Source organism: Panthera onca, chromosome C1 (genome assembly GCF_046562875.1).
Source record: "Panthera onca isolate mPanOnc1 chromosome C1, mPanOnc1 haplotype 2, whole genome shotgun sequence".
In the NCBI taxonomy this organism is placed as follows: domain Eukaryota; kingdom Metazoa; phylum Chordata; class Mammalia; order Carnivora; family Felidae; genus Panthera; species Panthera onca.
In genome coordinates, this window is record NC_138346.1 from 217,873,884 (window position 1) to 217,945,416 (window position 71,533).

The 71,533-nt window shown below is 50.6% G+C and overlaps 1 long non-coding RNA gene across 1 annotated transcript; it reads right to left on the minus strand.

The window, feature by feature from the left end:
• Positions 1 to 2,405: 2,405 nt before the first annotated feature.
• Positions 2,406 to 17,056, minus strand: LOC132672898 (uncharacterized). The gene is made up of 4 exons (XR_009607765.3): positions 16,989 to 17,056; positions 16,136 to 16,222; positions 6,113 to 6,412; positions 2,406 to 2,475 (listed from the first exon to the last, which is right to left on the minus strand). It is a non-coding gene; the product is annotated as an uncharacterized LOC132672898 (long non-coding RNA).
• Positions 17,057 to 71,533: the final 54,477 nt, after the last annotated feature.

Sequence of the window (71,533 nt, forward strand, 5' to 3'; positions counted from 1 at the left end):
AGAACAGTTGTCAGTCTAGAATTCTGTAGCTGCCAACAGTATGGTTCAAACATTATGGGAAAGAATTTGAGAGACAAAAAGCTTAAAGAATTTATTGCTATCAGATTATCACTATAAGAAATGTTAAAGGGAGTCTTTTGGGCAGGAAGAAAATAATACCAGATGGAGATCTGGATTTTTATACAAAGGAATGAAGAGTACCAGAAATGATAAACGTACAGGTAAAAGTGAAACAGTAAAAATATCTTGTAGGGGCACCTGTGTGGCTTTGTCAGTTAACCATCAGACTCTTGATTTCGGCTCAGGACATGATCTCAGGTTCGTGAGATCGAGCCCGATGTTGGGCTTTGTGCTGACACACAAAGGGGAGGGGCAGAAAGAGAGGGAGACATAGAATCCGAAGCAGGCCCCAGGCTCTGAGCTGTCATCGCAGAGCCCAATGCGGGGCTCAAACTCACAAACCGTGAGATCATGACCTGAGCCAAAGTCAGACTAACAGACTGAGCCACCCAGGTGCCCCTGATTGACTTTAAATAAAAAATAATAACAGCAGAGTAGGAGACTTACAGAATATGTAGCAGAAAATGCATACAAATAACACAAGAGCCAACGGGGGAAATGACAGTGCCTTATTTTAAGATTTTTATACTACATGTGAAGTGGCAGCATATCATTTGACAGTAACCTATAATAAGTTGCCGATGGGGACACATAGAAAGCAAATAGCAAGATGGTAAATTTGAACCCAGTTCTCCGACATTCTGCCAGTCGTGTGTGATTATTGCACAGCTCCGTGCCCCAGACAACAGCGTGCTGTCCGCACGCCAGCACCCCCTCAGCACCACTCACTGGTCTTGCTCATGGCAGAGAGCCGTGTCTGTATGTTGGTCACGTCCAGAGGCTCCTTCTCGCGGCCCTGTCTCCCCAGCCCTCCTGCTCTGACCCCTTGCTGCACTTCTGCACCCCGCCATCCAGGTCGGGGAAGAGTCTCAGCCTGTTAGTCTGCAGGTATCTAAGTCCAAGACACGAGGGTCTTCCTGGTATTTAGCTGCCACTCGTGGACCCGGAGGGGTTGCTTTCTTTTCTGCGCAAAGCTTGTGGCTGGTAGTACCAGGAATGTGCTGTCTCGATCCTGTCTCCTTGACCGCGTATTTCTCAGCTGCCCCGCGTCTCTGGGAAGGCCTCGTAGGGACAGCTACAGGTTTTTTGTGGGAAGAGAACGCAGAGCCTGCTTGCATTGCGTAGGTGCTGAACATACATCTGTTGAAGGGATTTCGCCATCCCTGAGCCTATGGGGAGGCTGGTGGCTAAGCGAGTTGCTCGCTGGTCAGGGGCTCAGCTGGGCTTGGGTCTAGGACCTTCTGAGCCCCACTCTGGTGCTACATTCATGCTGGACACGGTCTCTGGCAGTGGTCCGGCTCTGCTCTGCGGTGCTGCTGCTGAGGGGGGGATGGGTACAGCTTTCTGCAGGTATAGCTGGTTCTTGGGGGTGATGGCCCCTCTTTGTGCTGCAGGCCTGGAAGGACCCGTCAACTGCCTACCCTCCTCCCCGACGGAGGTTTCTGGATCCCTCCAGCCTCCTGGGTCAGACAGCTCCACCCCGTCCTTACCTGTCCCACCTTTCCTGGCCCCCTCTTGGAATTAGTAGCTGCCTGGGGGGGCCAGCGGTCATTGCTGTTAGTTCCTGCTCTTGGCTGCTGGGTAGCAATGCCCAGGCAGGAGAGTCTCTTCTCTGCTGTTTTCTAAGAACGCGGGGGCTTCCTCCAATCTCCTGACCCCACTCTCCTGATCACCCCCTTCCCCTTGGTGATAAGGGGCAGCTGGGGACACAGCACAAGACCTTCTCCTGTGTGAAGAACTGCTAGTCTGTGGCTCACGAGTTTTCTGCTGACAACCAGACAAGAGACCTAAGGTGAATGCACTCCAGAATCCCAACGCATTGGCAATTTTCTCTCCTTAGCTCAGAACACCCCTTGTGCTCCCCCCTTGCCACCAGGGGCCCCCTCAATCCATACCATAAAATGTACAGTGTCAGTTTGTTCGACTAAGGATCCTGCTGAGTATTTAATCCTTATTTAATGCTGATGTTTATTTTATTGTAGAGTTTAAATTAATCAGCCTCTGGATACAAAATTAGATAAGGCAGGGATTTAGGTCCCCTGGAATGATTCATTGCACATCAAGCTTTCTTAACTCTTTGGCTGCAGGGGGGAAGTGTCTGTATATTTCCTGGAAGAGCTGCCCCGGGGCTGGCCAAGTGAGCTGCTGTGCTCCCTCCTCACCAGCCTCCCAGCCGGGCATGGTGCGCTCCGATGCAGGGGTTGAAAATACATCTTAACAGTAAGAAATCCTCACAAAAGGGAAGAGAGATAACATGAAAGTAGGAAAAAGTCCAAAGAACCTACCTGTAATTCTACCACCTGAAGATCACCGTTGTTACCATCCGGGCACGTTTCCTTTCATTCTTTATCAGCCCTTTGGAACGATTACGCGGTGTTACGAACGCACAAACCCGTGTAGAGAACAATGATATCAAACTTTCCCATACCTGCCGGTGAAGCTTAATGCATGCCAGCTTTATGACACGTTTGCTGCAGAGTGCATTTTAAGGACATAATACAATGTAGCTTTTATTGATGCTTGACTTACGTGCCCCTTATGTATTCTACCTGCCTCTTTCCTCCTCGCTGTTCTGAAGTCAGTGTCTCCCCTTTTCACGCATGTTTTTTACACGGAGTACGCATATGCCCATGAAGGGCGCATAGTCTTTTGTTTGGTTTTGAATTAAAAAAAATTTTTTTTAGGTCTATTTATTATTGAGAGACAGAGAGACACAGAGCACGAGCAGGGGAGGGTTAGAGAGAGGGGGGAGACACAGAATCCGAAGCAGGCTCCAGGTTCCGAGCTGTCGGCACAGAGCCCGACTTGGGGCCGGAACTCACAAACCGCGAGATGGTGACCTGAGCCGAAGTCGGTCGCCCAACCAACTGAGCCACCCAGGCGCCCCTGTTTGGTTTTGAATTTTTACACAAACAGTGGTCCACATGTATTCTTCTGCATATGCTTTTCCCCTTCACCCTGATTTTTCAGAGGAGTCTAGAGTTGTGCGTCTCTGACAAGCAGGTGGTGCTCCCCTCCCCCAGGTGCTGCTGACGTCCTGGTCCCCTGGTGAGGTGGGGTCTTGGGACCTGTCCGTCTTTATTTGTGCCGGTGAGATGCAGCCGACCAATGTCTGAGGCTGGGGTGCCCCCTACACTCTCATCTGCAGCTTGCAAACTCGTTCATCTTCCATCAACATTTGTTGTGTACCTCATATTTTGCCCACGGGGTGGGTGTGAAATAATATTTCCTTGCTGTTTTAGGTTGCGGTTCCCTCATTACTATGCAGTGGCATACCCTGCGTTACATTTGTTACCCTTTTGGGTTTCTTCCTCCATGAATGGTTTCTTTGTCTCTGGCTCATTTTTCTACTGGGTTTTCGGTTTCCCCTTGCTGACCCGTATGATTTTTTTTTTTTTTTTTTTTTTTTTTTTTTTTTTTGTCATCTGGAAATCAGTGCTTTTGTGGCCAAATACATTTTAAGTATGTCTTCCCTATTTGTGCACTATGATTGTCTTTTAACTTTATTCATGGTCTCCTTTGTCAGATCAAAATTCTACTTTTAAGGGCTGTCAGTATTTTTCTTTCTTTTTTAAAAATGTTTAAATGTTGATTTATTTTTGAGAGAGAGACAGAGCACAAGCAGGGGAGGGGCAGAGAGAGAGGGAGACACAGAATCGGAAGCAGACTCCAGGCTCTGAGCTGACAGCACAGAACCCAATGTGGGGCTCAAACTCACAAACTGGGAGATCATGACCTGAACTGAAGTTGGACACTTAACTGACTGAGCCATCCGGGAGCCCCTGTCAATATTTTTCTTTATGGTGTTTGTTTTTTGTGTTTAATTAAAAAAAAACAAACAAACCTGTGTCTGTCTACTCTGCTGTTATAAAAACACTGTCCTGCATTTTCTTCTAAAAACTGAAGATTTGTTTTTCACCTTTTGTTTGTAATCCTTTCGTCACGTGTTCTGTAGGAAGTGAGGTAGGGATCTGTGTTCGTTAGCTCCTGTGCATAACAATGAGCGCAATTCTCAGGATCCCTGCAGAAGTGGGCTGGAGTCTGGGCTGGCCAGGCAGTTTGGCTCAGGATACAGCAGGTGTCCTGGTGTCCCTCCTGGGGCCAGGGGCCAGCCTGGGCACGTCCTTCTCATGGCAATGGCAGCAGCACAGAAGGCAAAGGGGGCACGGAGGTCGCTGGAGACCCAGACTCGGAACTGGCACCTGTCACTACCACCACATTCCATTGACCAAAGCAAGTCACGTGGCCCCAGCAGAAGCCGGGGTGCGGGAAGTTCAAGTGTGGCCCTCATTTCTGCTGGTTGTCACCGTGCACATATCAGAAGGTGCATTTGCAGAAGGGAGGCACTAAACGGATAGTGGACTCGAGGGAATGAAGACGGGGTGGGGGGAGCGAGAAGGGACGGACTGTATTTGGCGTGAACGAACTGTCTTCGTGTCGGTCCCTTCCCGTCATCCTCCCTTAGGACATGGTTCATCTCCACTCTCTTAACCGGGCATTCCGGGCGACAGCAGAAAGGTGTGCATCCCTTCTGGCGGAGGGTTTCAGAGGCAGGCTGTGGCCGATCCCGCTTTCCTTTCTCAGCCTCTGGAACTGTGCAAGCAGCTTTGGCAGAAGTGTCCCCTCTGTCTGAGTCCCTGGGTGACTATGATGAGCCCCCCCAACCCCGCCTCTCCCTGTGGTCCTGAGACAGCCATGAAACCTGAGTGGAGCTAGCTGTTGGTTAAGCGCTGAGAATTTTTTACGTTCCAGCAGCATGAATGGCCCGTCCTGACTGACGCGTGGCCCCACCGAATCCCCCATGCAGCCCGTGAGACAAGTGGTGTTTCCCTTACTTCACAGATGAAGGAAATCTCACAGCGAGGGATGGCATTGGGATTGGAACCCAGTTCTGTCTAAGTTCAGAAAAGGGGATTAAAATAAATCATTGGGGGGAGGGGGCGGGGGGAGCGTCTGGGTGGCTCAGTTGGCCGAGCGTCTGATTCTTAGTCTTGGCTCAGGTTGTGATCTCATGGCTTCGTGGGTTTGAGCCCCAAGTCGGGCTCTGTGCTGACAGCATGGAGCCTGCTTGGGATTCTCTCTCTCCCCCTCTCTCTGCCCTCCCCCACTCAGACAGAGTCTCTGTCTCTCTCAAAATGAATAAATAAACTTAAAAAATAAAATAAAATGTAAATCATTGACGTGTGGCTCATTGGACGGTGCTGGGGATGTTTCCGGTTCAGAGGCAGGAGGATTATAAATCCACACGTCAAGTTTTTCCTTTTGTAAAAACAACCAGAAGTTTCACCTGCAATGATGCCCAAGAAGGTCCTTAAAAAGTGAAAAGGCCTGGGTGGGTTGGACTTCAGTTATCATTCCTGACCCCTGGGACATGTCTCCTGTTCCTTTTTTGAGAAGCCAGCCTGGGGCCAGACCTCAACAAGCTGCTGTCTCAGGGGGCAGCCCCACAGAGCACAGGAGTCCGGGGATCACCTCAGGGGTGTCCCCACAGAGCCCAGGAGCCCAGGTCACCTCAGGGGTGGCCCCACAGAGCCCAGGAGCCTGGGGGCACCTCGGAGGGGCCCCATAGAGCACAGGAGCCCGGGGTCACCTTGGGGGCGGCCCTACAGAGCACAGAAGCTTGGGGGGTCACCTCGGGGCGGCCCCCCAGAGCACAGGAGCCTGGGGTCCCCTCGGGGGCAGCCCTACAGAGCACAGGAGCTTAGGGGGGTCACCTCGGGGGCGGCCCTACAGAGCACAGGAGCCCGGGGTCACCTTGGGGGCGGCCCTACAGAGCACAGAAGCTTGGGGGGTCACCTCGGGGCGGCCCCACAGAGCACAGGAGCCTGGGGTCCCCTCGGGGGCGGCCCTACAGAGCACAGGAGCTTGGGGGGGTCACCTCGGGGGCGGCCCTACAGAGCACAGGAGCCCGGGGGCAGCTCGGAGGGGCCCCACAGGGCACGGGAGCCCGGGGTTCTGCTCCTGCCGACACACCGGCTTAGCAGGTCCTCACTGAGTGCTGTGTGTGCAGAACGCCACGCTGAGCCTGTGAGATGAATAAGCCTTCGTGTCTGCCTTCGGTTCGCTGGGAGGAAGATGGTCCCCCTCCTCCGGGCCAGCTTCCTTCCGCAGCCCCCGAGCAGGTGCTTCTCCTGTGCGTTTTCCTAGAGCCCCGTGCGGCTCTCTGTGCTGTTTGTGCTGCCTCTTCCCTCTGCTCAGACGGCGCGCTCCCTCCCTGCGGGCACAGAGTGGAGAGTCCGCCTCTGGTCCCCCGTCTCACCGGTCCTGCGCATAGTAGGTACCCAGCAGACACCTGGGGCGGGGGAGAAGGAAGCACACGATGTACCCCTGTCTGCCCTGCTGCCCTCCTGTGCACACAGGTGCATGCGTGCACACACAGACACACACAGGGCAAACGGGTGCGCACACATGTGGACACAAACACGCGACGTGTGAGCACGTGTATCCGTGCTGCACACGCACACACAGGTGCACAGCCCTGCTGATGGCTGACGGCTGGGGGGAGGGGACCTGGTCCTTGGGGCCGTTTTTCCCTCTGGGTGATGGTGCTTCGACTTCCTGACTGTCCACACCAGCAGCCAATAAGAAGAACCCTCTCTGCTCAATTGCAGGCTCTTCTGGACCTTTCATTCATATTTTATAAGCAGGTGTTTATTTTCCTGGGCAGTCTCGATTCTGCCATCAAATGCCTGGTTCTGAGGCCAGGGGCGCTCTGAGATCGCCAATTTGGCTGACCACCTTACGAGGCTTGTGCGTTCTGGCTGAATCCTGCTGGCTCTGATGAGCCCTGAGAGCTGAGGCCCAGCACCCGCCGTTCATGCTCTGTCCGGAAGACGTGGTCCTCTGAGCCACCAGCTGCTTGTCGTGGACACCGTGACACCCGCTTTCCACGAGCCACACACCCTGCCCAGGGCCGGGCCTCTCAGCCCCTCACCCCAGCACACCCGTCTCTGTGCACCAGGGCAGGACCCCGGCAAGGGGTGCTCGGGGGGTTGGGGAAGAAGCACGAGTGGTCTTGGCATGATGCTCTGGGAGGAGAAGTGGTGGCCGGGTGCCCCCGTCGTTAGCTGGGGTCAGGTCACCTACTGAGGCATTTGGAAAAGTGGATAATGAACAGTCCCGCGACCCGGGAGCCTGAGCGGCTGTGCTCCAGTCCGGGAAGAACCCTGGGGTCCCGGGAACTGTGCCTTGTCAGAGGCCACTGGGGAGGCAGCCTGACACCCCCACAGGGCTCTGCGGCTGTGCGGTGGAGGGGGGGAGGGCTCCTCACACGTGATTAGAAGCATCCAGAAGACGTTTATAATCGAAATACTCGGCCTTGGGAAGTCCGGCCCAGCGAATGCAAGGTCAAAGGCATCCTCAAAGCAGCCCTTAGGCACAGGGCCCTGGCAAGGCTGTGGAATGCAGCTTCCGGGAAAAGGGGCTCGTGGCATGTGGGACTGTGGTGGGGAAGACGCCGGCTTTGGACACAGGCAGCACTGGGCCCTCATCTTGGCTTCTGGAATGATTTGCTCCGGGCCGTTTTGTCACTGAGCCCTGGCCTCAGTCCTCTGCTCCTGGACGTGGGCCGGACCACCTGCTCTGCCGGGCCGTCCTGGAAGCACCTGGCACTCGAGGGGTCCAGGTGAGAACAGAGCTTTGGAGTCAGGCAGTGTGGACCTGGCCTGAGAGCAAGCTGTCTATGCCTCTGTGAGGGGAGTGAGTGTTCCTCCTTCCTTCCAGGGCGGCCAGGATTTTCCTCCTCGGTCATCCCCCTGACTGATGTTTGCCGCAAGCCAGGGCCCCAGGAGGGGTGCGGGGTGGGAGGCTGGGGGCTGGCGCCGGGGCTTTGGCTCTTGTGTCCAGCTGGAAGGCAGCAGTGGTGTTAAGGCTTCTCGTGGGTCCCCGGAGCGGGCCCCAGGCAGCTCGTGATCACTAATTTCCCTAGCAATTACGGTCACAGCAATCATCATGAAGGTTCATTTGCGCTTAATGTGAATGTGCACCGCGTGTCGTTTGCAGGGGTTGAGAGAGTGGTTAGGGCCCAGGGGGAGGAGGTGGCTCCTGGCAGGGACAGGTTGTCTTACAGAGTCTGTGGTTGGGGTGGGGGTGTCGACCGAATTTCCCCGGAGGTAAGAGGGCAGGCGTATGGGGTGGGGGGGCGGGGAAGAGAGAGAGAGAGAGAGAGAGAGAGAGAGAGAGAGAGCGAGCTCACATACCCAGTACTGGGATGCATGGGAAATTCTCAGGCAAAGACTCACTTCCCCCCAGCACCACGAGGCCCCAGATGCTGTTGCAGATGTGGCCGGGAGCAGGAGAGGGAGTTGGCTCTGGGGTTCACCACACGCCTGGCAGGAGCCCAGAACATTCACCGAGGGGTGCGCAGCTCGATGTGTGTGTTCGGGTGTGAGACGGCTGTGCAGCCCATGCAGATCTGAGCAGTGGGTCCTGGGGGTCAGCACGGGGTCAGGACGAGGAGGATGTACGTCTGGCCTCGTGCTTTTGTCACTCACTAAACCTGCGTGACATTTTACCTATTATCTCTCTCTCTCTCTCTCTCTCTCTCTCATCTATCTGTCTATCTATCATCTGTCTGTCTGTCTATCATCTATTATCTATTATCTATCATCTATCTATGTATCTATCTATCATCCATCTCTATCTATCTATCTGTCATCACCTATCGTTTATTTTGAGAGAGAGCATGTACACTCCTGCGGGAGAGAGGGGCAGAGAGAGGAAGAGAGAGAATCCCAAGCAGGCAAGCTGCTAGCACAGAACCTGACATGGGTTTCAAACCCACAAACCCAGCGATCATGACCTGAGCCAAAACCAAGAGTCGGTCGCTAAGCCGACTGAGGCACCCAGGTGCCCCCCGAGAACATTTTAGAGGTGAGGGTCTGGAGGCTCAGGGAAGTGGGATGTTCCACCAAAGTCACACCACACTAAGTGCAGGAGGTGACATTGGAACCATGTCTGTCTGGGTTTGTCATGCCAGGCTGCTGGCCTCCCCCGGGGACGGATCTGGCAGATGATAGGAGGCAGCTCGTGGATGCCAGATCTGACCACCGTGTCTGGCTCTGGACCCTGTGGGCTAGCTGCCCGGAGGACTTGCAGGGGTGGGGCCAGCAGAGCAGGGGCCAAAGCAGTCAGGGCCACCGGTGGGGTGGGCCCTGGGCCGCGGGACTGGCCGTTGGGTGAATTTGAGGCCAAGCCCGGAGTTGCTACCCTGGATTGAACTATGTCCTCCCTCACCCCTCAACCCACACATTTCAATTCTTCACCCCCAGACCTCAGAATGTGACTTTCTTTGGAAATAGGGTCGTTGTAGGCAATAGTTAGTTAAGATGAGGTCATGCTGGAGGAAGGTGGCCCATCTCCCACAGGACTGGTGTCCTTATAGAGGGGAAATTCGGACACAAAGACACGCACAGAGGAGAACTCCACGTGGAGCCTGAGTGAGGCTTGTACAGCCAGGGACACCATGGATGGCCAGCAAACCCCCAACAGCCGGGGCCAGGCCCGGAACAGACTCTCCCTGAGAACCTCCGGAAGGAACCGGACTTACTGACGCCTTGATCTTGGACTTGTGGCCTCCAGAACGGTGAGGCAGTAAACTTCTGGTGTTTAAATCACTCAGTCCGTGGTTCTTTGTTCCAACAGCCCCAGTAACTAAGGTCCGGCTGGGGGTGGGCTCTGCCCGAGGGCGGGAGAGGCCAGGCGATGCCGTCCACGTCTGAGCGCAAGCTTTCAGGGCCGCTTCAGCCGTTCCGTCCCCGGCCTGCGTCCTTCTGCCATGAGGTGGTGCTCCTGCAGCCTGGATCCTGGGGGAAGGAGCCTCGGCCAACGTGTGACACACAAGGGAGTGCATCCCGATGCAGCTGTGAAGTTTGGCAGCCGTGATGGCTGCCCGGTCTGGCAGGTGGTGACCAACAGAAGGCCAAGGCCCCTGCTTGCGAGGTTGGGGGTCAGGGTGCCGGGAGATCCCCGGATTCGGTCCCCCTGGGTCCTCCTGTCCTTGCTACGGGTGGACTTAGGCCTCCTGGAGGGTGGGCCCGGGCTGGGCCACAGGGCACATTCGGTGAAGACTTACCGGAAGGCGGGAGGAAGGCTCTTGCAGCAGACAAGGCCGTTCCTGTCCCAGGCAGTTGTCGCCCAGGGGACAAGACTGTTTTGTAACAGCAGCGTGATTTACTCATGTGCTAATCCATGCTGTCTCCTCAGGGCTCTGTGTTCCTACCTGCAGGCCTCTGGGTTTTCTGTTGGCTTCAAGGGTCTCTGCTAAATCCTTAAACAGAACCGCAGGAGGGCCACCTGCGTGGCACAGCTGGTTGAGCGTGTGAGGCTGATTTCTGCTGGGTTCATGGGATCAAACCCTGCATCTGGCTCTGCTTTGACAGCTCGGAACCTGCTTGGGATTCTCTCTCTCTCTCCCTCTCACTCTCTGACCCTTCCTTGCTCTCTCTCTTTCTCTCAAAATAAATAAATACACATTAAAAAAAAAAAAGAACCACAGGAAGCCGGCCCCAGGGCCAGCGGGCTCCCCACCCACCTGTGGGGATGTGAGATCAGGTGCAAATGGCCTCCGTGCCGTGGGCGTGTCTGATCATTCATTTACTTGCTTAGCGGATCTTCCCCGAGCACCTACTGTGCGTCCGGCACTGTCCTGGGTGCTAGGCGTACCGTGGTGACGGAGACAGGTGAGACCCCTGGGCTTAGAGGGTTCCATTCTCATGGGAGACGTAGGCCACGGAAAAATAAAGATGATTTTATCAAGTGACAAGTGCTGAGGGGAGAACAGATCAGGGCATTGGAATCTGTGAGGTTAGGAGAGAGGGAGGGGTTGGCCTGGTGAGACCAGCATGGAGACCGTACCGGTGGGGGCCGGCCAGCCCTGAGGTGACCTCCAGGAAGAGCATTTTAGGGAGAAGGAACAGCAAGTGAAAGGCCCGGGTGGGAGTGTGCCTTGAGGTGGGCGTGGCCGAGCTGTAGGGACTGAGGAGGTCACCACACAGCAGCTGAGGGACCCCCACTCTTGGGCTTTAGCCTACAGAAGCGCCCACACCCCTGGAGGGGGCCTGGCTGGGAAGGGACAGGATTCACAGCAGGGGAGGGTTTCCCCAGAAGGGGTAGAGGAAGGACTGTTTCATGAGAGAGATTCATAGCGGCTACCTTCTGTGGGGTCTCCGTGTGCGCCATGCCCGGTCCTAATACGTGTTTTGTTTAATCCCTGCACTGATGGAAAGTAGCAGAGTGGAGGAACACAGACCCTGATGCCACTCAGTCCTTCTGGTGACCTGGAAAGTTCTCTTCCTTTCTCTCTCTTCAGTGTCCTCATCTGGCAGATGGGCTGATGATGTTCCTGCCTCAGTGGGTTGCTGCTGAGGGGGACACATCAAGTTCACACTTAGGGCAGCTCCAGGCACTGAACACTACTGGCCCACTTTCCAGATGAGCAGAGTGGGGAACAGAGAGGGGAGTTATGCCACGTGCCCAAGGTTACCTGGCCAGCTAGTGGCCAAGTCAGCATCGAGCCCAGGTCATCTGGTCCCACTGGAGCCACTCACCCACCTGTTATACTCCGATGCGCCATTTTCCATGGTGATGGAGTTACCACTGGAATGGAAGCCATGGTCCCCGTGTTGACTCTGACTCCTCTTGGGGCTGCTCTTGTCTGCCCCCCGTCTCCTCTTTCCTGGGCCCCCATGTCGCTCAGCCCCACAGGTAGATTCTTTAGAAGTCCCCTTTGGGTCTGCTCTTTCCTCCCACTGCTGCCCTGCTGCCCACTCCTCTCCTCCCTCCACACCCCATGGGAAGCACGGGGCAGGATGATGGTGCATAAACTCAGAAGTCAGTCCTCAGCACCTATCTCACAAACTGAATGAAATTGGGGGCCTGAGAATCTTTGCTGCATAATTAGTCTAGGAAGAGAATAAGTCTCAAAGTGAGAGATAACTGAAGACTTATCCAGTTTCTCATCCTGAGTCCATCTTTCAGGGCCGTAATCTTGTGGAGTTGCAAATATGTGTTTTTTCGGGGGCCAGACGGTCACATGAATGAGTGGATTGAACCTGCTTTGATACAATAGGTAGTTGTGGAAAAGTGAGTAATGTGACCAAATACAAAATATTTGTGCTAAGTTTCAGTCTTGGACCACCATTAGAGACCCCTGGCAGATAGGGAATGGGTTGGGGGAGCTCACCCCCCACAGGGATGTTGTACAAGACTGTGAGCCCTAAGTCAAGGAACCTGGCAGTGGGGATCAGCATTGTCCATGTATTGGGGGATTGATCGAGTATATGGGGGCAGACAGTCACAAATATTTTGGCTGAGGGCTGTGTTGAAGAAGCTTAAGCCATGGTCCATCCTTGGGTTGACATTTTGATGGACAGACCACAGATGGACCTCTGAGTGCTCTGAGAAGGGAACAGTGTGACTCAAAATGGAGGGTGAAATATCAAAACTGGTCCTAGGCAGGATTACCTGGGCACAAGGGGCCTGTGGCCTCCGGCTTCCTCTCTCTCTCACGCAATGTCTCTGGCTGATGTGCTCTGATCCCAAGCACACTGTGTGGCACCAAAATTTACTCAAGAATCAAGAAGAAATAGAAAGCCTGAGGAGTCCTATAACATAAAGAAAATGACATCTTTCCCAAAGAAAGCAGGCCCAGATGGTTGTATGGATGAGTTTTACAAACTTTCAAAGAACTGATGATTCTAATTGTGTGCCACACAGCTGGAGCTGGAATATTGTCACTTGATTTTTCATGAACCATGTTTCCAAACTCTGCAAGCTTGAAGGTTGATTGGCATATGTGTTGGAAAAGCTGTGAACGTTGTGGGATTCCTTGGGATTTTAGTGTTAAGAGAGGCCTTGTCTGCATTAGCTTTTCATTTATTAACAGTTACCAGTTAATGGAGATTCTTCATGCATTTATCTACAGCCCTATTTTACAGGAACAGAGGCATATTATACACATTATTCTGCACCTACATTTTTTACTTTAGACCATATGTTTGGCATTGTTTTTGAGTGCCCTTTCTTTATTTATTCTTTTAAAAAAATCAGCTGCAAAGCATTCTGGGTTCTAATATAGATGGCTGTATTTTAAATAGCCCAGCTTCAGGGGCACCTGGATGCCTCTGCGGCTTGAGTGTCCAACCCTTGATTTTGGCTTAGGTCATTTATGATGCCAGGGTTGGGAGATCAAGCCCCATGTCAGGCTCTGCACTGAGCATAGAGCCTGCTTAAGATTCTCTCCCCCACCTGCCTCCCTTTCTCTCTCTTTCTCTCTCTCTCTCTCTCTCTCTCTCCCTCTTCCCCTCTCCCCTGCTTGTGGTCTCTCTCTCTCTCTCAAAAAGAAAAAATTAACATGGCTTCTGTTGAAGACCATGGAGGCAATCTCCAGATTTTTGTTCATTAAAGCAGTAGTATGATAATTAGAATTACTCATATGTAAGTTCAGACACGAGGAATGTATCAGCAGGGTAAGTTTCTGGAAGTGAAATTGCCGAATTAGATACATTCATTTGGAATTTTGGTAGATACTGTTCAATCACAATCAATAAAACTCTACCAATTCATAGTCCCAGCCACAGTTTTTGAGTACTGCTGTAACTACTCCAACAAGGTTTATCAAATTTTTGATCTTTTCCAAGCTGATGAGTGAAAAATGTTACCTCGTGATTTTGCTTTTCTCTTATTATGAGTGAGGTTGGTCATATTTCCATTTATTTAAGAGCCATTTAGAGCTCCTTTTCTGTGAACCATAATTTTCTATTGGGCTAGTTTCTCTGGGACTTTTTTTCTTTCCAGATTTTTATAGAAACTCTATTTAATACAGAAATTAAGTCTACACATAAAGGAATTGGAAGTATTTTTGTGGTTTATCCTTAAGGAACAAAACAAAACAAAACAAAACAAAACAAAACAAAACAAGACAAAACAAAACTCTGTTTATGGTAGCTTTTACCCAGCAGAAAAGTTTAATCTTTATGTGGTTGATTTAGCATTTATTCTTTTTCTTTTTTTGAGGGGTGGGGGCAGAGAGAGGGAGAGAGAGAGTCTTAAATAGGTTCCATGCCCAGCGTTGAGCCCGAGTCAAGGCTCATTCTCCCAACCATGAGATCATGACCTGAGCCAAAATCAAGAGTTGAATCCTTAACTGACTGAGCCACCCAGGTGCCCGGTGTTTTAGCATTTATTCTTTTAAATTTTTTTTTAATGTTTATTCATTTTTGAGAGATGAAGAGAAACAGAGCATGAGTGGGGGAGGGGCAGAGAGAGAGGAGACACAGAATCCAAGGCTCCAGGCTCTGAACTGTCAGCAGAGAACCCAACATGGGACTTGAACCCACAGACCACGAGATGATGACCTGAACCGAAGTCAGACACTTAACTGACTGAGCCACCCAGGTGCCCCTAGCATTTATTCTTTTGTAGTTCCTGGATTTTGTATCTTTGTTAGAAAGACCTTTCCTTGTTGTGAGATTTGTTTGTTTGTTTGTTTGTTTGTTTGCTAAGCCACGGTTTCATCAATTCTTTAGGGCTTTCTTCCTTCTTTCCTTTCTTCCTTCCTCCCTCCTTCCCCTCTCCCTCTCTCCCTCTCTCCCTCTCTGCCTTCCTTCCTTGTTTCTTTTTTTTTTTTTCTTTTTCCATCATTTAAATCTTTGACTCATCTGTTACTTTCTTTGGTACAAAGTTTGAGGTAAGAACTCATCTTTCTTATTTTTTTTTCAGATGGTTCCCGAGTTAGATTTCTATAATGCAAATTGGATAGAACTGTTCCCTACTGCAGATGTTTTGTCCACACCTCCTGCTACAGGGCATAAAGCTGATTCTGGCCCCCGCCACCTTAGTTCTAGCTCGACCCTCACGCTCCTGCTGCCTGAGAAGTAACACATGTGCTTCTATCAGTGTCTCTCCCACCTTTTCTTCTAGGTATTGGGACAAGGGAGGGGTTAGCAGAGAGCAGGGAAGGTGCATAAATCCACCAGGACACCAGACTCTTGGAATATTTATTTCCTATGTAGAGTATAGACTGTAGCTGCCATGGGGGACGTGTCTCTGAGGGGCTTGGCCAGGTGGCTTCTTCCCCTCCTACCTCCCCGCCTTCCTGGAAGTGCTCTCTCTCTCTCTCTCTCTCTCTCTCTCTGGCTTCTGCGTGTTTTTTGTTCACTGCCAGGGCAGCACCACTAAACTTTGCCAAGAGCATCAGGGAAGGCATCCAGCTTCCTGACATTTACCAAGTGAAATGGCCCTCCTACCAAACCAAAACACCCACCAATTAGATTTCAAATTATCCTCGAAGCCCTCCATCAATGTCACGTAAGATCCGGCTCATTGGGATCAAGAGACTGGTGTCCATCCATTCATTCTCCTGCTCCTTGGATGCCGGCCGCGATGGCTGCTGATGTTCAGCGGCGCTTCCTGGTCCTGATGCCCTCTGTGCCCCTCCTCCCCGTATCCTAGCAACGCTTCCCAGCAGCCTCCCTCCATCACACGCTCAGGTGGTGTTTCTGGAGCAAGTCTCTGCCAGGGATTATCTTGGAGGAAGTGGGGGGGGCGAGCATTTCCAGACCCCAGAGAGGCTGTATGAGCTGCAGAGGTCAGAGGAGCTGGGCCGCACCTCCTCGTGTCCTCTGGCCTGGACGCACCCTGAGTCACCTGCACCCGCAGCCAGCAGGGTACGGTGCATTCAGACAGAGCATTATTCCTCTTATCTCCTCAGCCTGGGTCACATTAATCATTTTCTCAGGGCCCCACAGATACGTCAGCTCAGGCTGGCTCACGCCTTTTCGAGCGCCAGACTCGGAGGCGTTGGGAGTGTGGGAGGTGGTGCTCAGCCGTCCTCTTCTCCAGACTCTCCCGCTGGCCAGCTGGGCACCCTTAGGCACGGACCTGACCTCTGTGCCTCAGTTTCCTCAATGTACACAATGAAGATGCTTTTAGCACCCCCGTATCAGGGGTGTCGTGACAGCTGAGTGATGTGATACGAAAAGGTGCTTAGGTTGCTTTCACATTAGCGATTACTCACCGTTCTCGCTGGTCCGACGTATCGACTAGAATTAGCTTCACCCAGTTATCTTCAGTGCTTTAGAGGAGCGCAGAGGGTCAGGGCTCCCTGGAGAGGGAAGGACACGCACATCTGCAAACAGTGAGTTTTGGGGTCGGGATGACCTGGGCTGAAATTCTGGCCTGCCACTCACCAGCTGAGTGACCCGGGACAGGTTACCTACCCTCTCTGAGCTTCAGTTTCTTTACAGGCAAAGAGGGGATTAAAACGCCTGCTTGCAGGGTTCTTGTCAAGCTCAGAAAGTGCCCTGCCTGGGGCCGGGCACACAGGGAACACTCAAAAAGAAACAACAAAGGCAGCTGCCTCCGTGAAGGTGTCCTCATCCCGGGCCCCCCTTGAAACGGCCCTCCTCTGCGGTTTGGGACCCATACGGACATCACCGCCTCTTGAGTCGGTCCCGAGTCCCACTGGTGCCTCCCGGCATCTGAAGCCAGCCCCCTTGGATGCACCTGACCCCTAAATCCTTTCTTCTGGGGACCGCTGGGGAAACTGAGTCTTCCTCCCCCAGAAGGGACTTCCTGACTTGGGGTCACTCTGGCTTTCATGGCTCTTCACGACCGACCGGCTGCTTCCTCCTGCACCGCTGGTTCCTCGGCTGCCCCGCAGGCAGAGCCACAGGGCTAGCCTGGCCCCTTTCTTCCCCAGTGTAGCCTGCTCACACCTCCACACCCCTGCAGGCTCAGGTCTCTGGCTGAGAACGCCCCTCCCCGTCACCTAGAAGGTCACACTTTCCCATGAGGCCCAGCCCACATCCCCGCCTGCCTGGCCAGCCCTGACCCTCCACACCCCTCCGTTCCCTCTCCTCGAGAGGCACCTGGACACTGTGTCGGGGGTGGGACCCCCGTGCTGAGTGCATTTCCTGCGTTATTCCACACTCACCCCTGCCCTGCTTTACCAAAGAGGAGACGGGGGTCACAGTTCAGCTGTGCAGCTAGACTCAAGTCTCTTGTGACACCAACGTCATGTCATTGGTAACAATCCCGGGGGCTGGCCTGGTTTACCCCTGCAGCCCGACCCCACCCATCCTGTCTTGCCTCCTCTGAGAGCCGGTGGGGGCAGCAGGGAGTCCCTGCTCGGTGTCCTCCATGGGGACACGGTTTCCCGGGTGGCATGTGGTGGCATCTGGGCCTCAGACTTCAATCACTCGTGCCGTTTCTCCTGCTTGAACCCACTGAGGCTCCCAGTTTGCACCTCCGAGCCTACCCAGCTTTGTGGCTCCTGACCTTCAGCTGGGGGTGAGCCGGCACGTGTGGTGGCTTCTCTGGGCTGGCTGAGAACCCTGTGACAGGAAAGGTGACCCCGCCAGCCTTCCCATCTCCCCCCGGGCCAAGCTGGCTGCCAGATTAATGGTGTGTGTGCAGAGCAGAGATATGCATCACTCACCCAACGCATCCAGTTCCCGCCTCTGTCAGAGACAAATGTCCCTCTCTCAGGCTCCCGGAGCGCAGAGCCTCAGCTCCAGCGGAACACAGGGACCCCTAAGTCTTTGGGTCCCACACGGATGCCTCTCCCCCTCCCGGCCGAGTGTTGAAGGCACGTATCAGCCCTGCCATCCGTCCTTCCTAAAGCCAATTACATCCGGCCAAACAAACCCCAGCCTCCAGCTCGGGTTAATTACTGACTTCTCCAGGCATGAAGACGTTTTTCTATTTTTTACCGCCTGGATGCTCTGGAGGGTTTATTGATCATCTGATTCATCTGGACTGAAGATACAGCTTCAGCCTGCAGCAAAGCGAGGAAGGCAGCAGCCGAGTTTGGGTTCTGGGGAACTGTCCCCTCAGCCAGCCCTGTGGCCCATCAGGTCGTCACTTCTTGCTCAGGAGAAGCGGGCGGGTGCAGAAGCATTATGGAGGGGCAGGGGCGGGGCTCCTGGGGCAAATCCTGCTCTGCCCCTTGCTGGTAGAGTAACCTTGGAGGTTGGCCTCACGTTTCCCAGGCGCCATGGCTTCCCAGCTGTAACTTCCAGTGGAGTGACAGGTGGCACTAAGGCCCGTCACTGTCCTGGGTACCTTCTATGTGTTCACTCAGATAACCCTCACAAGCCCCTCATGGGGGAGAAAGTGTCATCATCCTCACCTTACGGAGAAAGAAACTGAGGTTCTGGGAGGACCCCTGCTCACAGGCGTAAGGTTAGCACCTACCTTCTGGGTGATGATGAATTAAGTGAGCGTCACGACCCAAGCACTTAACCTGTGCCTGGCGTGTGTAAGTGTGCTTGCTGCGAGTCCAACTGAGGTTCTGGGGCACGCCGCGTGTCTGCATCTCACAGAGGCTCAGAGGAGGGGCCGGGCCTTACCGGAAGACGCCAGGACTGCAGGCACCTGGTCCACTGTCAAAGTCATGCTTTAGGTGAGGGTCTTCCCCCGGGAGTGTCACTCGGGTTACATCCTCCTTGCCTTCTTTGCTAGAACCCTAGTCAGGCACAATCTGTACCGGCTGACTGATGGCATCCGGGGAGCGCTGGCTGATTTGGAGGGAGGTCTCTCTCAAGTGAGATGCCCCAGGGCTCTGGTGTTGGCACTGATCTGAGACAGATCTTCTTTGGCGACTTGGTGGTCAAATACCAGTGCGCATCCTTAGAGCTCTAAGAGCTGGAGCCTGGTCTAAACGCTCCATACTTGATGAACCTCCCCCCTGCCAGCCCTTCACACAACCCTATGAAGAAGGGTCAACATCCCCCTTTACAGCCAGGAAAACTGAGGCACAGAAACCCCCGGTAACTCGCTTAGGGCCACACATCTCCTCACACGTGTGTCAGACACGCAGGCGGTCTGGCCCGAGCCCATGTTCGCAGCCCCCTGCCCCCCCATGGCCTCCTGTGATAGCTCAGGGCAGGGAGAGAATTTCAGGTGACAGAACCAGGATTTAAAGCAGCTCTGACAGTCTCAAGCGATAGAATCGATTCTAACGGGATGAGACTTAACAGGGTAACGTGGAAGGTTGTGAGCCCGGGTCCCCGAGCCAGCAGCCCGCTACACAGCAGAGACTCTGTGTGCCAGCCAGAAGCGCCCAGGGAGCCGGCGTGAACGCCCGGGGAGCCGGCAGTGCCTGTCCCGACGCCGTGCAGTGTTAGTGGCGTTTGTAGGACCGCGTCCAGAGGAAGGGAGACCGATACCTGAGTCCTCCCTGAACCAGTCAGGCCATCCGCGGAAAGGGAGGTGGATGGAACTAGGTTGTGTCCGGAGGGTTCCAGCCAGGGCGGACAGGGCGCGGGGAAGAAGCAGTTCAGATAAACTCACGGGAGGTCCCGGCAAAAGGCTTCTCACGAGCTTCGTAACCTTAGACCAGGGATTGACAAATTACAGCCATAGGCCCAGATCTGACCCATTGGTTTTTGTAAATAAAGTTTTATTGGAACGCAGCCTGTTCCATTCATCAGCGTGTGGTCTCCGGCTGGCTTTTAAGCTGCGAGGGCAGATTTGGTTAATTGCAACAGACACGGCGTGTCCTGTAAAGTCTAACCCGTTTACTATCCGGTCCGTCCCGGACACATTTGTTTGCCGGGCCCCGAGAACACAGATCAGTCCGCTGCGTGAGCGTTCCAAGCCCTCCTTGCCCCAGAGCCTTCGCGGAGCCACTTCGGGGAGGCCTCGGATTCTCGAGCCCTGCTCCTCACCTGGCTGGTCCGGCTGTGAGTCAAATAGCCGCTTCCTCCAAGGCGCCGTCCTCGTGGTCACTGGGCCTGCCTGTCGCCTCATCCTTTTCTTGTACTTGTATGCGTGAGCACACGTTGACGCAGTTTCCGCTTGTCTGTCGGTGTGCACACCGAGAGCCCCGCATGTGTGTCCGCCTCCCAGGCCAATCCCTGTGCGCGGCCTAGGTCCCGGAGGTCCTGACTTCCCATGGCTGATGGGTGGAGGCTGAGTGGCACCCTCTTTGCCCGTCTCTCCCCCCCCCCCCCCCCCCCCCGCCTCCAGCCTTCTTTCCCAGGATGCTCCACAGGCACTCAGACTCACCACGTCCCCAAGTGACCTCACTGCTGCCGTCTCAGCTGCTCTGTGCCAACAAGCTCCTTCCAGCTCCCAGGCTTGGACCTTTTGGGCTGGGACCTTTTGGGCTGCACACTGTGATGTCAGGGACAGTCCCTAAGACCACCCTCACGTCTGACGTTCGGCAGCTCGTTGGGCCTGGCAGTCGTCTCTAAAAGCTGTTCTATTCTTGGATATGCTTTATAACAGCAAAAAGATGCAGATCAAAATCAGCCCAGGGAACGGACGCGTGGGCCCAAGTCCAGCGAAGTTCCAGAAACTTCCATTGGAGGTGTGGGTAGCACTACATCCTCCCAGGCGAGACATGATGTGTAACCGTAAGACATGGGGTATTGCTGACCCATGAAACTCTCCCGAACCTTGGTGTCCAGTGTCCTTTTTGAGGTCCACCCAGTGAACTAGACCTGATTGGTCACCCATGTGGTTGACTTTGGGCTCCAGCCCCTGGTGAGGTTGAGCTGATACCCCGCAACCCAAAGCTGCCACCCTAAAGCACATCATTAGACCACCTGGTGGCCAAGGCCCCCACATAGTCAAGAACATTCTTATCTTTAGGAGTCACCTCCCAGGAGCCGAAGGCAAAGGTCAGACTCTTTCTGGGCCGGGTTAGAGGCTTCACACACCTCACACCTTCCAGCTCTAGCTCATCCCCCACCCGCCATCTTGTTGATTCTGTCTTCGTCTGTCTCCTGGTCCAGCCCCTCCATCAAGCTTTCCCACTTCTGCTCGACCAGAACCTTCATCCCTCCTGTTTGGGGCTCCTGTAGCAGCCTGCTAATCTCTAAGCCTCCTCCTCTTCCCGACTCCACCCTGTAAGCCGTGAAGCTCCACTGGGTGTGCCGCTCCCGTGGGCCATGCTGGTCCCCAGCGGCCCCTGGGATGCCCTGTCCATCTTTCCCAGCTGGCCGGGGCCGCCTTTACACCAGTGCCTCCCGACCAGCGTGGACCTGCCCCCTTCTCCTCCTCTTCACACTGTCTTATCAAGGTCTGCAGCCCAATTTGCGTTTGCAAATGATGCCCACTCTGCACGGTTAGACTGAGGGCTCATGCGAGGTCAGTGCTTCGGGGGCCACAGCATCCTCTCACTGGGTCAGAAGCCCCAGGAGGCAGGGACATTGCTGTTTCCCGCTGTGGTTCGCGGGGCTGGAGGAGGTCCTGGAGCAGCAGGGGGGCTCTGTGAGGCCGGATGCATCAGTGAGGGGAGTCAGCAGGGCACAGCTATGCATCCTGGGACACACGGCCCAGGAGCCAGCCCCGAGCTGGGTGGACAGCACTCTGGGGGGAGCGGTCTTACAGCGGGACCTGCACGTGGCGGGGCGGGGGGGGGGGGGGGCTCGGCACCTCTCTCCTTGCCCTCCCTCCTCCAGCTGGCTCCTGTGACCTCTCCAGAACCCTTGGCTCAAACTCTGGCCCTGAAAGTCGCCAGTACACTGTCGGCTGTGTTAAGGAGGGCACACATTCATCACAACACAAGTGGTTCCAATTTACTTTCAAAATGTGCCCCACAGTTCCTGGAAGCAGGAAGACAGGTGGTGACAGGGCAGGGTATGACACCTGGGCTGGCAGCGGTGGCCGAGGGAAGGAGGGTGGTCCAGGAATCTGGACTTCCTCAAGCCGTTGTCCAAGGACACATTTCACAGCAGAGGAAACAGCTGTGGCTCTTACGCGTACAAAAAGCGAGTGACCTCATCCGTAGTATGAAACCTCTTTGGAATGAGCATGTTTTAATCTATTGGATTGACAAAGACGGTAAGCAGACAGTCGTTTTTGTGGTGGGAATGTAAATTGGAATAACCTTTTTTGAGGGGAGGACAATTTACTGACATCTGTCCAAACTTACGATGCACACAGCCTTTGCTTCATCACGTCCAAGCACGGGGTTTGATCTTACAGACATATTTGCACACGTGCACAAAGACGTGTGTGTGAGAATATCCACTGGAGAAAAGAAATGGAAAGATCCGAATGTCCACCAGCAGGGGCTGGATGCATCCGTTAGGGTGCGTCCTTGCAGTGGAACCCTCTGGAGCCTTTGAAGAAGGAGGCGGAGCTGGGCACATGCGCCCGGTACGGTCTTCAGGGCCTACCCCGAGAAAGCTACACAGCTCACACGCCGTGTGCTCAGATGTGCTGCTTGTGCTGAGAAGGGACACGTGTGCACGCTTACGTGCGTATGGGGCACAACTTGTCTAGAGTAACGCACGAGAAATCTCCTCATCACGTTTAACCTTCGGTTCCTTTGGAACCCCTGTGCGTATATCACCTGTTCAAAATCGGCGACAAAACCAGCCACGCTTCTCGGTGACAAACCCCCGCCTAAGGGCCTTCCTGGTTGAAGACTGTTCCCTCTCTCCAGGCTCAGCAGCCGAGAGGCTGCTGCTCACACTTTACTATGCGGTTTGCCATATGCAAATAACCAGATCTCTTTCCTTTAATTAATTTAATTTCTTTTTATTTTTACTATTTTTTAAAATGTCTATTCATATTTGAGAGAGAGAGGGAGGAAAAATATGGTGCAAGCAGGGGAGGGGCGGAGAGAGAGGGAGACACAGAATCTGAAGCAGGGTCCTGACTCTGAGCTGTCAGCACAGAGCCTGATGCGGGGCTTGGATTCATAAACTGTGAGATCGTGACCTGAGCCGAAGCAAAACGCTTAAGCGGCTGAGCCCCCCCAGGCACCCCTCTTTCCTTTAATTTTAAAGGGTTTCCACGTGAAGCGTGGGGCTCTGTTCCTTCCCTCCCCAGGGGTACTTCACAGAAGGATGGGGACTCGTGTGCTCTGTTTACTGCTCTGTCTGCAGGCCCGTGGAGCACTCCCAACCCCGAGCAGGAACCCCACGAAGACTTGTGAGTCTGGAATGTGTTCCCCTAGGCAGCGCATCTTACTCCTGACCACCCCCGTCCTGGCTGAGGGTCGAACACCGCCTCCCATCCCCTGAGACCCTCGTCTGGGCCTTTGGAGCAGAGCCACCCGGACCGATGAGACGTTGGCTGAGGTCCCAGCTGAGAATAAGGGAAATCTGAACAGAAACAGACAAACTAGCCAGATAAGAGCATGGCCACGAGCTTTAACAAGCATCTGGGAGGTGAAATCCCTTTCCTGACATGCGATATTTAAATGAGCCCTGAGAAACTCTACTCCAGATCACAAGCCTTCCAGCAATTTGCTTCGTTAAGCTTGTTACAGCGGTGACAGGAGAAGCTGGCTCAGATGGCAGATGGGGGCCCGCGGTGCAGAGCCCGTGCCCTCGTGTTCTGCGGGAGCTGCGTGCGGGGGCGACCAGCCTGTGGTCCTGCTCCCGTGGCCTCCACCTGGGGAGTCTCCCACTTGCCCCCGGGAGCCGTGTGGGCGGGGGGAGGTTCTCTGGCACGTCCGTTATCATCCCCTGATGTGAGATACGTTAGCTCATTTTTGCAGAGCTTCCGATGCCCATCAAAACAAATGTTTTCAATAGTGAACTTCACCCTGCAAGTTAGAAATGATTTCCCCCTGGATGTGACTTGCCCAGGGGAAGTGTCTTAGCTGCCGCCGAGCCCCAGGAGGTGTCGGGGTGGGGGAGTCGTTTTCTGGTGGGCTGGGCCAGCTGTCGGTCAGCTGGGGTCCCCAGGACGCCCTTGGAGGCACGTGCACTTGGATTCTGAAATAACAGACAAAGGACGGCACTCACCACGGGGCCTTGTTTGGTTTTCTGGGTCCCGGGAAGGGGCTTTGAGCTCTCTGGTGAGAACGTGCCTTGTTATATCTCGAGGCTGCTTCTGTGTCGGTCAAAGCCCAGCCCCAAGTGGACAGTTGTTTGAACCCGGGACCCTCGTGGCAAATGTAAGCATCTCGGGGCACATCCTGAACATCCCCTCCTGAGGTCAGGCCCCTTGCGGGGAACCCACTACCTTCTGTGTTTCTTTGCAGGCTAAGAGGACTCTCAGTGATTTACTACAAGGAACGAGAAAAGGGATTTTTCTCAGGACGTAAGTTGTGCTCCTGACGCGGCTGGGCGGCCTCCACCTGCCCCACCTGCGTTCGCCTACCTGGGCGTCGGTTCAGCGTTCTGGACGAAAGTCCGTCAGTCAGGCCCCGCTCTACTCTCTCAGCCTGGCTTGTGCTTCTCACAGGACTGATCCCAAATCACACGGATACTTGTGGGTTTGCTTCCTGCCCTCGCTGTGGGGTCTGGGAGCACTCCCCCGCTGCCCGCCCCCTCGGCCCCCAGCGAACACAGTGCCTGGCACGCAGTAGATGCCCGGGCACACGGACTGAATGAGCCGATTGCGTTTCTGTCTTAGGGCTGTCGTAACAAATAACCGTGGACAGGGATGTATTTTCTCACGGTTCCGGAGGTCAGAAGTTTGACATCAAAGTGTGGGCAGAGTCATCCTCTACCGGACGGTCCCCGGGGAGGATCCTCCTCCCTTTTCCCGCTTCTGTTGTCGCCGGTGTTCCTGGGCTGGCGGAGGCACCACCGGCCCCCTCCGTCCTCACAGGGCCTCCTCCCCCTGTGGTGTCTCTGTCGGTGTGCAAGCCTCCCCCTTCTCACAGGCACACCCATCATTGGATTGGGGCCCAACCTCATCGAGTACAACCTCACTGCAACTTGATGGCATCTGCAAAGACCCTATTTCTCTATAGAGGCGCACACACGGGGGTCGGGGGTTAGGATTTGGACAAATCCTTCCGGGGGGGACGCAGTTCAGCCCCTGATACTGACAGGTGCAAAAGTGGCAAGAAGAGGGAAGCCTGGCTCTGCAGCCGGGTGGCTGCAGGATTTTGAGAGGAAGGAGTGGGTGGTAGGCAGCACGCAGGGCCCACCCTGGGCTTCCTGCTGCCATTGCTGCGGCTGGGGGATGACGACAGTGAGGACATCCAGTGTCGGCCGAGTGGCGCCCCTGTCAGGCACAGAGCTGCACGTTTTATGGGGTCTTCTCAGTTGATCCCCATGGTGGCTCTACAGCGGAGTCGCTCACGTGCACCTGCTTTCTTATCCGAAGCACGTTAGGGAGAGTCTCTGCTCTCTGCCGTGAATGCCGCCACCGTCATTTCCAAAGCCTCCAGTCCAGGAAAACCATTGTGGAGTTTCCTTTCTCCTCCCGGTCCCTTCTCAAATCATCGCCACTTTCCCCCTCAGTGCACTGCCTCCTCATAAATCTTGTAGCCCTCAAATTACATTTCTGTCATTCGCCCATTCATTTTAGTACCTGCCGATAAAGGAAAGGTCAGCGTCGGTAATCCCAGATTTCAGAAGCATTTATTCATTGCTGATAAATAGAAATCCTTTCTCTGAAAAGGCGAAATGATAGCATTAAAATTAGAAAAAAATGTTGTCGGAATATTTTTGAGAGCGCCGTAACCTTTCTGTCTGACCTGCTCTCTGGTGAGCGAATCAAATGACACAATTATGTCTTCCTTGAACTTTAGCAGCTTTGAGTCTTAATGCGGTAGGTTTGGCTTAACGTAAAGAATGGCCTTATGATGGTTAGTGTTCCCCGGATGGAGTGAGTGTCCTGGGGAGGCAGTACATCCCTCCCACAGGAGCTGGAGATTCGCAGCTCTGGGAATGAGTGGGAAGGTGACAGAGGAAGGGGCAGCAGGAGAGACCCTAAATGTCCACAAAATAGCCACGAGGGTTTATTTTAGTCCCAGCCATCAGCAGATGAGCCCACTAATTGGGTTGACCTACTAATTCTTTCATTCATTTGACAACTGCGCTTCGAGAATACTCTCTTTTTTAGCTTTGGTAAGGTATATATGATATACAAAAATCTGCCCACTATTAGGATACACATGTTGATGTGTTTGGACACATGCCAACACCTGTGATGCTCTCAAGGTGCTAAACCTGTCTATCCATCACCTCCCAAAGTGTCCTTGTGTTCTTTGGTGTGTGTATGGTTTTGAAAAGAATATAACATGAGGTTTACCCTCTTAATGTATTTTATTTATTTATGTATGTATGCGTTTTTTTAAAATTTTTTTTTTAACATTTATTTGTTTTTGAGACAGAGAGAGACAGAGCATGAACGGGGGAGGGTCAGAGAGAGAGGGAGACACAGAATCTGAAACAGGCTCCAGGCTCTGAGCAGTCAGCACAGAGCCCGACGCGGGGCTCGAACCCACATACCACGAGATCGTGACATGAGCCGAAGTCAGACGCTTAACCGACTGAGCCACCCAGGCGCCCCTATATGCGTTTTAAAGTTTATTTTAAGAGAGAGAGAGAGAGAGAGAATCTTAAGCAGGCTCTGAGCTGTCAGTTCAGAGCCTGATGTGGGGCTCGATCTTCTGAATCATGAGATCATGACCTGAGCTGAAACCGAGAGTTGGATGCTCAACCCACTGATCCATCCATGCGCCCCTTATTTTTATTTTATTTTATTTTATTTTATTTTATTTTATTTTATTTTATTTTGTTTTATTTTATTGACACAGAGAGAGAGTGCGGGTGGGGGAGAGGGGCAGAGAAAGAGAGAGAATCCCAAGCCGGCTCTATGCTCAGTGCAGAGCTAATGCAGGGCTCGATCCCACAACCCTGGGATCATGACTTGGGTACTGAAATCAAGAGTCGGATGCTCAACTGACTGAGCCCCCCAGGGGCCCTCCCCCTTAATGTATTTTAAGACACATGATACCGTATTGTTAACTGTAGGTATTCCGTGTGCCAAGCGTGGGGCTAAGTGATGGGGCTGCAAACATGGTCTCAGCTCTCAAGAGGCTTCTGGAATCATAGGTGCATGATTGGAGTCCATAAGGAAGCGTGGAGCTGTGGGTCAGCGGTATCCCTCTGGCCCTGTCTGGGGGGCATAGCTTAACTAACAGATGCAGCAACCCTCACTGATAAAGTGACTGTCACCGACCCAGTAACCCCCACCGATGCTTTGGGCTCTTGGGTCTTTCTCTGTCTCAGCTCCAGCACCTACAGATGGCATGAAGGGGCCTTGCAGAAATGGAATCAGGGCCCAGACCTGTTCAGACTCCTTAGGGATGATGAGGTCGCGAATGGCCAGTCCCTGCCCACGGATGGGGTCTCTGCTGCATTGCTTTCACCGTATTTCTTAAAATGCAAGCATATCCTTCCCCTACTGTCTACCTGGAGAACAGATTTCTTTCTGACAGTGTCTGATGTGTGCATTTTACACTCTGTATCACACTGGCAGCTTTCCAGTCCTGTGATCTCAGGGGATGTTTGAGGCCCTGGAGAGGCCAGTGGTCTCTGTTCCCTTTGCAGTCTGGAACTGGAAGGGATTACTGAGGTGGGGAAGGCTGAGAGCTGCTGTTACCATGGACACGGCAGCCGTGGGGACCGGAAACCACCGACTAGCCACAGAGAAGAGCCGTGAACTCCATTGTCACGGGTGCCATGGGGGGCCCTGGGTGGAGGGGCATGAGCTGGGGCCCCAGGCAGGTTCGAGAAGGAGGCAAAAGGAACCGAGGGCTTGGAGACAGGGGCCCCGGAGTCCTGCCCAGGGCCACACTGAGTGGGCTATGTTTTTGCGGAGCCCAGAAAGGGCCTGGGGGCTGTCACACGGGGCTTCTCCAACACTTTTGTCTGGGTGGTGTTACCTTGATGTAAACTCCCAGGATACCTTTGAAGGAAAGGGAGGAAGAAATTGCCTGAGTTGCTTGATTGAGGAACGTGGGGACATGGGGGTCCTCTAACCCCATGTCGACAGTGGAGGATTCTTGTCCCTGCCGTCCTTCAAGAGCTGAGAGGCCCTCAGGGGGGTGGATCACTTGGAGGTCATCGTAACCACCCGTACCTGAGAGGGTCTCACATCACTGGAGCAGCGGGTGGTGAGGGGTGGGGTGGCGCAGGTGGGTTTCTGGGGTCCGCTCAGGGGTCCGAGGAGTCTAGCATCAGCCTTCATCCCCCTCGCCTCATCTCGTGCTGAGTAGTCTTGGGAGGAAGCCTGGTTCGCTGGGGTTATGTGTAGATTCATTCACGTCCAAGGCTGTTGAGGCATTCTGTGGGTGGAGTCATTCATCCGGCACACACGTTGGGCTTCTGCTCCGTGGAGGTGCCACGGGAGGCTGGCTGTGCCGTGGACACTGACAGGGGAGCAGGTCCTCCTGGGTGTCTGCGTGAACACACCCACGATGATGAACAGGCGTCACAGGTGAGGGTCTTTATGGTGACGGAACTGTCCCGTATCTGCACTGCGGTGGCCACAGGGGTCTGCGCATGTGGTGAAATTGTGTAGAACCACGTATACGCGCACAGAGAGACACAGACACACGTGCGTGCACAGGGACACGCACGCGCACAGATGCACGCACGTATATGCACACACACATACTCCTATGCAGACATATACTCTCCTTCACACACACAGACACACACACGAGCGTATGGAGAAGCCAGCGAAATCTTCTCACGCCTGTAGATCACAGCAGTGTTAATTTTCTGCATCGGGTTTTCTACTATGGTTGTGTTGTTGTCATCGGAGGGAACTGGGGTCAAGGTCTGTTGGAACCTGTGTGTTGTTTTTGCAAACTGCTGTGGGCTTGTAATTATGTCACACGTGAGAATAATTTAATAGTTCGACATTTAACACATTCTTTAACATTTAATAAATGTCTCTTAATTCACTCTGATTTATATTAAAAATAAATTAAGTTAAATTTAATAAATTTATATAAATATAAATAGCGATCAACAAATGCCTGCACTGGTGGCTTAAATATTTAAAGCACATTCTAGTAAAGTTTTTAGATGATTTCATAATTATGAAAAAAATAAATGTGCAAGGGAGCACAAAATCAACCAGAGAATGGCAGGTTTCCATGAGCACAAAGGAGCAGGTCACTAGGTGCTGGATGGATGAGGCAGGAAGGTGTGATCAGGGCTGTCTCACACCAGGTGTAGAAGGGAGGTAGGCTGGGGCATGGTCTCACCACATCAGGTGTAGAGGGGAGGCGGGCTGGGGCATGGTCTCACCACGTCAGGCGTAGAGGGGAGGCGGGCTGGGGCATGGTCTCACCACGTCAGGCGTAGAGGGGAGGCGGGCTGGGGCATGGTCTCACCATGTCAGGCGTAGAGGGGAGGCGGGCTGGGGCATGGTCTCACCACATCAGGCGTAGAGGGGAGGCGGGCTGGGGCATGGTCTCACCACATCAGGAGTAGAGGGGAGGCGGGCTGGGGCATGGTCTCACCACATCAGGAGTAGAGGGGAGGCGGGTTGGGGTATGGTCTCACCACATCAGGCGTAGAGGGGAGGCGGGCTGGGGCATGGTCTCACCACGTCAGGCGTAGAGGGGAGGCGGGCTGGGGCATGGTCTCACCACGTCAGGCGTAGAGGGGAGGCGGGCTGGGGCATGGTCTCACCACATCAGGCGTAGAGGGGAGGCGGGCTGGGGCATGGTCTCACCACATCAGACGTAGAGGGGAGGCGGGCTGGGGCATGGTCTCACCACATCAGGCGTAGAGGGGAGGCGGGCTGGGGCATGGTCTCACCACATCAGGCGTAGAGGGGAGGCGGGCTGGGGCATGTTCCGCCTCTACCTCCATCTCTCTTTATATCTCTATAGCATGGTCCTTTCAGCTGTAAATTCAAATTCGGGGGAGCCCGCTCACCTTCCCTTTGGGGGTGGCAGGGTGCAAGCATCCCCAGATGGCAGGTCTGCGAGGCCGGCCCGCGCCCCGCCACCCATCGCTGCCGGGCCACAGAACGGGCGGGGGAGGTGGTGAGCACCTGTTCCGGGGCCGCCCGACTTCCTCCGCTCCCTCAGCTTTCTCAGGGCGTGCAGTACCCGCCATAAGGGGAACATAAAGATCACTTGGGATAGCCATTTAAAAAAAGTGATGAAACCACCTATAAACCAGCAAATTATACAGGGGAGGCATTTTATGTCTTGTTTTCTTTACAGCCTTTCGGAAAGGGAACATAAAAGTCACTGGAAAGTTCCGGCTCCTGCCACCTTCGGGCCTCTTTTGAGGCTCCACGCACGACTCATTTGTCACCAGAGGTCTCTGCCTCCGTGCTGGCACCGGGAGGGACAGACTGGGGGCTGCCTTTAGGATTCTGTTATCAAGAGGAAGTAAATGTGTCCCCTGTGTCAGGAGGAGTGAGATTTCCTGGGCATGGAGTAAGAGGTCCGAGGGCGCGGGAGGAGTCAGAGAACAAAAGGCACTTCTTCAAGCCTCAGGCTCAGTCCTTATCTGCAGCCTCCAAGTGTTCCCTCGGTGGCAGTACCTTTGGTACCCTCCCCATCTGCGGGTGGAGACGGTGATGGACAGCAGCCTCTGGTCTCTGCAGCTGCCGCATGGGAGGTGCCTTCCAGAAGGGTGAAGAGTCATTCTAGGGATGAGGTTCAGGGTGGGGTGCAGGGGCTTGAAGGTTTCGGGTAAGACTGAGGACCCTTCACCAAGTGGCCTTGGGCCCCTGGAAGTCACTTATGCCTCTGGGCCTTGCTTTTATCACCAGTAAAATGAGCAAGTAACACATTTGTCCTGATAGAGTTGATCTGAAGAACAATGGACCTGTGCACGACGCTTTGAATTGGGCAGGAAGAACCCTCTAGAGCCTCGCTGGAGCAGATTCGTGTCTCCGGCTCTTACCCAATCACATCCTGGCACATAGACAGCTCTTGGTAACGCGAGGAATCGTGGGGAATGCGGGAGACTCCAGAGAATCAGAGATAAGGACACATTCCAATTTCAAAATGGGGAGACAGGCAGATTCTAGAAACTCCCCAGACCAGAAAGCGTTTGGGTGGCCAGAATCTGGGAACTCACAGGCTCACTGTATTCCATACTGGTTAGACTTACTTGGGATGCCTTTAATGTTTGGTCACACATGTAAAACCATCATTTATAAATCTAAACAGATTCTGAAGAGGGTTGAAGCAACAAGCAGTGTTTATGCTGGAGTGGAAAAGTTGAGTAGTTGGCACGGTAGCTGCCTTTGGATGTTGGATAGATATTTCTATGAATGGGAAAAAACTCATTTCTCTGTGTGACCTTGAGGGCAGAATTGACATTGTGGAGAAATAGGTTTTCAACTGATAAAAGAAAGGAGCTTCTAAAAGTCTGAGCTCTTCAAAGTTGCAATAGGCCACCCAGCCAGGCAGCGAACAGCCTGTTCCTGGGGCCGCCTCGTTGAGGCTGGGCTTCCATAGGTATGACTCATGCAGGTAGATCCTTGATGGGCTGGGGTGAATGGATTAAATGGTACCCAGGTTACTCAGAAAGAGCTGAGGTCTTGGACAGTTAGCACAGGAAATTTTTTGTGTGAGATTTTTTTTTTTTAAAGGGCAGCCTTCTAGCATTTTCCCAACGGGAATCCAGTGTGTGCTTCCAGTATGTGCCTCTCTGCCTGCTGGTCATTACTGTCCTGTCTCATTTTATCAGGACTCCAAAGGATGATGCTCATGTGGTGATGAGGCTTGGCAGTTAGCTAGGCGCTCTCTCCCCGGGGAGCAGGCGCTGGCCTTCGCAGACCTACAGCCCCCATCTGGAGTCTACGACACCTGCCGTCATGGCGGGGCTGGAGCTGAGCTCAGAGAAGCTGCCCGTGTTCCGTTTGCAGCCCTGAATGCACCGCTTTGTAAAGTTCAGCAAGTCCAGGGGCCAATCCTACAATCTTGTCCTGAGTCTTGTGCCTGGAGCATTTTGCCCCACATGTAAGTACCACTCTCCACCAGGAGGGCAGGGAGAGAGAGATTGAGAGAGAGAGAGAGAGACAGAGAGAGAGAGGGAGAGAGGGAGAGAAGGGAACACTGTCGTGTCCCGTGAACGATGCCACTTCCTGTTGTAGCTGTGGGTTTTGCATCCAGAAAGCAAACCTGATCTGAGCTGTTATGTGATGGACGGATCACTCTGGAGAGGTTCAAACCACTCATAGCAGAGAGCATAACGATGGGAAAACCAGGCGCCATTTGTACCTGGAAGAAGAAGCCAGTTCTCTCTCCCTGGTCCTGGCACTGGAGCTTGCTTCCTGCTCTCCAGCCCCCTGCACCCCCCTTGTCATTGCTGGCACCTTCCAGCCTGTTCCACTGTCTGCAGACAGCAGATTTCCTCTAGGCCGCCTCTGGCCCTATTTTGTCCCCATCTGCTTTATCTTTTGCTTTCTATCTGGGCGGCATTACGCCCATCCCGCCAGCCTCAGATGAAAGCAGAGGAGAGAGAAAGAGACACCAGTTAAACATGATAGAGCCTCTCTGGTCCAACCTCCTACCTCAGGCTCTGGAATCAGCACATTCGTTGGTTCATGAAATGTTCTTCACGCACAACGGTGGAGAAGATATTTGCAGACTCCGTTTGTGAGATCTTAAAGGGAACAGCATCTTGAAGGGCGTCACTTCTTTGGCTTTGCAAAAAAAGTCTAATAAAAATAGCATGATGTCTTTCTTATTTTAAGTCTACATTTGTGACTTGTAGATATTCAAAAAACAAGGCTATCCCTTTTTTCTTTAAACAAAAATGTTCATGGAACCGCGGTAGATAAAAGAGGCAAAAACGAGTTATTCTGATTGTGGTGGGAGCAGCACACCCATCCCCCCACCCCCACCCCCGACATCCGAGGCAGCTCCTAGAGCCAGATTTCCAGCCTGCTCTTAGAAATAACCGGGCCCCAGCGCCTTGTGTGCTTTAGGTAGGAGCTTTCCAGAAGCTCAAGACTTCCCCTAAGAGTTCACAGCCCAATTTATTCATTAAACAACAACAACAACAACATTTACTGAGCACCCGGCATGTGTCAGGTTTTGTTAGGTGTTTGGGACACTGTAATGGATGAGGAAAACAAGGTCCTTGCTTTACAGGGCTTACATTTCAGTGAATGACACAGACATGGCGTGCTAAGTGGTGCAAAGGAAATAAACAGATTAATTAATGAGGTAGAGTGACAGGGTATGGGCTGCTTCCTTAAGACCTGTCCTCAGTGACTTACGTATTTGGACTGGACGGAGTCCTTCTCTCCCTGGTTCAATTGTTTCTCAGAGCCACATGTCATCTGGACCAAAGCCCCAGCACTGCCCCAGGCGGGGGGTTTGGGGGGATCCTGTCCAACGATTCCTGGGCGGATGCATGCCCCAGGGGTTCCCGAGGCAAAGTAGGGAGCAGAGACACCTTCTGGGAAGGATAGAGGGAGGAGGAAACATCTGTAAGACATCAGCCTTTTCTTGAGAATGATTACGGTACCATGCATGATTGTGGGCATTTGTGGACAGACTGAGGAGCATGGCGGGTTTAGGTCTTCTCTCCGAGAATTGTAGGTTGCTTATGGGGCAGGGGCGGGGGGCGGAGAAATTCCTCCTGGATTTGGGTCCAGGAAGACTCTCAGGGAGGCTGTTCAGCTACCAGAGCATCTGAAAAGTCAAGGTAAGTTGTTAACAAGTATTCGCCCTGCCAGCATGAGCTGAGTGCGGAAATGGCGGCCTTGATCCCACACCGGTTCCTTCTCAAGACCAGTGAGTCTTTCTTGTTCTCTGTGTGGAACTCAGGGCGGTCGGTCTCTAGGGTGGAGCGAGCACAGAAAAGCATGAAAAGTTACAAGAAATTGTGGAAAAGAAACATACGGGCAGGCCTTCTCATAGAAAACTATTTTATTCCCAACAATTATGCCCCAGCCGCACTCGGATGAACCAGATTGCATGCAGTGGAAGAACTCATTATTAAACAAGCACAAAATAATCTGCGAGTAGTATTTTCTAAAAGTCAGCTTTATTGAGGTATAGCTAACAGAAAGTAAATGATACCTCCCCCCGTTCCAAGGCTGAAGTCCTAACCCGTATACCCCAGAATGTGACTGTATTTGGAGACAAGGGCTTGAAAGAGGTAGTTCAGTTAAAATGATGTCATTAGGATGGGCCCTAATTCAATATGGTGGATGTCCTTACAAGAAGAGGAAATTAGGACACAGAGAAAGACCAGGTAAGGACACGGGGAGGAGACGGCCATCTACACGCCAGAGAGAGGCCGCAGGAGTTACCAACTCTGCCGACCCTTTGATCTCAGACTTCCAGCTTCCGGAAATGTCAGAAGACAAGTTTCTGTGGTTTAATCTACTCAGTGTGTAGTACTTTGTAATAGCAGCCTGAGCAAACTAAGACATTTTCAGAACAATGCAGGTAACGAACACATCCATTACTCTAGATGTTTCCTCATGGTGCCTTTGAATCCTTCCCCTCTGTCCCTCCTGTGGCCCCTCCCACACTATGCCTAGGCATGATAGATTAGTTTGCATTTTCTAGAATTTTATAGAGATGGAATCAGATTGTATATACTCTCTGTTTTTAGGAGGGGTGGAAGTCTGGTTTCTTGCATTCAGCATCCTTATTTTGAGATTCATTCACATAGTATGTATCAATAGCTCATTCCTTTTTACATTTCTGAGAAGTATTCCACCGTGTAGATGTACCATGACTTACTCATTCATTCACCTATTGGTGGACAGTTTCGTTGTTTCCAGTCTTTGACCATTACTAGAAAGCTACTAGAAATATTGGTGTATAAGCCTTTGGCATGAACACATGCTTATATAAATGTAAACACCTGAGTTTGGAATGGCTGAATCATGTGGTTTGACTCGTTAAGAAATTCCCAATTATTTTCCAAAATAGCCGTACCATTTTACACATCCCTTAGTATGAGAGTTCTGGTTCCTCCATGTACACACAACACTCGTATAGAACATCTTTTCAACTGTGGACTTTGTAATAGATGTGCAGTGGGATGTCACTGTCGTTTGAATTTGCATTTCTCTGATGACTTATGACACTGAGCATCTTTTCACACTCTTCTTTGCCATCTGGACATCTTTGGTGAAGTATCTATTCAGATATTTTGTTGCTAAAAATTGGGTAATTTATTTTCTTTTTATAAGTCCTTTAAGTGTTCTGGAAACTTAGTCTTTATCGGAAATACGCGTCGCAACTATTGTTCTCTGGGTCTGTACCTTGTCTCTTCGTTTTATTCTGTATCTTTCAAAGAGCAGATGTTCTAAATTTTGATGAAGTCCAATTTATCAGTTTGTTATTGTGTGGATTGTGCTTTTGGTGTCGCACAAAAATCTTTGCCTACTCAAGAGCACAAAAGCTTTCTGATAGAAGGTTTTTGGTTGTACACTTTTATCAGTTTTGAGTTGACTTTTATACACTGTGCAAGGTATGAATAGAAGCTCACTTTTTTTGGTTCATGGATATCCAATTGCTCCAACACCATTTGTTGAAAAGGTTATTCTTTCCCCACTGAATTGCCTTTGCACCTTTACTAAAAAAAAAGAAAACCCAGTTATCCATATATGTATGTGGATCTATTTCTGGGCTCTATTTTATCCCATTGATCAGTTTGTTGATACTCATGCAATAACATACTGTCTTGATTGCTGTAGCTTTATAATAAATCTTGAAAGCAACCAACTATTTTTAAAAATGGTTTCAGCTATCCTAATTTCTTCATGTGCATTTCTACATGAATTTTAGAATCAGCTTGTCAATTTCCAGCAAAAAGCGTGTTGTCATTTAGAACAAGATGGCGCTGGATCTGTAGATCTGATGGGGGGAAACCGTCGTCTTCGCTCGAATGCATATTATGACCCATGCACACTGTATACCTTTCTGTTTGTTTAGGTCATCATTAATTTCGCATGGCAATGTTTTATAGTTTTCTGTGTATGGATATTGCACATTTAAAAAAATCAGATTTATCCTTAAGGATTTCAGTTTTGATATTCCATGAATGGTTTATTCTTTCTGATGTTAATTTCTGATTGTTTGTGGCCAGTATATAGAAATACAATTAACTTCTGTGTATTGATCTTGTGTCCTGAAATGGTTAACTAAACTCCCTTACTCATCTGGAGAATTTGTAAGGATGCACCTGTCTTGTTCCTGATACTGGTAACTTCTGTCTTCTCTCTTCTTTAGTCTGATCAGTCTGGCTAGAGGTTTATCAATTTTATTGGTCTTTTCAAAGGCCAACTTTTGGCTTCATTGATTTTTCTCCACTTTTTCCTTCTATATCACTGATTTCTGCTCTGATTCTTATTATTTCCTTTCTTCCACTTCCTGTGGGCTTAATTTCCTCTTCTTTTTCTAGTTTCTTCAAGTGGAAGCTCAGGTCATTGATTACTGTTCAGTCTATGGATAATTATTACCCCGAGGCAAGACATTCTGTGTAGTCTCCCCCAGGCCCTGGGAAGTTGAGGTTCTCTAGACCACCTGGGGTTAATAGGCAGCATCCCTGCTCTGTGTGAGCATTGGGTTCTCTTCTCTCCAATCTTTGGAAAGGGTTTTTTTCTGAGGGCTTGAGATGTTTCCTTGCACTCATGTGCTGGCCAGTACACAGCAGAATACTCGAGGGGACCATTTGCAGATCCCCAGAGGTCTCTATGTCTGTGAAGCTGTCTTTCCTCTGATACCCTGTCCTGCAACCTCTTCCTGCCTGGGTTTTCTGAGACTCTCAGCGAGGCTTTCTCTACCTGGGGAGTGCACAACGCTTGTCTGTGCCACGTCCTGGAAACAGGAGGCAGTCAGTGGGGGTGATTTTAGGGCTTGCCTCTTTCATTTCCCATCTCTTAGGGATCAGTTTATTGCTGGTGTCCAAAGTCTTGAACTTTTTTTGGTCTTTTGAAAATCTGAGCTGGAACATTGGTTCTTCCTGGGTTCGGAGCCTGCCAGCCTTTGTATTGGAACCACACATCGGTCATCCTGGGTGTTTAGTGTGCCAACTCATTCCCCCAGGTCCTGGGACTCGTCCACCTCCATAATCATGTGAGCCAATTCCTTACAGTAAATCTCCTTCCATGGACACATTGCACGCACGCGCTCTGTCTCTCCTTTTGTTTCTGTCTCACTGGAGAACACTGACTACTACAGACTTTTGTTTGTTTCAGGTACGAGGATCAGACTGGTCCCTGTGAGAAGTGCAAGGGCTGAGTCTCATTATTTCCTGATACAAAGAATTGTTTTGCATAACGTGGATAGTGTCTCCATCTTTTGTTGACTTGGGGAAAGTTTGGGTTTTCACGGTTGGGTTTTCCCACGAGGGAGCTCATGGCCACCTTGACAGACATGGCTGGTAGTCAGGAGTGGCAAGTTGGGGCCGGCTGGAGGGGACTCCTCCGTGGCACTCTGCTGTGAGTGGTGGGCATTCTCTGCTTTCAACTGCAAAATGCAAGCCAGATGATACACGGTTTGCTCAAAATTTCCCAGTCCTCCCCTAGTTTGGCCAAATGGTTGCACAGCGGCTGGGGTGCTGGCCACGGAGAAGTAGAGGTGAGGCCGGCATGTTTTCTGCTGCCCTCTGCCTTGTTCAAGCAACAGCTTCAGCCCCTGTCCACGTATTACAGGCTCCATAAAGCAGGCTTGATGACACAGTTATGTTAGCTTGCTGACACGTAAAAACAGCCGACCCTGGGATTAATCAGCTCCGCGCTGGGCTCTCTGGGCACAATGGCCGTCCTGAGGAACATTGGACGGCGTGTCTGCCCTGGGTATTGCACGGACAAAAGCCATTTCTGTTCCCGAGACAGTTTTCCATGCTGCACTTACGAATTTTTATGGGTTTGTGGTGACATTTCCATTTTAATTTGCTAATTATTATTGGTGAAATTGAGAGGCAACTCCAGATTTATTACATTTCACAGTCTGTTGTGTTCCATGTATAGCTGTGAATCTTAACAGCCAGACGGCAACCTGCCCAGTGCGGCCAACGTTAACCCGCTTGGTGCCAGGGGAGCACAGCCTGCCGGGCATAGTCCTGCTCCTGCGGCCTGGGGCCCACAGGGGGAGCAAGTTCGTAGCTACTCCGCCCTCCCCCTTGGGCCAGACAGCTTCTTGGAGGACCAGCCACAGGGCAGAGAGCACCCTGGGCCTTCAGGGCCCCCAGCCTGGTCTTCCTCTATTCCTACAAGCATCGCTGACCCCCCGGAAGCTCAACTCGGACATCACAGGTCGGAGTGATTCTCTGCAGCACTCCACGTGTGCCCAGGAGCGCCTTTGCCCTGGCTCCACTGTGGCTGCTGTTTACAACCCTCAACACCTCTCAGTTTTCCTCTGGAATTAGATTTCTCTGGAGTGTGAGGTGCATGCACACACACACACACACACACACACACACACACACTTTTATTTAGGGTTGGCCGCTATCTTTTCCCATAGTTTATTCATCTATTTTAAATGTTTTTGCACCAACACCTTCCCCCACCTCTATGTGCTCCATCATGGTTTTTAAATTTTTTTTAATGTTTATTTTTGAGAGAGAGAGAGAGAGAGACAGAGCATGAGTGGGGGAGGGGAAGAGAGAGAGGGAGACGCAGAATGTGAAGCAGGCTCCAGGCTCTGAGCTGCCAGCACAGAGCCCGACGGGGGACTCGAACTCATGAAATGTGAGATCATGACCTGAGCTGAAATCGGACGCTTAACCGACTGAGCCCCCCAGGCGCCGGGCCGTTGTTTACTACGTTATCACTGTCCACCCCCGCCCCCAACCTGCATAGATGACAAACTCCTTGAGGACAGAGGCCATACTGGTTCCTCTTCCAACCCAGTTGCACAAGACTGGGAGAATAAGAAATGGGAATGCTTTGATAATTAATAATTTGGTTTATAGGTTTGCTGAAGCATTTACAACCCAGAAGCCCTAGAGATAAATGACCAGCCCCAGAAAAGGGCTTTAGTAAATTATAGTGCTTGAAGAAACTGAACGGTGATTAAAAATTAAACTTTGGAGCCCATAATGATGTGGGGAAAAGCTTATACCTTCGAGCTAAGTGAAAAGGTACGATTAGGATACAGGTAACCTATGATTCTAACAATATGAATATGTTATTATTTTGTTATTCGTGTAAACCCGACCTGTTCCGAAAAGAATTTAAGGCAAATTGTGCAAGTATTTCTATGGTTACACACATCTGAAAAAATTTTAGCTCTGAAAACTGTCTATTCTCTCCCCTACTGAGCGGCATCTGGGAAAAGCCAGGACCGTCCCTCAGGCAGAGTCCCTGCTGTCCACGCAAGGAGCTGATGCTGGGATTCTTTGTCTCCTCAAGGGGGCTGCCTATGAAGACAGGTTTCGAAGCCCATTGTCTGCCGGGATGATAAAGCACAAACACGTCTACTCTGAGCCCTTGTGGTGAACGGGGTCTGTGTCCCCGTGAGGGCTCTGAGGGCGCCCAGGGCGTCCTCGCCAGGCCAGGTGATGCCCATGAATGCTGCACCTGACAGAAGAGGCTGAAAACGCCCAGCTGCCTGGTGGATTAGGTCGGGCATCTGATTCTTGGCTGGCGGCTCTGAGGCAGGCGTGGCCTCACTCCTCACTCCCATCGGAGCCTTGCTGCAGGATCCTTTCCTACCCTGTGTCTCCCATCCCCGGAGCGGCCGCCACTCTGTCCGTGGCAAGGCTGCTGGGTCTCCCACCTTCCAGACATCTGGGGAACTCGGCTCTCTGGCCAGAAGTGAAATCCTGAAAACCACAGGGGAGTTTTCGTCTAGCAAGGAGGCCTTGCTAAGTGTCCCCTGTGGCCTGGCAGATGGGGTGTGGTTCCCAAAGCCTCTATGCTCTGGCTTGGATGCTGGGCTGGGACGTAAGCATTTAACAGGGTTTTAGAGCCTGCAGCGGCCTAGCAGGGTGACTGGGCTCTGTCTCCTCGTCTCCCCCACAGGCTTGCCCAGGGGAAGGAGTGAGACAGGTCCTCCTTGGATTTAAACAGAACCCAGGGTGGTTTGTTTCATACACCAGCTTACTCATGGGGTCCTGCCTCCAGTCACTCTGGACACATCTCTGGGACACCCACGGTCTCTATAACTGCTTTGCAGTTTCTTTCCCTTGAAAGGAAGCCAGTGTTTTTCTTAAGAGGACATTGTGCTCCTTACCGGGTGGAGCCCCTTATCAAAGCGTCTACAGCTGGGTGGACACATGTAAGCCAGCTCAGAACTCTCGCAGGGGGCTTCTGAGACATGCTCAATTTGATTTCGGTGCCAGGCACTCAAGTTTTCATTTATTTCCTGCCCCGGGGAGCGTGGTGCTTCAGTGGACAGGAGGTATCAGGACTGTAGTTATTCTGGGGGCTGTTCTGGAGGATGCCGAGGGACCACCGTCACCTACTAAGGGTTACTATGTGCACCTGTGGCTGGCCGTCCTCTGCGCCATCACACAGAGGCAACAGGTGGTCTGGGCTCCGGGACCAGCGCCTCAGTCCATGTCCCAGGACGCATCTGCTACTTGCCTGGGCCAGGAAGACACGGGCTGCGCCCCTTCCACCCCAGACAGGGTGAGGGGACCGAGCTGCGTGGGCCAAAGGCTGTGATGGATGAGAGCAGACCCCCAGGCTGCAGCATGGCCACTCCAGCCACCTGCTGATGGATTGAGAGCTAATGGCATTGCAACGTGCAGCATTGAGGAGTGCCAGGTAAGCGGGAAGGAATGATTTGAGACCAGAGCACAGAAATTAGTTTGGGGGAGCCCGGGCTACCAGGTGAAGGAATCCAAGCTGTCAGCAAGCCCTCTCGGCTCCCCCTTCAGGACTGACCTAGAATATCCCCTGCTTCCCGCAGTTGGGACAACGTGGTCCAGGCCACCCCCCACCCCGTCTCTTATCTGGATTACAGCAGCAGCACCCTAACTTGAGTCCTCACTTCCACCCTGTCTCGCTGTAGCCTGTTCTCAACGCAGCCAAAGGATCCTTTAAAGACCCATGTCGGTGAGGGTGTGAAGAAACGGGAACGCTCTTGCACTCTTGGTGGAAATGCAAACTGGAGCAGCCACTCCGGAGACCGGTATGGAGGCTCCTCAAAAAATTAGAAACAGAACTATGCAGCAACCCAGCAATTGCATTGCTAGGTATTTTTATCCAGAGGGTACACAAATGCTGATTCACGTCCCCATGTCGGGCTCTGTGCTGAGCCTGCGTGGGGTTCTCTCTCCCTCTCCTTCTCTGTCCCTCCCCAGCTCACGCTGTCTCTGTCTCTTTCAAAGTAAATAAATAAACTTAAAAAAATGCTGACTCGAAGGGGCACACGCGTCCCCGTGTTTATAGCAGCACTATCGACAATAGCCAAGTTATGGAAAGAACCCAAACGTCCATCAAATGACGAATGGATAGAGATACAGTATATACACAATGCGATATGACTCGGTGATGAAAAAGAATGAAACCTTGCCATCTGCAACAGTGTGGATGGAACTAGGGTGTCCTGTGCTAAGCGAAATAAGTCGGTCAGAGAAAGACAAATATCTTATGATTTCATTCAGAGGTGGAATTTAGGAAACACAACAGGTGAACACAGGGGAAGGGGAGTGCATAATGGCTTGTGTACCCAGATTGTTAATGCCTATGCATGTGACACACGTATGATAATGCAAATGAAGGGAACAGGATCTGGCTGTCAGGAGAGTGGGGACAGTCGACAGTCTCCCGGGGCCTGAAGCTGGTTCCTTCCGTTCTGGGTCCGGATCTGCCCACTGAACATCACCTTCTCTCTCCCTTGCCCTTTCTGCTTCCTTGGCACCAGGGCGGGTGCGTGAGCAGAAGTGTTCACGGTGGTCCCGTGAAGAACGTCTGTGGGGCCCCCCGGCTGGGACATCTCCCCTGCGCCCCTCCCTTGGAGGCCAGTGCAGTTCGGGCGCCCCCGGGGCCCCCAGGCAGCTGAGCTGTGGGTGCTGCAGCCTCTGTGGTGAGGAAATGCCGGAAAAAGGAAGAAGGGGGAACCCTGTGTAACAAGCAGGCTGCCAGATCCTGCTGTTGCTTGTGGCTTCAAGCTGGCGGAGTAGACCATTGGCCAAGGCCAATGTCCAAGGACCATGTGGTGGTTTTCCAGTCTGTGGGCCGCCCGACTCCTTGCTCTCCTTCTGCCAGAGTCTTTATTGGCCATTTCACTGCTCATTAGCACCGCTGTTAGGACAGGGTCTGAGGGAGGTGGGGCGGGCAGAGCAGTCCCGGCTGATGCTTGCTGGAAGCCTGGCAGGCAAGCAGGATGTGGGAACCATCGGGCTATTTTCTACCATTTCTACCAGTTCGAGTGCGATTCTGTTGTTTCTGAGGGACCATGTCTTGGGAGTCGGTGCTGTGTGGCCATCCATGTACACGGGCTCAGTCCCCATCTTGATGGCCTTTCCCTTGTCTGGGAGTGGATCGGGCCACACGTGGGTGGGCTCTGGAGGCCCCTGCGGACGTGGACTGTGGCTCCCCGGCCCCATCAGGCCCCTCCCCGGGCCCCTTCCCCTGAGGTCAGGCTGGCGGGCCCGGGCAGGGCGACTTGGCCAGAGCTCTCTGCACCTTTGGGCTCTCTCTGGGGCGCGTTCATCCTCCCACGCTCTTGCTTCTTTCTCTTTTGGGTCGAGGCCTGTGGCTGCCAGCTGTGGACTCGCCACCCCTTGCTACACCGCACCTGTTCTCAGTCAGCCTGATCACACGGAGACACCAATGACCCTCAGCTGTCGCCAAATCCAGTGGAACATTCTTCCCTTTTACCTGATGTTGCAAGACCACTGCCTGTGCAGAGCTTTGCTCTCCTGACCTCCCGCTGCTCTCTCCTCCTGTCCCGGCCATGGGCTCCTGGCCCCTCCATGCTCCACCCCAGGGCCCGTCCTTGAGAGCTGACTCCAAGAATCTCATGCCATTGTACTCAGTCCCACCATTTCCCACCAATGCCTCCCTCCCGGTGTGCCCAGGGCTCACACAGAATCCTCCTTCTGCTATCTGCCCTGTCTTCGCGAGTGGGCCCCCAGCTGGAATTGGGAACCCTGTTGGAATCTTCTGTTCTGCTCCCTGTACATCTAGTGGTCCTTCTAGCCTTTGCTGACTCTTGAATCAGTTTCTTCCTTCCAACCCCACCTCCTTCCTTCAGCTCCGTGGGCCATCACTGACCCAGGAACATGCACCGTGGCCCCTAGCTGGTGCCCAGAGTCCTGTCTTCCTGCACAAACGCTCCCCCAGGCTGCTTAGGGGAGACTCCAGGAGAAAGTCTCAGCGGAAGCCTTTTGTCCGGGTTCTGTGACCACAGGGGAGCAGACAAGGCACACGGGGGCCGGCGGGACAGGGACATATGCCATCTTCCCAACCTCCCATCCCGGCGTTAGGCCCATGAGAGCCTGTGGCACGTAAGGAAGTTGGAGACAAAGCAAGGAAGCCTCTCTCCCTCTCACCGCCTTCAGCTCCTGGAACTGACCGCAGAGAAAGCAGATACCATGTCAGTGACCGGCATGAGGCTTCAGAAGAGGCACCAGGGACATTTTCATGCCACTCTTTCAGAAGCTGGAGAGGTTGCCGACTCCCAGGCTATTTCTCTTTGGCCTCAAAAGCCGCCTCTGTCCCACTGCTGTCGCTGCCACTTGGAATACGATCAGGTAACATTTGTCAGATGTCCGAGCACTTACTATATGCAAGCACTGTACGTGTCCTTTCTCATCGGGGCCTCCCAGTGGCCTTCCCCTTTTAGACGCTGAAGATGAGAAGGGGAGTGAGGACCTGCTTGGGGCTTCGAAGGTAGTGAGGCGGTCGGTGGTGGCCCTGTAATTAGACCCCGAGCAGCCCGGGTCCCAGAGCCTGCGCTCCTGACCATGGAGACATGGTGACCTTCACTGACGGTTTTTCACTGGGCTGTGTTCTTCCCCGTTTCCTATCCTTTCTCACGTACCCGCCTTCCATGGAGACAGGTGACAGCTTGTCGGGTCCTGGCTGAGGGGGGACCTGACGGTTACTCGACACCTGCTAGGTGCCAGGAGCTTTACAGATGTGCCTCATTCTGTCTCCGCAGAGCCCTGTGCATGCTGATTGCAAACTGCCTGAAACAGGGGCCTTTCCCCCCCACCTGAATCCTGTCATTTCCCGGCATGTGGGGGAACTCCTAATATTTAGTGCACGTTCAGTTCTGTTACGACTCCCACTCACTGCCAAGGGACCTGGGGCTTGGGTCACAGCTGTGGTGCGGCCTCTCCCAGACTGCAGGCCCGCACCCACCCCTGACCAGTCCTCCATTCCAAAGAAGCTGCTAGATTCCCTCTTCTTGGTGACATTCGGCCAAGAAACAGATTTCTCTTTCCCCAAGCAGCACAGCCCAGCTGACCATTAAACATTATTCCTCCTGATATCTTTTACCACGATTTATTTGGTGGTTTGATGGGCAAAAAAAGATTCCTGGTCCGTACCTTTAATGTAACGAGGACATTAGGGATGCGTAATGGAGGTGGAAATCACTTTCTAATACATAAAACATAAATACAGCAAAAGTGCACAAATGAGCTATAACTCTTCCTTCTTTTCATGGTCAATAATAAAAAAAAAAGCCCCAATCTTTCCTCATTAATTTGGACCAGGATGAAACTGTGGGGCTGCTGATTTTTCAAAGTGCTTTCTGCAAAATAATGAGGCTGTTTATTAACATCCAGGAGGCGAGGGAGGGCTCGTAGCTACGACAGTTTCTATAGTAACTGCAACAAGAAAAGGGAGGCACAGCTGGAGAAATCTGTGCCACCCTCCCCCCCCACCCCTTGGTAGCAAGGGGCAGGCCTGGGGACCCCGGGCTAAGTGACGAGGTCACTTGGGGCTGTGTCCCCTTGGTTGGTCTTCAGGAGGAAGGCAGAGGGTTTTAGGGTTTGGTAAAAGCAGCATTGATAAGAAGGGGCATTGGCTTTACGCTTGTCAATGGCGTGTGATGTCTTAGAGACGTGGTTGTGTGTGGCCTTGTCTATAAAAAAGGCTAAAAGCAGGTTCTTGAACATCACTTCACACTCCCCGTGATGGCTACAATCAAAAAGGCAGACCACAGCGAGTGCCGGTGAGGGTGTGAATAAACCAGAGCCTTCCTACGTGGCTGGTGGGGAGAGGAAAATAGAGCAGCCCCTTTGGAAAACGGTCTGGCGGGTCCTCAGAAAGTAAATCATAAAGTTTCCATAAGACTGGACAGTCTCACGTCTACGAACGCAGCAGAAAGAAATGAAAGCATATGTCCACACAAAAACTGGTGCAAGAACGTTCACAGCAGCATCGTTCACGATAGCTCCCAAGTGGAAACGACCTGAATGTCCATCAACTGATACACGGGTACAGAAAATGTGGTCACAGCTGGGATACTGTGGAGACACAGGAAGGCATGAAATCCTGATGCCCTGCAGCACAGATGACACATGGAAACGTTATGCTAAGTGGAAGAAGCCAGTCACCAAAGACCACAGATTGCATTAGTGTCCTGAGGCCACCGTAACAAAACGCCACAGACCAGTGGCTTAAACAGCAGAAATGCAGTCCCTTATGGGTTCTGGAGGCCAAAAGTCTGAAATCAAGGTGCCCGTAAGGCTGGTTCCTTTAGAGGGTTGTGAGGGAGAATCTATTTCATGCTTTTTTTCCTGGCTTCTGGTGGCTTGCTGGCCATCTTTGGTGGATGGTCTTCTCCCTGTGTGGGTCTTTGTCCAAATTTCCACTTTTTATCAGGACAGAAGTTATACTGGACCAGGCATGCACTTTGCTCCATGATGATCTCATCTTAATTAATTTCCTGGGGAATGACCTGATTTCCATGCAGGATCACATTCGGAGATACTGTGAGTTAGGACTTCAGTGTAGGAAATTTGGGGGTACACATCCCCAAACAGATTCTGTTTATAGGAAATGTCCGGGATACGCAAATCCACAGAGGAGGAAAGTAGCCCAGTGGTTGCCAAGGCTGGGAAGGTCTGTGGGAAGTGGAGAGTGATTGCCAATGTGGGTAGGGGTTTATGTTTTTAGGGGTGACGAACACATCCTAAAGTTGATTGTGGTGTTGGCCATGCAACTCTGTCAATGTACTAAAAGCACTGAGTTGTAAAATTTAAATTGGCGAATTCTATGGGATTTGAATGCTATCTCATTAAAAGGAGATCCTTGAACATCTGAGAAAAGGAGTGTTTTCTTTGCAGTTAAATGCCTGGCAGCCTTTCTTTATTGCTGCTTAAAAAATTTTTTTTAAAGGTTTATTTATTTTTGAGAGACAGAGAGACAGACTGCAAGTCGGAGAGGGGCAGAGAGAGAGGGAGAAACAGAATTGGAAGCAGGTTCTAGGCTCTGAGCTGTCAACACAGAACCTGCCGTGGGGCTCGAACCCATGGACCGTGAGATCATGACCCGAACTGGAGTCAGCTGCCCACCCAGGCGCCCCTCTCATTGCTGCTTTGACTAGTGCCTGTACAGACTGTTTCAGCCTCCCTTGGTGCCCTGGCCACACTGTTCCCACTGCTTGGGATGGTTCCTCATTGCCCTTTTCTGTCCTGACCATCTTCTACAGTCTAGTAGAAGTCTACTCCCCTCCCTAAACCTTTCCTGATGACTAGTTTCCCCTGAGTCCTTTCTTCCCTGAGTTTCTATAGTATATAACTTTGGGTCTTGAGTCTCAGTGGGTTACCTGCCTCATTCTCTGGTTGTTTATGAGTCCCCTGCCTTCCCAAATAGATCGCACATTGCTCTAGGGCAAGGACTGTGGGTCCTGCACCTGTAAGCCCTGTGGTGTTCAGGTGAGAGTGGGGTATGTATACCTTTAATAATGTGGTAATTTGACTCATCGATCACACCAAAGAGAAAACATCCCTGGCCCTGACCCCGGCCCCAGGGAGCAGATCCATACAAGAGCACATAACTGATTTGCTCATGACTCATTGAATCACGGTGTGACCTGCTCATAGTTGCTGTGAGCCACTACTACTCGCTTCTACTCAGAGAGGTCCCTCTCTTTTAGAGGGAGCTCCTAGCTGCATGAATACCCGAGGCCCCCTATAACGCAGGATGGGCTGGCCCTGGGGACATCATTCCCAATATAGGAGAACCATCGATCCTCTATCCTGTGTGGTCTGCTCTTTGAAAGCCTATTGTCAGGGAAGTAACTTTGTCATGTTCCTTTGTTTCTATAGCTTTTCCTTCCCTGCTTGGGGGTCCCTGGAATCTCCCTATCTGTCCAGACAGCTTAGATTTCTATCTTGATTTCAATTGACTAATAAAAAACATCAACTTAGTGGATGATTCATTTATATCTTAATCCCCAGTTCCAAAAGCTTGGGAAAGCTTTCTAGCTCAAAGTCTTAGGCATTCTAACGGAATGTTTTCCAAGAGATGGCATTTCAGGAAGGAGGGAAGATTTCATTGGAGACACAGAGTGCTTTACATTATTCCTACTTATTAGGCTGGAGAGACCCCACCATCAATGTTTCCTTTCTTGAAACCCTCTCTGCCAATTTTAAACCATATTTCCCCCAAATATTTCATGAACTCTAATGTATAAAGCAGACAAAAGAGGGTATTTCTGGTCAGGATGACACTATAAGTATACACTTCAAGTGCAGACCAAACTCTAAGAAAATATAAAAATGGGAATAGCCAAAATAATATTGAAGAAGAAAACCAAAGTGGGAGGGATGCATCACAATCCCAGACTTTAGCCTCTACTACAAAGCTGTAATCATCAAGACAGTATAGAATTAGACCCACAAACCTTTGACAAACCCAACTAATCTTTGACAAAGTAGGAAAGAGTATCCAATGGAAAAAAGACAGTCTCTTTAGCAAATGGTGTTGGGAGAACTGGACAGCAACATGCAGAAGAATGAAACTAGACCACTTTCTTACACCATTCACAAAAATAAACTCAAAATGGATGAAGGACCTGAATGTGAGACAGGAAACCATCAAAACCCTAGAGGAGAAAGCAGGAAAAAACCTCTTTGACCTCAGCCGCAGCATTTTTTTACTCAACACATCTCCAAAGGCGAGGGAATTAAAAGCAAAAATGAGCTATTGGGACCTCATCAAGATAAAAAGCTTCTGCACTGTAAAGGGAACAATCAACAAAACTAAAAGGCAACTGACGGAATGGGAAAAGATATTTGCAAATGACATATCGGATAAAGGGCTAGTGTCTAAAATCTATAAAGAACTCACCAAACTCCACACCCAAAAAACAAATAATCCAGTGAAGAAATGGGCAGAAGACATGAATAAACACTTCTCCAAAGAAGACATCCAGATGGCCAACAGGCACATGAAAAGATGTTCAACGTCACTCCTCATCAGGGAAATAGAAATCAAAACCACACTGAGATGCCACCTCACGCTGGTCAGAATGGCTAAAATGAACAAATCAGGAGACTATGGATGCTGGCGAAGTTATGGAGAAACGGGAACCCTCTTGCACTGTTGGTGGGAATGCAAACTGGTGCAGCCACTCTAGAAAACAGTGTGGAGGTTCCTCAAAAAATTAAAAATAGAACTACTCTATGACTCAACAATAGCACTGCTAGGAATTTACCCAAGGGATACAGGAGTGCTGATGCATGCAGGCACATGCACTCCATTGTTTATAGCAACACTTTCAACAATAGCCAAATTATGGAAAGAGCCTAAATGTCCATCAACTGACGAATGGATAAAGAAGATGTGGTTTATATATACAATGGAATACTACTTGGCAATGAGAAAGAATGAAATCTGGCCCTTTGTAGCAACGTGGATGGAACTGGAGAGTGTTATGCTAAGTGAAATAGGTCATACAGAGAAAGACAGAGACCATGTTTTCACTCATATACGGATCCTGAGAAACTTAACAGAAGACCATGCGGGAGGGGAAGGGGAAAAAAGTTACAGAGAGGGAGGGAGGCAAACCATAAGAGACTCTTAAATACTGAGAATAAACTGAGGGTTGAAGGGGGGGAGGGGGAAAGTGGGTGATAGGCATTGAGGAGGGCACCTGTTGGGATGAGCACTGGGTGTTGTATGGAAACCAATTTTACAATGAATTATATTAAAAAAAATAAACTGCTGCTTTTGTCTATAAAAAATGGGAAAGTCACAGAGGCATAGCCATCATAGAAAAAGACGTTAAGACATATTTCTCAATAGTTGATAGAACAAGCAGACAAAATAATCTGTCAGGATATGGAAGATCTGAACAACGCAATTAATCAAATTGACCTAATTGACATAAATAAAACCCTGCACCCAACAAAGACAGAATGCTTTTCACTCAAATAAATGAACATGAGTCATTTGCCCAAATTGACCGTACAGTAGCTCATAAAGCAAGGCTTAACCATTTTCAAAGAATTGAAATAATTCAGAGAATGTTCTCTGACCACAGTGCAATTAAGCTAGAAAATCAATGGCAAAAAGATAACTAGAAAATCTCCAACTGCTTAGTAATTAAGCCACACACTTATAAGTCACCTATGGTTCAAAAAAGAAATCACAATGGAGATTCAGAAATTAGAAAATATTTTTAACTAAATGGCAATGAAGACACATCATATTATACTTGTAGATTATAACTAAAGTAGTACTTAGAGAGAAATTTATAGCCTTATATAGAAAAGAAGAAAGGCTGAAAAATCAATAACTTCAGCTCTCATTTTAAGAAGCAAGAAAAAGAAAATCAAGCCAACTCCAAAGAAAACAGAAGGGAAGGAATTATAAAGACAAAAGCATAAATAAATGTAATAGAAAGCAAGTATACAATAGAGAATACCAATAGAGTCAAAAGTAGATTGTTTGAGAACATCAATAAAACTGATAAACTCCTAATAAAACTAATCAAGAACAAAAGAGAAAAAACACTTACCAATATAAGGGGTGAAAAAAGGGAAAGGAAGAATTCTGCAGATATTACAAATGTTAATGTAGAAATAATGTAGAAAATAAGAAAATATTATGGACATATATCTGCTGAAGACTGTGTGTACCAAATAGATAAGGAATTCTTACGACTCAATTGTAAAAGAACCCAGTTGAAAATGGGCAAAAGGTTTGAACTGACATTTTACCAAAGATGATATACCGATGGCAAATGCACACATGAGAAGATGTTCAATATCATTAGACACAAAAATTTAAACTAAAATCATGGTGAAATACTACTACACACCCACCAGACTGGCTAAAATTAAAAAGACACTCCATACCAGAGGTTGGCAAGGATGAAGAATAACTCTGACACAAAAATATTAACTTTAAGTAGACCATTACACATTAGGTACAAATAGTGTAATCCACTGATCAAGCACTAAAAATAATACAAAAGAGTATAACCAAAAATCCAATAGAAAAAAATAAAATGAAAAAAAAAAAAAAAACTATGAAGCATTAAAATAGTCCAAAAGAAGGCAGAAAAATGAGAGGAAATTAACAAAAAACATAGGAGACCAGCAAGATAAATAACATGGGTAAGCTACATTCAACCATACCAATAATCACATTAAGTGTATGTGGCTAAATAACCAAATAAAAGCCAGAGATTGTTAGATTGGATAAAAATATGATACCCAGTTATATATTATTTACAAGAAATCCACTTTTTTTTCAATATATGAAGTTTATTGTCAAATTGGTTTCCATACAACACCCAGTGCTCATCCCAAAAGGTGCCCTCCTCAATACCCATCACCCACCCTCCCCTCCCTCCCACCCCCCATCAACCTTCAGTTTGTTCTCAGTTTTTAAGAGTCTCTTATGCTTTGGCTCTCTCCCACTCTAACCTCCTTTTTTTTTTCCTTCCCCTCCCCCATGGGTTCCTGTTAAGTTTCTCAGGATCCACATGAGAGTGAAAACATATGGTATCTGTCTTTCTCTGTATGGCTTATTTCACTTAGCATAACACTCTCCAGTTCCATCCATGTTGCTACAAAGGGCCAGATTTCATTCTTTCTCATTGCCACGTAGTACTCCATTGTGTATATAAACCACAATTTCTTTATTCGTTCATTAGTTGATGGACATTTAGGCTCTTTCCATAATTTGGCTATTGTTGAGGGTGCTACTATAAACATTGGGGTACAAGTGGCCCTATGCATCAGTACTCCTGTATCCCTTGGGTAAATTCCTAGCAGTGCTATTGCTGGGTCATAGGGTAGGTCTATTTTTAATTTTTTGAGGAACCTCCACACTGTTTTCCAGAGTGGCTGCACCAATTTGCATTCCCACCAATAGTCCACATCCTCTCCAGCATCTATAGTCTCCTGATTTGTTCATTTTGGCCACTCTGACTGGCGTGAAGTGATATCTGAGTGTGGTTTTGATTTGTATTTCCCTGATGAGAAGTGATGTTGAGCATCTTTTCATGTGCCTGTTGGCCATCTGGATGTCTTCTTTAGAGAAGTGTCTATTCATGTTTTCTGCCCATTTCTTCACTGGGTTATTTGTTTAAGAAATCCACTTTAAATATACAGATATAAATAGGCCAAAAGTAAAATAATAGAAAAATATATTTCACACGAAAAGCAATACAGAGAAAGCTGGGGTGGTTACACTAATACCTGACAAAGTCAACTTCAACACGAGGAATACTTCCAGGAAAAAAGAGAGACTGTGCACAATTATGCAGGGTCAATTCACCAAGAAGACCTAATAATTCTAAGTAGCTGCTCACATTACAATAAGGCTTTAAAATGTAGGAAGCAAAAACACAGAACTGAAAGGAAAAATAAACAACCCACAATTATATTCAGACACTTCAAAACTCTTTTCTCAGCAATTGATAAAGCAAATAGAAAATCAATAAGAATACAGAAGACCTGAGGAACACTTCCAACCGATATGACCTAGGGATATTTGCGGAGTTTTATAACTCAAAAGCAGTAGAATTCACACTCTTAGTAAGTGCTTCTGGAACATTCATGAAGATAAACCCTATTCTATGAAAAACCTTAGTAGATTCCAAAGACTTAAAAGAGTTGAAATAATAGAAATTATCTTCTCTGATCCTAAAGATTTAAGCTAAAAATCAATAAAAGAAGGGTATCAGGAAAATCTTGGAAACTAAGCACATATTGCTAAATAACCTTGGGGCGAAAAAGAAGACAAAAAGGAAGTTAGAAAATATTTCAAACTGAGTAAAACTAAGAATGCAACATATCAAAATTTGTGAATGCAGCTAGAGCAGAGCTCAGGGGGAAGTTTCAAGCATTAAAATTAATTAATTAAACACTAAAAATGATTCAATTGATTCAACATTTAGTTAATTATATCAGTTAAATGAAAGGCCTTAAATCAATCACCTAAGTTTTCACTCTAAGAAAATGGAAAAAAAAAAGAGCAAATTAAATGGAAACTTATAGGTGGAGGAAAACAATAAAGAGAATAAAACAATGAAACAGAAAATAGAAAGAGTAATAGAAAAAAGCAACGAAACCGAAAGTTGTTTTTTATTTAAAAGATCAGCCAAATCGGTAAAATTCAAGTGAGACTAAACAAGGATGACAGAGAAGAGACACCAGTGGCCAGCGTCATGAATGTAAGAGTAGAGCCGTTGAAGACACTACAATCACTGAAAGATGATAGGGGAATATTATAAACAATTTTATGCCCATACATTTGACAATTTGGGGAAAAAATATATCAATTGCCCGAAGGACACAAACTACCTAAGTTCACTCAGGAAGAAGTAACGTGAATAGTCATATGTCTATTAAAGAAATTGAATCTGTAGTTAAAAATCTTGCTATAAAACTCCAGGCTTGGTCAGCGTGATAGGCGGATTCTACAATATATTTAAACAAAAATTAATACTAACTCTGTACAAACTCGTTCAGAAAACAGAAGAGGAGGGAACCCTTCTGAACTTAGACTCATACCACTTGATTTCAAGACTTGCTACAAAGCTAAAATCATTAATACATCGCCATGCTGGTGAAAAAAATAGTGCAGAGTAGAGTGTCCAGAAGGAGATCCACACGAATATAGCTGATTGATTTTGACAAAGGTGCAAAGACAAGTCAAAGGAGAAAGGAGAATCTTTTCAATTAATGATGCTGGAACCACTGGACATCCATGTGCAAGATGCCTCCCCCCAAAACCCCAAACCTGAACCCATCCTTTTCTCCTTATAATCCCTAAATGTAAAGCCTAAAACCTTACAATTTATAGAGCAATGCTGTTCCATATCTGTGTTTTCCAGTGTGGGAGCCACCAGACACTTGTGGCTCTTGAGTAATTGAAATGTGGCTAGTGAGACCTAAGAACTAAATTTTAAATTTTACTTAAGTTAATTTAAATTATACAACCCCATGTAGTGGCTACCGTATTAGACAATGGAGGTTCAGAAGAAAACGCTGGAGAAAATTTTGTGTCACTGGACTAAGCAAAAGTTCCTCAAAGATGACACTAAAAATATGATCCAAACAAGAAAAAATGGATACTTCCTGTTTTATCAAAATTAGAAATTTCTCTAAGAAAGACTTTTAAGAGAATGGAAAGACAAGTGATGGACTGGGAGGAGGTATTTGCAAGTCACATATATGACAAATGGCTTGTATTCAGAATATGTAGAGAATTCTCAAACTCAATCAAAAGAAAACATCTCAGTAAAAAATGGGCAAAAGATTTGAATGGATACTTCATCACAGAATATGTGTAAAAAGCAAACAAGTACACGGAAAAGCCTCAATGTCACTAGTTATGATCAGAAATGCAATTTAAAACCATCACTAGATGCCGCTACATGCCTTTTAGAATGGTTAAAAGGAAACAAACAAACAAAGAAACAAACAACAAGCTGACAATACCAAGTGTTGACGGGGATACGAAGCAACCGCAATTGTCACATGTGACTGGTTGCGGGAACGCATGATGGTACTGATGCTTTGGGGAACATTTTGGCACTTTATCATGAAGTTAAATACAAATTCATTGTATGACCCAGCAGTTCCACTCTTGGTATTTACCCAAGAGGAATGAAACCATATGTTCACAAAACATATATCCAAGAATGTTGACATCAATTTTGTTGGTACTGTCCCCAAATTGGAAACAGTTTAAGTATCCATCAATAGGTGATTGGGAAAAGTGTGGTATATCCATACGTTGGGATACTTCTCAGCAAACAAAACAAAACAAAACAAAGCACGCCCCAAAATCAAAACCCCCCCAAAAACTACTGATATATGCAACAACATATTTGAAACTCAAAAATGTCATGCTGACTAAGAGTCCATGCTAATCCTATTTTATATGAAATTTGAAAACTGGCAAAAATAATCTGTGGTAATAGAAAACATACCTGTGGTTGCCTGTTGGAGAGGGATACCTGTGGATGGCGAATGATTGAAGGGGGCATAAGAGAACTTTCTAAGATGATCTATCTAAACATTGATCTTGATTGATAAATGGTATGAAATGTATATCTTGACTGAGGTGTTCATAACATTGGCATTTATACTTGTCAAATTCAAAGTTACTGAATTTTAGAATTAAGATCTAGGCAAAATACTAAATTTAAATTTTTCATTGATTAAAATAAATGAGAGGAATATCTATTCACAGATTTGAAATGATCTCCAGAATAAATTATTAAATGGAAAAACTCAAGGTGGGAACCTATGAACATTTTTGTTGTTTTTGAATAAAACTAATAAGATTACCTCTTTAAAAACAGATCACTCCTGAAGGCACAGATGAAAAACAGAGGACATGACAGGAAGAAAGTGATCCTTTTCTGAATTTATCTTGTTCTATAGTTTTGCCTAGGTATCATGTATAAAATTAAATTCATAAATAAGTTTAAAAAATTCCAAAAGAAATGAAAATTGGAAATAGGGAAAGAGCTGCACAATATAGCGCTTATTAACATACATATCTAATAATACTGTGTTATACACTTGGAAGTTGCTAAGACAGTAGATCCCCCACCAAAAAGAAATGGTAATTACATGATGTGGTGTAGGTGCTAGCTAATGCTACGACAGCAATCATGTTGTAATACAGGAGTATCAAATCAACACATTGTACACCTTAAATGTGCACAGTGTCTGTGCCAACTAAATCTCAATAGAGCTGGGAAAAAACAAAATAGTGGAAAGAATTATTTCATGTCATTTCAGAATACTGTACTGTGATCATATATCCTTACTTGATACACTGATTCACGCAAAGGACACATAGTGTTGCCAAGAAATCTTAAATTTCATTTTGAAAGTCATATTATTTTTAGTAATATTGGTATTACTCTTTAAAATATTATATAAGAAAATAAAGCAAGTTCATAAATTACGTTCATATTTTTAAGGTCCAAGATTTCTAGTGGATAAAAGAGAGAGACATCATTATGAAATCAAAGAAATTAAATAAAACCCATCTACTGGGAAGTTTGCACTGGAAATATCAGTATGATCTTACACTATCTTTGGTCTTTATAAAATGTGAGAGTTGGTGCTACCCACTAAAAATGCCCAGAAGCGAAAAACATCCTTAGCATCAGGACTGTGGTGTCTGTATCCCAATCTTTATGAACAGGAACTGCGGTCTGAGAAAAGAAGTCTGATTCCAGGGGCACCTGGGTGGCTCACTTGGTTAAGTGTCTGATGCTTGATTTCAGCTCAGCTCATGGTCTCATGGTTCGTGGGTTCGAGCCCCCCACTGGACTCTGAGCTGACAGCACAGAGCCTGCTTGGGATTTTCTCTCTCTCTCTCTCTCTGCCTTTTTCTCTGCCCCTCTCCAGCTCATGCTCTATCTCCCTCTCAAAATAAGTAAACATTTAAAAAAGAGTCTGATTCGGGGTGCCTGGGTGGCTCAGTCCGTTAAGCATCTGACTTCGGCTCAGGTCATGATGTCACAGTTTGTGAGTTCAAGCCTTGCGACGGGCTCTGTGCTGACAGCTCAGAGCCTAGGGCCTGCTTCTGATTCTGTGTTTCTCTATCTCTCTGCTCCTCCCCTGTTCTCTTTCTCTCTCTCTCAAAAATAAATAAACATTATAAAAAAATTTTTAAAGAGTCTGATTCCAGTTCTGGGGCAGGAAATATACAAGATGTGCCTGCCGTAGAACAATGGTGTATGCCCCAAACCGGGGAAGTTATTAAAGACTATTGGGGGTTCTATCAAAGAATACAGGAGCCAACATGACAGGACTTCCGTTGGTCAAAGATGGGACTATCTGAGCCTGAAATATAATGATGGCAATGTGTGCAATACATAAAACCCCATAAGTTTATAATGATGTTCCCAAAAGAGGAAGCAGAGTAGGGACAGAACAAGAGTGTTAGAGATGAGCGGGGAGGGCTGGGGGAGAAGGAAAGTTCATTGGCAGCATGAAATTCTTACTCTGAAAATAAGCAATGAAAGGGAGATAATTAAGCATTTGTTCTTTCTCTCCTCTAAGAATTGGATTGCTTTGGTTAATGAGAGAAAGTTAAGAGAAAAAAATCTTAGTTAATAAGTGGTGGAAGGCTCGTCAGGATCAGAAAATAACCATTTTTCATTCCCCAGTGGAATAATCGATTCAGGCAAAGATGGCCAATGGGTGGGTGGGGTGGGGGGCATTGCATGAAAGGCACAGAACGGTAGGGGACTTGCCCCAGGTCACACAGCTAATGTTTGGCAGATGTAAGATTGGAGCCCAGCCCGCCTGGCTCTAGTAGCCGTTGTTGTAACCGTTGTACCATTTTCCCTCGTAAAATGGTGATAGTGGTTAAAATTACTCACTGGTTCAATAGGTCCTGATGGGGTTCTACTACCTGTGAGCACAGCACACACAGTTCCTGCTCTCCTGAGGATCACACTCTTGGGGGTTGAAATCCAGGTGTGTGGGTGTGTGGGTGCTCGTTAGGCTGCGATCTGCATTTTGCTGGAGGTTGGAAAGTTTTCATAATAAAAATAAAAAGCAAATAAGAGATTAAATTCGTATTTTGTTGGCATCAATTTGTCTTGGTAGCTGAGATTCACAACGTTTACTTCTCATCAAGTCAGAATGGAGCGATGTTGATGCACGTGACATCTGAAGCCGGCGGGGGCGGGGGGGGGCGGTTTGGGAGCCCCTTCAGCATCCGACTTATTTCCGAAGCTTCCTGAGTTGGACCTTGGCAGGAAAGCCCCCCCGGCAATCTCAAGATTCTCCTCAGTTAAACTGTCACTGAGGCTTGAAAGAGCGATCTATGTTCCTTATTGTCAAGACCAAAGTTGGACAGGAAGCCATCAGGATTTAAGGACCCATTTAAACCATCTCCGGCATGGCATCATCCCCAGCATCCATGCCGACCGGTTATTTGTAACGAGAGGGAGCCAGACCCTTGGCCAGCACGTGGGTGTGTCGAGGGCACTGGCTTTGCCACCCACCTGCAGCCCCTCCCGCAATGACAGGAGACTTTGTTCCAAGTCTGCCCCGGAGAGGAGCCAACCTGGCTGCTGGTCTCCGAGGTGTGAAACTTTCCACGCAACACCTTGGTGAATGTGTTGATTATTCACTATATCTCAGAATAGTTGAAATATAATTACGATGAAATTTTGTATAATCATTTCTGGAATCCTTGAATGAATTCTGAGGGGCCCCGGGCTGTGTGGTTTGGAAACTCATTTATACCCCTCCTGGGACGTCCTTCTCACTCCACCTTGGGTTGTGGTTATGAGTTCTGAGTTATCCCAGAGGTAGAGTCGTTTTCCTAAACTAGAGTTTAGCAAAGATCTAGGGCCGTTGTTACAAGCCTAATAAACACCGGAGAAATGAATGAATGAATGAATGAATGTAGGACCCCTTCAAGGACAAGGAATGGTCATTCTTTTGGTATCCAGGGACTAAGCATAGGATCTGGCAGGTGGTAGTGAATCAGTGAATGAGTGAATGGAAAGGGTCCTGGCCTCCTGTGTCCTTGCAACATGCATCCCTGTTAGGGAAGGGAGCTGGTGCCATCATCATGTCGCCTGGTCCTTGGCTTTAGAAGACCGGCCCGAGGAATCTGCTGTCTCAGCTCAGACTGCATCATCGGCTGCCCAGTGCTTAAAGGAGCTAGTCCCACCAGAAACTTCCGTGCCCATTCCTCATGGTCGGGGCACCCACGTGCAGCCCCAGCCTTTGAGCTGAAGGTTGAATTTGGAAGAAGTGATTTTGGGGTTCTGTTGCTTTTCTGAGATAGGAGTCTCCCAGGCCAAAGGGCTGCCAGTTGGTGGGTCTGGGAAGACAGAGGGTGTGAGTAGGGGGCTCCCCTGTCTGCTCACCCACGCACCTGGGCCCGCGTGGAATCCGCCAGCTCTGGGAGGCCTTTCCTTTGATGGACACCACTGACGTGACTGGACTTGTCAGAACCCATCAGGGAAGGCAGGTTTCGGCAGTGAATTGAATTTGCAAGCAAGATAATCAGTTATTGATTGGAAGGGTGAGCCACCGCTCTTGTCTGCTTCTGAGGAAATGAACTTCTTCTCTTTCTGGAATATTTACTGGTGGGAGAGAAGCAGGGACAGCCCGAGTCAGCTTGGCTGAAGTGATGCTGAAGGGGCCACATCCACGATATTTACGTAGGTGAAATGGGGCTACGCATGCCCTTGGGGACAGGGCAGCTCTCTCCCACACCCGGTGGGAAGCCCTGATGCCCAGGTGTCTGATTCCCCACCTCTTGCTTCAGGTAAGAAGTCTTCAGGGCCCAGGTGAGGAGGAGGGAGCCCCCCTGCCCCCCAGGCCACTCCCCTCACCCTCAGCTCCCAGGGCCCTTTAGAGACCCACAGCGCCCTCACTTGATGCCTCTGGTCACCAGATTTCCATGGAGGGTCTCTGCCCCCGGGGCCCAGACCAGGGCTCCCCCACCATCCCTGAGAAACCCTGACTCTGGGATACCGTTGACTGTAGAGGGCACCATCGACCTAACAACAGCATGCTGGGAGAGACCGTGAAGCCCCATCATATGTAGCATTCATCATAATTACAAATGTGTCCCGATTCCAGACAAGCTAAAAAGAGAGGAAAAAAAAGCGTGACTTGGAGTCAGGGAAATGTGGTGTTGTTATTTTCATTGTTCACATTATTAATTTGTTTACATCTCACTTTGTACCCAAAGGGTTTGCTGTGGGGAGTTGGGACGGCTGCTCCCACATCCCTCTGACACTTCTTGGCTGAGAGGCGCTCAGTTGGGGAGGAGGAGGGGGAGGAGGCTCAGGCGGCACGTGCATGCATGCTTGGCCCGGGACCGTGTGCAGCCACAGACCTGCGAGGCCCTCCTCACCTCCTCCAGCCCAGCGAGGTGCCTACGACCAGGGAGCATTCTCACCTCCTCCCAGCCCAGCGAGGTGCCTACCACCAGGGAGCACTCTCACCTCCAGCCCAGTGCGTGGTCCATACGACCAGGGAGCACTCTCATTCCTCCCAGCCCAGCAAGGTGCCTACCACCAGGGAGCACTCTCACCTCCAGCCCAGTGCGTGGTCCGTATAACAAGGGAGCACTCTCACCTGCCACCTGTGCCCCCACAGCCCCAATGTACTGGTGCTCTGGGCCCTGGAAATTCAGGTCCTGAGGCCCCAAACCTGTTTCCAAGGCGCATCTGAGTCCATCCTTCCGGGACAAGTGAGAGGGAGCAAGGAGCTGTTGACTGCAGCCAGAGCCTGATCTGAGGTGCTCCCCTCAGGGGCAGGGCTGCCTCCCCACAGCACAGATGTAGGATGGTGGTGAAGCGGATGGTCTGGGGGCCCGCAGGGGTCCAGACCAGCTCTGCTGTGCTGCCTGCACAATTGACCCTTCGCTTCAAGGAGTGGAGAATTCTGAACTCGAGCCTGGCCTTCTGGGTCAAGGGTGAAATTACCTGTCAAGGTGGGAGGCCAGAACATGTTCCATTGAAGCTTGCTGGCCTGATTCTGCGTGGGCCTCTGTTTTACTCTTGCCCTCAGCCTCTGATTGTTTGGGGGCCTTACGGTGACCCGACCAGTGAAGGAACGACCTCGTCTGCATATAGAACGTTCTCTGTTTTCCCCGGGCTGCATGGCCCGCAGCTGGCAGCTCCAGCCCAGGACTTCTGTGCATCCGGCGGGTCGAAGTCCAGGATTAGGAGCTTCCTGACTCAAAGTCTGGGTCTCCCCCTCCTCTCTGGATGGCCCTCAGGGGCCCGGTCTTAGGAGGAATATGCCCCCAGGGGACACTTTCCGTGGTGGCTCCATCTTTGCCGGGTGGGACTTGGGAGAAGTTCGCTGGGCTTATCTCCCCTGCGTCCTTGGGGGGCTTTGTGCTCAGGACTGACTTCAGTCCAGATGCCCATTCTTCCTTCTGTGCAGAGAAGGCTCTGTGCCCCGGGGTGCTGAAGCGATGCTTCCTTCTCTCTATTCCTGGCCACGTCCCATGGAAAGGGTGAGGAAATTTTGCGATTGGATCCCGGGCTGGCTGGAGACCCAGGTGGAATGGTGTTCGTGTTTATTCTGGATGGAGCCCTTTCTACCTGCAAATCGTAGCTAATCCCTGGCTTCACCCGGAGGGAGACTCTGTGAGCTGGACAAAGGTGGGGGCCTGAGTCAGGAGCAGAATCCAAGAGCAGAATCAAGGTTTCTCTGGGGAGCCAGATCAATATAGACAGCTAATCCCCGGGCCTCTGATCATCCCTGGGCTCATCAGAGTGTGGCCTCTGGTCCCCGGAATACTCAGGACCTGGGTATTCTGCCTCATTAATTTTCTGGTCACCTTGGGGTGGGCTGGGGGAAAGGAATGCCTCCTGTTTGCAGATTTTGTGATGGAAAATCACTGAGTGTGGTTCTCTTCCCTGCTTTGGGCAACCGGCTGGGCTTCAGGGAGTCTTGGGCTGGTGGTGGTCGGGCCCTTGTTCCGAAAGCAGTTTGTTGAAGGATGCAGGCCGGAAGTGTAGGGGACTGGGCTGTTTCTCTTCTGGCCCTGGGACATACCCCATGGCTCTCTCATGTCTCAAGCAAGCCCTCCGGCAGGTGTTAGCTGTTCTTGTCAGCTGCCTCTCTCACCCCCGGAGCAGGATGGGGTAAACCACTCCCCGGCAATTCCAGAACGTTGCTGGCATCTCCTGCGATTGAAGCTTCGTTGGATTTTCACGTCTGTTTTGTTTTCTTTCCCTTCCTTCTGAATGATGGAGACGGGGAGACACAATGGCAGTTGCTACGGATTGAGTGGGGGGGAAGCTGGAGGGTGGTCCCTAAGCCGGATGCGTAGCTGGACCACTGCTCTGGGCGGAATCGAGTCCCCCAAACATTTGTATGGTGAAGTCCCAGCCCCCGCTGCCTCAGAATGCAGCTATATTTGGTGACAGGGTCTCTAAAGAGGTGATTAAGTGAAAATGAGACCACTGGGCCCTAATCTAATCTGTGTCCTTATTATAAGAAGAGAAAAGGATGCTCTCCAACAGAGGGAAGGCCATACCAGTGAGAAGCTTGCCATCTGCACACCAAGGAGAGAGGCCTCCGAGGACGCTGCCCCTGCCCACACCTTGATCTTGGACTCCAGAACAGTGAGAAAATGCAAGCCTGTGGTGCTCGGTCCGTCGGCCCCAGCGCACTGACGCAGGTATGCGGGGCTCGATGAGGGGCGGTGGGGTGTCCTCCAGCAGGGACATTCTGGGGTTGCAGCAGACTTTGCTCTGTCAGCACCCAGAGCCCTTCTTCCCACCGGCGGGCTGCCCCGCCTCCAGCTCACCTGCTCCTGGGGGCTGTCACAAGCTAGCCCTGCCAGCTGGCCCGGCTGGAGCCCTGGGTTCAGGGTATGTGGGGCAACTGCTCCTTTTTCTCCACTAATAGAGCCCCATTGGAGAGCCACGGGCTGGGATCGCTGCCTTAGACAATTTCCTGTTCTACGAATGCTAATATTCCAACCAACTGGCCTCAAGTGAGAGATCCGTAATTAACTGAAAGGAGATCACTTTTAAATCATCCCTGGGCACCAATTTGGGAGGCCAGCTCCGGGGCTGGATGGGCTGTGGGCTCAGCCCAGGGCGACCATTCTTATTTTCTTAACTAACAGGGAAGGACATGTGGCCAAGGGAAAGGAAATGTGTCTCTGTGAGTTTTTAAGGGATAAAATAAATATGTTTGCAAAATTCTGCTGGTTGAATTCTCTGGAAAAAAAAAAACACAAGTAAATCGATGATACAACAGTGAGTGACTCGGGCGTCGGAGCCACACGCCCACCTCCGTGTCCTCTTTTGCATCTGTGAGTGGGGGACGCACATTGGACTCCAGACTGCAGGTCCCGTCATGTTCTCTGTATGCCGGGCGCTATAGACTTTGCTAGAAGTACCCCCAGGCGCACCTGGGCGGGTGCGAGCAGGATGCGTCTGGGAACACAGTTTCCCATGTTCCTGGTCTTGTTGGTAGCTGGCGGCAGGGTCTGGAGACCAGGATTTCAGCCTCGGCCTGGTCACATGGCTCATCCCCTATGTCTGCTGGGGCTAGTGACCCCAGACAGTTCTGGAGGATAGAAGTCTCTGATTCGAGTCTTCCGGGCCCCAAATCAAGGTGCTGGTGGGGTTAGTTCCTTCTGCAAACTGTCCAGAAGGGTCTGCTCCTTGCTTCTGCCAGTTTCTGGTGGCCACCTCTGGCCCCCGGCCGGTGGCTGTATCACTCCCGTCTGTTAGTGTGGCCACTTCGCCATCTCCTCTTCGGTGTCTGATGTCTCCCAGCCTCCCTCTTGTGGGGACCCCTGTGATGGCACTTAGTGTCTCCCTGTAATTCAGGATCACCTCCCCAGCTCCTTAAGATCCTTAACTTAATCCCATCTGCAAGGTCCCTTCTGCCAAGTGAGGTCAGAGGTTCTATTTCGTCCTGACCGGCCGTCCCAGCCCGTCTCCAGGGGCGCCCCCCATGCACAGTCAGGGTCCTGCTGTCCCCTAGTGCCTCCCAGACTTTCAGGTCTCCCTTCTGCCCACGCGGCTCCTACCTGCACGTCCCTTGTCCTTCGGCGGAATCTTCTCATCTGCCACATCCCACCTCAACCTCTTCCTGCTCTGAACTGTTTTTCCGTTGAGGTGAAATTCACATCATAAAATCACCCATTTGAGAGTCGACACTTCAGTGGCATTTAGCGCCTTCACAGTGATGTGCAATCACCACCTGTGTCTGGTCCCCAAACGTTTTCATCCTCCTAAAGGAGCCCCTGTCCCCGTGAGCGGTCACACCCCTCCCCACCCCTGGTTAAACGCTGCTTTCTGTCTCTATGGATTTACCGACTCTGGACGTTTCGTAGAAATGGAGTCAGACGATGCACGAGCTTTTGTGTCTGACACCTGTCACTAAGCATGACGTCCCCAAGGTCCCTCCATGATGCACTGCACCCCAGCGCTCACTGCTTTGTACGGCCGAGTACCATTCCATCATTCGCTGCTGTGAGCCTTTGTGCACGTGTACTGGTTTGAGGCTCTGTTTTCAGTTCTTTGGGGAGTGAGATTGCTGGACCACGTGGGATTTCAAAGTTTGCTTTTGAGCAACTGCCAAACTTGGTTTTAGTTTTTGTATTTTCTTCTATTGTGGGTGTTTTTTTTTTTTTTTTTTCAATGTTCTTAAGCCCGAAGAGAGGACCAGAGTGGAGGAAGCTCTTTCGGTAGGGAGGATGTCAGTCGAAGTCACCCCTACTGGCCACCAGACTCTGCTCTGGTTGCTGTCGGCTCCCTGGGGGCGTGGGGCTTGGGACATCGGCATTGGCGACAGGTGTTCTGCAACACTGCTCACTGGCTCATGCACGCAGGGGCCCGGGGGTTTGGGGACATCTGCTCTTGATGAGAGCAGGGTTTATGGGGGAGGGTGGCCCCCTAGTACTGTGCAGAAGTACAGTCGGGCCTCCAGGGACGTGAGACAGGACATGTGCATCTGGAGGCACCTGGGTGGCTCAGAAGGTTGAGCATCCAACTTCAGCTCAGGTCACAGTCTCACAGTTCGTGAGTTCAAGCTCTGCATCGGGCTCTGTGCTGTCAGCTTGGAGCCTGCTTGGATCCTCTGTTCCCCCCCCCCCACCCTCCCCTTCCCCCGCTTATGCTCTCTCTCTCTCTCTCTCTCTCAAAAATAAATAAACCTTAAAAAAAAAAAAAAAGACGTGTGCATCAGAACAACCCTGAAGTCCTGCGGGGAGTCGGTTGGGACCAGGCATGTGCTCCCTGATGGCAATTCCAGAGGGTCTCCTGCTGGGCTGTGTGGGTTTAGCTCGTTTTGTAGGAGCGAATTATGTTTTTGTTCCTCCCCATTCAACTTCATACCCCTGGGAGTGAACTGTAGATGCTCTGCCTCTGTCAATGCAAAAGGTACCAATTCATAATGGTGATGGGATTACAGTTTTGCGTCTCACTCCCTTCCCCCTCTCTTTTCCTTCCTTCTTCCTCCCCCAGACCAGGATTTCCTGAATGTTCCCGGCATGCTGTCCCTCCCACCTTTTTACAAAAGTTTATGTATTTATTTTGAGAGAGAGAGAGCGCGTGTGAGTGCGTGCAAGTGGGGGAGGGGAGGAGAGAAAGGGAGAGAGAGAGAGACGATCCCATGTAGGCTCCCGAGTGTGGAGCCTGATGTGGGGCTCGAACCCACGAACCGTGAGATCATGACCTGAGCCGAGGTCGGACGCTTAACAGACTGAGCCACCCAGGCGCCCCGGTTTATTTATATATTTTGAGAGAGAGAATACCTAGCAGGCTCCATCCACACTGTTAGTGCAGAGCCTGACACGGGGCTCGAAACCCACAAACAGTGAGATCATGACCTGAGCCAAAGTCGAATGCTTAACTGACTGAGCCACCCAGGCGTCCTGCATGGTGTCCCCTTGAGGGGTGCTGCTCACATTGACCAAGGCTGGCATTTTCTTACTCCACTGTCCTGGCCGCCCTCAGGGGATCAGCCGCCAGGGCCCTCTGCTTCCTCCCCAGGACCACAGTGGCCGCCCCCACCCCTCTGTGTAACCCCCGCACCCGTCCTGTCCCTCTGTCCCTCACAGAGAAGTGCACACGATACGATGCCATTTTAGTAAAACAAATTAAATTTAAAAGTAAACATACACGCACCTGATGTCCTTGTTTATGAGTGGATGAATATTGACACCATAGCAGAGGGACACATGGGGCGCATGAGGGTTTTTGCAGCGGGGTGAGGAAGACAACGGGGGGCAGAGAGAGACAGAGACACAGAGACAGAGACACAGAGAGAACTCCCACCTACAGACTGACCCCTGAGCAGGTGCTAATGCTGCAACCTCACACCTCTGCCCTGCTGTTGGAGAAGCTCGCCGCCCCCCAGACGGAGCGGAAAACATACCCTGTGTGGCACGCACCACGGAGGACCCTCCAAGGACCCCAGAGCTGAACTTGAACTACTGCCTTGGCCACACAGGTTGGGGCCGTCCTAGGTGACTCTGGGGAGGGGATTTGGAGACGCTGGACCCACCGTCCGTGCAGTCAGCGCGTGCCTTCGTCCAGGCCACTTGGAGGTTCGACCCCTTGGCTCTGCATCAGCTGCTGTGCCCTGCTGTTCAGGCAGCTGTGGAGCTCACGGCCCAGGGTGCCACACACCAGCTTTGTGCTCAGGCAGCTCCAGGACCGCCAATCGGTTTCCCTTTGGAGGCGGCCGATGTCCTTGGCCTGGGGCCCCTTCCTCCGCCTGGCATCTTAAGTCTCCCTCGTTCTCTGCCTCCGGCCTGCTTCTGTCGTCACATCTTCTCTCTGGCCTCTGCTCGCCTTCATCCTGATGATGGCAGTGAGCCCACCTGGGTAATGGAGGATAACTTCCCCATGTTTGCAGACATTTCGTGTCTGCAAAGTCCCTTCCTGCCACGTGAGGTCACATATCACGGGCTGCACGTACGTGGACACGGACGTCTCCGGGGGCTGTCGCGATGTCTGACATACACACATGCGTATAGACGGACAGAGACACCTGCCTTTCTGTCCTTCTACAACTACAATGGTACATACTTTACTAATAGTATCATTATGCTTGTTCTTTTATGAACACGGAAGCTGTGGCACAGAGAATTTGAGCAACCGTCCCAAGGACATTCAGCTGGCGAGTGTGAGACCAAGGTTTCTCACCCCAGGTCCTGCCTCCAGAGTCCAGGCTCTAAACCACTTCTTTTCTAGATTCTTCCAGAGACAATACCAATAGCAATCAAGGCTGAGTACTAATCACCTGTCAGACCACTTCCGGTGTTATTGGAAATGCAGGAGAAATAAAAGGTAGAACTTCTGGAGAAGTGGCTCATAAGTAGCTGAGGAGAAAAGGCCAACCCAGGAGGAGGTTGGAGAACGTTCAGATACAGGGTTTCATCATCAGATGCTTTAGCTCTGGGAAAGTTCTCCAGGGCGATAGCTTCATGCGCATGAGGTTCTGATCAGCAAGTATCAGAGTGGAGATGAGCCCAGATTGAACCAGGCTTCCCCCAAATGGATCCTTTGATGAAGCAATGAGTGATTTAGCCATGTGCCCAAACACGCACTTATATACATGCATATACACACATATACATATGTTGGGACATAGTCAACATCAGCAGCTAGAGCCACTCAGTGGTGGAGAAGGGCAAGGGACTTTAAGAACACTTTACTGTGGGGGTGTCTGGTGGCTCAGGTGGTTGAGGTTCTGACTCTTGATTTTGGCTCGGGTCATGATCTCACGGATCATGGGTTCAAGCCCCACGTCAGGCTCTGTGCTGACAGCACGGATCCTGCTTGGGATTCTCTCTCTCTCTCTCTCTCTGCCCCTTTCCTGCTTGTACATGTGCTCTCTCTCTCAAAATAACAAACATTAAGAAAAGAGAAAATTTTACTGTGGAATATATTCTTTTTTTTTTTTTTTTAAAGAAGCAAAGTTTTTGTTATTTCCAAGTATGTGCAGTACGAACCAGGCTATGAAGCCTAATAATTATCTGTAATCATCCCTTCCCTTGGACGACTGCGTATCCTTCCCCGAGGTTTGAAGACTGCTCTCGAGTACTGTCCCAATCCACCTACGAGCAAGCTCATGACAAATGAAGACAGCTCGTGACAAAATGTCTGCCTGGTCCCCCTAATAATTACCCCAAATTCCAGCTGAGCATATGGGCGTCGAAGCTTCTGGGCATGTGGAGGGGGCCCCACAGAGACGTGGCAATAGAATGATCTCATGTCGGGTAAGAATAAGCAAGTGAGTGTGCAGACATGCAGAGGGGGTCCTGGAACATGCATAGATGGGTTGACGGACTGGGTCAGGATTCTCAGCCACAGAAGCACAGGAAAGGAGGTTCCCAGTGATCTGTAGAGCTGGGCTCATCTGAGTGCTTTTCGCCAGGGCTTGTGCTGGGGTCCGAGTTGGCGCATTCAACGGTGACTGTGCTGCCTGAGTTGTGCATCAGCTGCGAAATCAGATGACAGAATGAGGCAGGTGGAGGCCCTAGGTTGTCTTTGTTTTGGACACAGCTGGCTGCTGGAGGATGTGGCTGGTGGCTGCAGTCATGCGGGCTTCCTGGAAGCGAGCCCGGAATTAGGTGGCTTCCCCTTCCTCGGTGTTCCTGAGCTGTGCTGGATACCCAAGCCTTCCCTGGCAGGTCAGACCCCAGTGAAACTGAACACACGCTCCCTGGGGGAGGCTGATCCGTTCTTCCTCCCAAACTCACAAATGAGGTATTTTTCATGCCCTGGGGAGGAGCCAGGGAGGAGGCAGAGAAAGACCAGAAGGGGCCCTTCTGCTTGGAAACGCACAGACGATCAGGGGTCCCCACCCTGTGTCCTGCCAACAGCTTGGCCCCGGGCCACCTCGTGCCCTCCCTCTGCACCTCTGCCCTGGTGGTCTCATTTGGTGTCGCGGCTTGGAACAACACACGGAGACGCAGGTGTCTGCATCCGTAGCCGCTTCCCAGACTGTGTTCTTGATGGCTCTGCGTGGATCGCTGACCAACACCACAGACTCATGTCCCCCAGGCCAGTCTGTGCTCGACCTTCCCTGTTGGACGTGGTGAGGGGGGGGGCACTGGGTGGGTGCAGTTTCCCTCGGGGTCGGGGGCTCCACTGCTCGGGCCCTCGCCGTCTCGTTCGCTCCCTTCAGTCGCTCTTTGCTGGGGAGGGGGCACCTTATCTGGGAAGGACTCAAAGTGGTGCCCACTCGGGTCCACCCTTCCTCTTGGGAGCCCTCTGTCCCCGGGGCACAGTCCTCTGATTTGTCACCCAACACAGGTGACATTTCGACTTGCACCTGCCACTTAACTAATTTCTCAATAAGTGGAGAACCCAGGTCAGGGATCACCCCCCAGAAGTCCTAACGTTGGGCACCAGCACCACTTTCTACCTGTGCTTCGAGCCAGAAACCCAGGACCTTCCTCTCCCTCCTTCCCCTCACCTCCGCCCAGCCCCCAGCCAGCCCTGCAGCTCTTCCGGCAAAGGGATCTCAAGCCTCCCTCTCCCCGTGTCCACCACGGCCTCTACAGGCTGAGCCAGCATTTGGGGGCTGTTGCGATAGTTTCCACTGGGGGTCCCTGCTTTCTCTCCTGTTGACTGAAATATAAACCAAATTCGGTGGGTTCCCCTTCTCCTTAGAATGAATTTCAAATCCACTTTGGGCCGAAGGGCGATGTAGACTCTGCCTCCCCCTGCCCCACCGCCACCCTCTTCTTCCTGACGGATCCCTTCATGCCCCTTGAACACAACACTTGGTCCCCAAGGCTGACACACACAGTAGGCTCTCAACAGATATTTCCCACCTGACTGAATTGTTTCATGTGCCGCCCGGGGAAGAAGGAGTCTCAACGAGTGGATCTGGGGGATTCTGGGGCCTGGGAAATCGTCTCTACAATGACGTGGAAGCATCAGGCTCCCCCAGGCTATTTACTTGTCCTGGTTCTGACTGCATACCCACCAGACAGCGTTCTCATTATGGTTGGCATTCCTGGGCAATCTGCTTCCTGGTAAACCAGCGCACTGGTGTTGAGGTCGTGCACGACAAGCTACCAGTTCCATGAACGAGGGCACACATCTGCGAGACTCACATGCTCCCGGTCCCTTAGCTCGTAGGCTGAGAGTAAGACCCTGGTTCTGGCACATTCTCCACAGCAAGAAAGGTTTTCTTGGGAAGTTCTTAGGAAACAAAACTACAGGTTTTCTTCTGGCAGCAAGGCCCCCATCAGAATGGCTGCTTCACTGAGACCCCAAATCTTTCCCGTTTTGAACTTTTTACAAGTGGTGCGACATTTCAAAATTTCCTGTTTTCCTAAAGCAAAGGCTTCCTGGTTCCCAAAGGTCCCCAGGCCCTCAAGTGTGGCACAAAGCCCCGGGTGCTGGGATGGGCCTTCTCGACAGTGTATCACAATAGATGGGATTCCTGTGCAGGGCCCTGATTTTCCTTTTCAGGGAATCGCCAGCTGAGTTTGTCCTGCTGGGAAGCAGTGTTCTCCCTGCCCCTGCACAGCCAGCTGGTGGATGCACGAACTATTCTCAGCCAATCCGATGCCAGCTGGTGGATGCAAGAGCTACTCTCAGCCAATCAGATGCCCCTGGTGTATACATGACATATTATTAGCCAATCAGATGCTTGCCCACAGATTGTTGTGTCTACGGTGAGTGATTCATGCTCACCGGGAAAACTCAAGTGTTCTCAGGGGTGACAATGGTGGGCATGTGGGGCAGGTGACCTTGCTTCGTGACCTCCTGGCTGGCCCTCCATAACTCCTTTGGTTTTAAAGTCTATGGTAAAGCTTGGTCCTTCGTCTTTTCCACAGACTTTGAAAGCACTTCATACCTTTCTAATGTGTGTGTGTTTGCCTGTCCGTTTCTTTGCTTATAACTAAGAACTGATGCCTAAACTGATGCCAGGAGCAGCAAGGAGGCAAGAGAACCTCAGCGACAAGGAGAGAGTCTGGGATTTCTGTCAGTTGCAGGACAGGCTGGAAGATGCTGGGTTGAACAGGCCCTGATGTAGAGTGGCTGACACAAAGTGAACCTGTATTTCTCAAAAGTAACAGTTTGAGTGCTGGGAAGTCCTTTCCCTCCTCAACATGGGGCTCCTGGGTTTGAGATGATGTCATTTCCAAGCCACTCGTAAGAAGGAAGGAGGAATGGCACCTGGGTGTGCCCGTGTTTCCAAAGCTTGATGTGAAAGCTTGGAGTGTACGAAAAATTGGTTAGCTTCTTGGACTGCTCACAGGGCTCTGGTCACCGAGGGAAGAGCCGTTACCTGGAGCGGGCTGGAGATGCCTGCGGACTGCCTCGCCCAGCACCCGTTCTCCTAGCTTAGGTTTGTGGGATAAACTCGCTCCACCTGCACGTGGCCTTGGTGGATTTGTCAACCAAGAAGCCTTGGCCAGATGCACACCTGACCCAGGCTCAGCCAATCAGATTCTCCTGGAGTTCTGGTTTTCGCAGAAACCGGAAATGGTTTCAGTGACCTCAGGAGCCTGTTCCCCTGTGCCTAGGAGGCTGGAAGCGATTTGGGCCCTGTCCTTTCTGGTATTTGGGGCCTCACTTTCCCCTCTTGTTTTATAAAAACAAGTGTCCCTGTGTCCTCCCACTAGATACTTAAATTGGCCAGAGTCAGATTCTGCGTTCAAAGGACCTTAACTGGTGCAGATTATCTGAATATTTCTCACAATAGCTTCAGAAGCCAGGCATCACATCATCCCATTTGGTAGTGAGAAAACTGAAGCCTGGGAGGGGGTCACCCAGCAGGTGTGTGGGGGGGGTGCAGGCAGGTGACTTTGAGCTCTGCCCCAAGTAGCTATGATCCAGGTGGAGAACGGGCTCCTTCTGTACCCCCAGCCTGGTAGGTCTCCTTGGGGAGGGAGCCCCACTTAATGCCCTAGAAAATGATGGGACAGTCTTAAGATGGAATGTTTCTCTCTTTCTTTAAATGTTTATTTGAGAGAGAGAGAGAGAGAGAGAGAGAGAGAATGAGCAGGGGAGGGGCAGAGAAAAAGGGAGACAGGGGATCCAAAGCAGACTCTGCACTGACATTGCAGAGCCTGATGTGGGGCTTGAACTCATGAACCCAGAGATCATGACCTGAGCTGAAGTCGGATGCTTAACCTACTGAGCCTCCCAGGTGCCCCAGGAATGTCTCTTCTGATAGTTCCAGAGAAGGCAGGCTGAGGTTTGTAACCACACTCTGAAGAGATTGGCCAATTTCTGAAGCATCAGTGACCCCGTAGGTCCTGGGGACTCCATGAGGCTAGTTTGCCATGATAGAGCCTTGGTGGCGGTAACTCCATGGGATGGCAAAGTTGATGGCCTTGCAGGGGCAGGGATGGGGGTGTGGGATGGCGGTGTGGGACGGGGGCTGGGCACTGAGGACACTTGGATGAATTACATCTGAACTAATGTTTTTCAAGAAGGCGCATCCAGCCCTGTTGTGACTCCATCACTGATATTTATCACTAAGAAGTAGAGAACATTAGAGTCACTTATCAAGATAGGCCTCCAAGAAGCCAGCGGGTGAATTGGCTTTTTGTCAACAAGTTTCATGAGCCTGTTGGGTCTGGAAGGGATATAGTGTGTCTTCTTCCCATCTGGGCAAGACAGGCCTGATGGAGGGCCCTGGGGCTGAGGGTATGTGTGGGAAATCTCCATGCTTGGGGCTGAGGGAGCATGAGGACCACTGTCCCCCACCTCTAGGGCCCAGACCTCCTGACCTGGGTGGTATTGAAGCTGGAGGGGGAGTGTAGGACCCTAGGCAGCACGGTGTGGCGTGCAACATCCCTGAGTGGGGAAGAATTGGGAGAAGAGGCAAGAAACATGGCGGGAGGGCTCCAGGGCCAACCTACAAAGGGTGTCATTCTCTCACTTCTGTTCCCTGGGGTCTCTCACTTTCCA